General features: G+C 32.2%; 4 protein-coding genes and 1 pseudogene across 4 annotated transcripts; 3 read left to right on the forward strand and 2 right to left on the reverse strand.

Moving 5' to 3' along the window:
- The first annotated feature begins 18,247 nt into the window (after positions 1–18,247).
- On the forward strand, positions 18,248–26,864 carry LOC122611231 (protein MICRORCHIDIA 7-like). The gene is made up of 20 exons (XM_043784219.1): positions 18,248–18,749; positions 19,970–20,044; positions 20,152–20,186; positions 20,282–20,360; positions 20,880–20,972; positions 21,074–21,158; positions 21,691–21,766; positions 22,165–22,293; positions 22,369–22,467; positions 22,553–22,654; positions 22,911–23,072; positions 23,152–23,247; positions 23,808–23,859; positions 23,956–24,067; positions 24,481–24,542; positions 24,628–24,935; positions 25,283–25,377; positions 25,479–25,566; positions 26,067–26,189; positions 26,553–26,864. The coding sequence occupies exons 1-20, from the start codon at positions 18,350–18,352 to the stop codon at positions 26,640–26,642; spliced, it is 2,361 nt and encodes a 786-aa protein (XP_043640154.1). The 5' UTR covers positions 18,248–18,349; the 3' UTR covers positions 26,643–26,864.
- A 3,131-nt stretch (positions 26,865–29,995) lies between these two features.
- LOC122610694 lies at positions 29,996–30,976 on the reverse strand. Its single transcript, XM_043783662.1, has one exon. The coding sequence runs from the start codon at positions 30,974–30,976 to the stop codon at positions 29,996–29,998; it is 981 nt and encodes a 326-aa protein (XP_043639597.1).
- Positions 30,977–31,658: 682 nt separating this feature from the next.
- On the forward strand, positions 31,659–36,054 carry LOC122579550 (protein TAPETUM DETERMINANT 1-like). The gene is made up of 4 exons (XM_043751739.1): positions 31,659–31,842; positions 32,375–32,668; positions 32,848–32,931; positions 35,281–36,054. Exons 2-4 carry the CDS (start codon positions 32,602–32,604, stop codon positions 35,652–35,654), a joined length of 525 nt encoding a protein of 174 aa, XP_043607674.1. The 5' UTR covers positions 31,659–31,842; positions 32,375–32,601; the 3' UTR covers positions 35,655–36,054.
- Positions 36,055–41,982: 5,928 nt separating this feature from the next.
- Positions 41,983–46,272, forward strand: LOC122579161 (annotated as a pseudogene).
- A 12,971-nt stretch (positions 46,273–59,243) lies between these two features.
- Positions 59,244–61,206, reverse strand: LOC122578671 (bidirectional sugar transporter SWEET10-like). The gene is made up of 6 exons (XM_043750688.1): positions 61,019–61,206; positions 60,684–60,720; positions 60,378–60,588; positions 60,099–60,260; positions 59,874–59,993; positions 59,244–59,774 (listed from the first exon to the last, which is right to left on the reverse strand). Exons 1-6 carry the CDS (start codon positions 61,068–61,070, stop codon positions 59,469–59,471), a joined length of 888 nt encoding a protein of 295 aa, XP_043606623.1. The 5' UTR covers positions 61,071–61,206; the 3' UTR covers positions 59,244–59,468.
- Positions 61,207–72,089: the final 10,883 nt, after the last annotated feature.

Here is a 72,089-nt window from a genome sequence, read left to right on the forward strand (position 1 = left end):
GGCATGTTTCCAATTCGGGTCATGAAAAGCTTCCTTAGGATTGCAAGGTATAGGGGAAATAGAGGTAGAAGCATGTAAGTTAAAGGTTTGTTTGGGTTTGGAGATGCCTGACATGGCACGGGTGGTCATAGAACGGGCTGGAGCGGGCTAATGTGAAGAAGGAGGTGCCGAGATGGGTTCTGGTGATTGGAGGGGTTAGATGTAGCTGAGGGAGTAGACTGGATGGGAGCAGACTCTATGAGTTGACGGGGTAGCGGGTTCGGGGAGGCTGGTAACTCACGTGGCAACTCGGTGGATGAGATGGCAAAGTTAGACTTTTGGGTGTGTTCAGAGAGTATTTGGTGAAGAAATAGGGGATGTAAACCACTGTCCAGAAATTTATAGGAGTTGTTGACAGGTGGAGCTAGTTTAGAAAAAGGAAATATGGACTCGTCAAAAACTACATGACATGAGATATGTATTTTGTGAGAAGACAAGTCATAGCATTTATACCCCCGATGATTAGCCGGATACCCCAAGAAGACACACGGGGAAGATCGAGGTGCAAGCTTGTGGATTGTGGTTGATGGAAATAATGGGTAACATAAACACCCGAAGACTCGTAGGTGTTCGTAGGATGGGTCACGCTGATAAAGTAATTGAGTAGGAGAGGCATAAGAGATTATTTTGCTTGGAAGAATATTCAAGAGATAAGTTGCCATTTGTAAAGCATGGTGCCAAAATGTGTTTGGCACTGATGAATGAGTCAGTAGCGTGCGAATAATGTTGTTTATGGCTCGAATTTTTCTTTCGGCTTTTCCATTTTGTGAGGATGTATGAAGACAAGAAAGACGAAATTCCATGCCATTAGACTTGCAAAAAGTGGTAAATGATTCATTTGTATACTCTTTTCCATTATCACATTGAAAGCCTTTAATTGTACGTTCAAATTGATTTTTAACAAGTTTGCTAAAATTTAAGAATATGGAGTAAACTTGAGATTTTGTACTGAGAGGATATGTCCATAGAAAGTTAGTTTTTATCATCCAAAAAAAGAATGTAATAGCGGTGGCCAGCGGAGCTAACAATTGGTGACGTCCAAAGATCACTATGAATAATATCAAAAGGCATAATAGTGCAAGAAGTAGAATTACGAAAAGGTAATTTAACTTGTTTACCAAACACACAAGATTGACAAATTCTAGACTTTTTAGAGTCTTGACAATTAATAAAGGACTTATTCTTAAGAGAAGTTAAAATGGAATCGCCCGGATGTCCTAAACGACGATGCCATAAATCTTGAGAAATGGCAGAGAATGCTGATGGTGATGTAACTTGACGGTAAAGGGGTGGGGTGAGTGGATATAGATCCCCTGTGCTGTTACATCTCATGATGGGTATCCGCGTCGGGAAGTCCTTCACATCAAAACCAAAAGGGTCAAACTCAATAGAAATATTACTATCGGTAGTGAGTCGACGAACAGACAGTAAATTTTTAATAAGATGAGGAACATGAAGAGTGTTTTTCAAATGGAGTGGAGGGTGAGGAAAGGGTAGCCTTTGATAACCTGAACCACGAATCGGAATCTCATGCCCATTACCAACAATAATACTTTTAGGAATGCTCGAATTGTAATAAGAATGGAAGTTACCTGACGAGTTCGTCATATGAGAGGTTGCCGCACTGTCCATGTACCAGTTGTTGTCAGGAGGATTAAGAGTCATGGTGTGTAGTGCCTGCTCAATATCAGTTGGAGCATAGTTTGAAGATGAAGCATTATAGGCCTGCTGTGGTCGAGCTCCAAGAATACCAGGAGAGTTAGACGGGCCTTGGTTAGGTCTGGTCCAATTAGATGTAGGATATGGACAAGGAGAATAGGCCCATGGGTTTGTAGGCCAGGACCAAAAAGGATTCATTGGCCAAGGTGGTGAGTTCATGTTGCGATTCCCTGCATTAGACGAGGAGTTATGTTGCCAGTTCTGTTGTCCCCTCCCTCTGCCTCGTTGATTTCCTCTGCCACGACCACGACCACGGTTAGAAGGTTGTTGCCCCGCGGGTCGAGAGTTCTGGTTCAAAGGATACCGGGTACGATCTTCGGACGAGGCAGGTGCGATGGTGGTATGGAGGGTTGCCCCAGCAGATGTTGCTGCTGCAGTTGATTGGTTGGACTTGCGGGTTTCTTCAAGAACAAGTTGCGAACGAGCCTTATTGAAAGTGGGCAGTGGATCAGTTTGTTGATTAGTCATGGCAATCCCATCATAACTCTCGTTAAGACCGGCAATGAGTTGAAGAACGAGACGGTGATCAGAGAAGGGTGCCTCAACATTTGCGAGTTGATCTGCTAGCATTATAAGTTCTTGACAATAGGAATACATGTTGGAGAATTGATCAAGACGGGTGTTAGAGAACTTGTTTTCGAGATATACAGCCCGAGCATTTTTGTTATCTTGATATATCTCTGCGAGTGCTTTCCAGGCTTGTTGAGCAGTAAAATCAGGCTGAAGAATAGTATTAAGAAGGTCAATAGAGATTGTGCTATAGATCCATTGCAGAACAATAGCATCAATTTGGGACCATAGTTCGGGATCTTTTGTTTTCACTTGTTGTTTGTCTTTATCGGTTTGAGATGTGGTGGGTTTTGAGGGAGGGAGAATGTGATCGAGTACTCGATACGCCCTACAGTGGATCTTAAATAGTTCCGCCCATGATGTGTACCGACCCTTCTCCATCTCAAGGGTCACAGGAATAAAGTTGTGGATACTGCTGACTGTAAGAGCCGGATGAAGCTTTGAATCAGCCATGGGATAGAGTTTAACAGAAAAAAAAGAGAAAAAAAAAAAAGAAAGAAATGAAGGGGGCGGTGGTAGGATTATTTTAGAGGCTCTGATACCATATAAGAAATGTGATGGAATCGTTGCTCTGTATTGATTCATGACTCTCAATATATAATGTTTACAATCCTAAAATTAAGGCATGTGATTGGCTATTTCCATATCAACATGAAGCTAACTTTACGTATACTAAGGAAGAGATTACAGTAATTAATATTGACATATTTTACATAAATATACATTGCTATCATGTTTACAATTAAGTTAATGTATGTAATCATGTACCATCTCAATACACAGAGTACACACCGTATAGAGCACATGATCCGTTGAAACACCATCATCACACATGAGCACAAAACATATTTTTCAATTTGTTTTTTTCAAGGTTTGAACATGTGACTTTATAGCATTCATCTTATGGGCCCGTGTGGTCATATCTATGATCAAATTGGTAGGTTAACGTATGTATAGCACACATATTTGGGGATATCGAATGGATATCCATATAAACTCATTTCATCTATTTGAATACGGATATGATGCACAAAATGGACTTAAAGATGGATTTGAATATGGATATAGTTGTTTACATTTAATCCATCTTCATCCTCCTCAAATGTAATTCATTTCCTTTTTTATTGTTCAATAAAAACATGTTGCATGACCTATTAATTAAGCATACTTATTACACTTATCGGAAAAAGTAGAAAACCTATTAACCATAACTAGTACGGTATCTGCGTATGCGGTGATGTTCGTGGCGGGTGGTGGATCTTAAAATTTTTAGCGGTGGGGGCAAAAAAAATCTGTTTGCCATCGTTATGACCTATTATATTATATTCATGCAATACACTTAATCGGGTCGGGTCAAACAAAAATAACACTAATAATTTAAGTTTTTCATTCAAGTTACCAATACATAGTTTCTAATTAACAAAAAACTACAAAGATTTATGGTGTATTGTGGGAAAAATGCCTTGTTACGTGGATGATTGTGGATAGTTAGCTAAAACATAGAATTATGAATGGACTAAGTGAATTGTGGGTTATAAAAAATAAAAATAAAAATTTTATTTTTTCTAGAGCCTAAAACAAAAAAAACAAAAAAAAGAAGACCTTGTTACGTGGATTGTGAATTGTAGGCTAAAACATAGAATTATGAATGAACTAAGTTAATTGTGGGTTATAAAAACCAAAAAGGTAAATTTTATTAGACTATTAATTTATTAAACATATCAAAAGTTTTTTAAAAAATAATCCTTGAGGGCCGACTTAATAGATATAAATTATTTTGGACGAAATACGGATATATTAGTATTACTAAACGAAAAAACGGTGGTGGCCCGGGGACCCACGGTCCCCTAAAGAGAACCGCCCTGGTGGCGGCGACGGTGTGATGGTAGAGGACGACTATTGGTAGTAGAAATTGCGTCAAGTGGTGTTGATAATTGATGTAAAGGGATAGTGGAGATATTTTAAAAGATAAAGAACTGATAATATAAGATAATTATTAATAGTAGTTTAGACATTTCCCATATAACTTTTAACAGGAGATAATCTTTTTTTAATACAGTATAGATATAGATTTGTTTAACCGACGAAAACATAAAAGCTCTTTAGAACATTATTTATTAACCAAGCAAAATGAGAAAATTTAGGGCAAACACCCTTTAAATATAGGGATTAGTATTTCAAAATATAAACAACTTTACACGAATTGGTCAAAATGTGTATCGAACTTTAATCATGTGCATTGTATGTAATGAACTTTCAAATCCTATGCATTATATGTATCCGACCAATCCAAAACTTACAAGTGACAATTTATATGGTTGTCATATAGACATATATACACGGATACATACAATGCACAAGATTTGAAAGTTTATTATATACAATACATATAAATAAAGTTTCATACACATCATAACAATTCATTTAAAGTTATTTACATTCTAAAATACTCTCTTTAATATAACATAATGTTACTTGCTATTTCTATTTGAAAAACAGTTAGCATGCTAGCTGATAGATAGTCAAAAACAGTTTGCAGCCATCCAAAATAACAGAACAGGCCTTGACTTCGATCGGTTAATAATTTAATATGGTTCAACAGAAATAAAATTAGCTTTGAAGATTTACATTCTCATGTTCTGATAAAACTTTCGACGATATTAAAATATTATTTCTCTTAATATTAATTAATTGGGTCTCTAGAATATATAAACGCTGTAATATTATTTAGGCTTATTCATTGAATGATAATTGTTTTACCTACTGCCTTAATTTTTGGGTAATTTCTTATTTAGCATCTTCCCAAGTTGTTGTTGATAATGATATAAATAGCAGTTCAAATTCAAACAAGTGGCGAAACGTTTATACATTTAATTTAACGAGCATGGTACCCGCGCAATGCGGCAGTGGTGGGGAAGACAATATGGTGGTGGCGTTGATAGGGTTTTACTTTGCTAGAGACGAAAATGGTTGAAGGGCATAGTTGGTATATCATGTGAGAGGGTGCTTAGCAAGGAAGATTATTTAAGGGCATTTTTGTCTTATCAGGTTCTTAATTAAGTTAAGGAAGGAATCCAGTTTGCTTTATAAGGTATTATAGATATTAATACATTGATCGAGCATATATTCGAGCCTACAAACTGGAATCTATGTTTAGCCCGCCATAGTTTTTAATTCGATAGCATACACGAAAAAAACATGTACTTTTGTTTAGTTAACATGTAATTGTGTTTTTATTTAAATTGATACTAATAGATTTTTTAATATATTGAAGTTAACAAGTTCCGTTGAAAGATTCAAGCTGAATTGTTTAAATATGGTGCTATCCACCTTTGCAATAGAGATTGTATTTCCTAATATTTACTCATCTATACTACTTATATAAACAAATTACCTTCTCCTTCATTCAACTTTCTACCTTTGAATTACCTAATATACTCTCTACATTTAAACTAACACCACACACCTTATTCCTGGAATTCCGAACTTACCCTAAATAAAAAAAACCCACAATTACCTAAAACCCCTATTGTTATAAAATTTTCATTAACTCTAAAATTATTGCTGAAGGTATTGCTACGGATAAAAAAAAACATCTTAATTATCATAGCTTATATTACAAAATGTTTAAACAATAATTACCTTTTTATAACTCACGAAATTGCGAACCAATTATGTCCTTTGTATATTTGTATTAAATTTTAATCTTTGACTATTTATTTTTTTAATTGCCCTGGTCTCCTCCACTACAATTGTAAGTGGTTATTTTTCATGGTTAGTGTTTGCACTTCATTATTTTTGCACCTGATCCGCGACTTGTTTTTAGAATGATATATATGGTTAGATCCTACATTGACGCATTTCATGAAAGTAAACTGACCGCTATAAACCGTTACGGTGTCTAAAGAGTTATAGACCGTCGTCGCTGCAACGCGCGGACACCACTCTAGTTTATAAAACAAATTACATCTTTCTTTTCTTTTAACATTTTATCTCAAAAAACCCAAAATACCCATTTTTACCATATTCTAAAGTAACACATTATATTTACCCAAAGTATCACTAAAACATTTTTCAATTATATTTATCCAAACTACTTATGTTATTTATTCACTAATTTGAATAATTTCGTCTAATATACTTATAATATTCTTAATGAAATTATTTACAACATACTGTACATCTCTTGACCCATAAAATAACTACACTACTCTTTACATCAATAAAATAACTACACTACTCTTTTACATTAATAACTACACCCTTATCATTACCGTCGTTTTATTGCGTGAGTACCCGGCTCGTTAACTGATATGCACGCTTAATAATAATAAAAATAATAATAATAAAAAAAAAAATAATAATAATAATAATAATAATAATAATAATAATGATTTAATTATTTTAGGATGATAAGTACAGTGAAACTAATGTTCATCAGCGCACATATTCCTTGCTATATACGAGTAATATATAAAAATTGGCTACAGGCTAGTATATTGAACTGTTGGAAGCAATGCTTGAACTTAAAATCTTATTATCTTTTAAAAAAATTTAAAACCGGCTTATATAACCTCCGAAATATATCAATGGCTCAAAGATTGAAAGTGCTTTTATTCGGGATCCAAGACCCAACCAAATAACCAAAACCTTATATGGGTGGTTTGGATATGATATTTGTAAATTTGGATTGGGTATTCGATAAACAAATTTTTGAAAGAAAAAGAAGCTATCTACATAAAAACATATATTCTACTAGTGTGTTAATACTCATGCGGATTGATTATATGTTTTATAAGATTTTATTATATAAAAATAATATAATTTAACATAATTGATGGTATGCATTTGAGTTAAAAGATAAGGATACATAGTGTAAACAAATGTAAATTAGTTTATTTTTCTTTGCCATTAGGGTGATAGCCTAGTGGTTCAAATCTTGCCACATGCAAATGTGGTGAGGGGCCTTAACAATGTTATACCCATTTACACATGGGAGAGCAAACTCTTTAAGGCATTGTCAATATTCGAACTCGGCGTGGACGCATCAAAGTTGGGGGTGTTAGCCATTTATCCGCTCTGTCTTTAAAAAAAAGTGTATTTTTCCTCGTTTCCTTACAGTTTTACATATTAAAGTTCTCTAAAAGATTCGTTAGTTAAATATGATGGATGCCATAATAGAATTTTAATCATTTTTAATGTTTAAAGGGATAAGTATCCTGGGATGTAACAAACTTTGGACGAATGTATATAGTCAAAAATAACTATAATTGTGTTAAAAAATGTTTATTGTATGTAAGAAAAACATACGTGGCAACCATATAGAGGTGTCACTTGTTAGATTTTAAATGGTTGAATACATTTTCTTACATACAATAAACATTATTCGAGTTGTTTACGTGCAATACACACAATTTTAGTTATTTCCTACTATAGATTTTCGTTCAAAATAGTTATATTCCAAGATATTTATCCCTAACTTGGATATTATACTTTTCAAGAATTATAAATTGGGATGAATACAGATAAGTATCTTAATAATCCCTATATTTTAAAAAATCGTACTTTCGTTCTCAAAGATAAATGTTAGTTAACTAATAATACTTCTCATTATAGCTGAGTGGTTAAGCACCAACTTTATATGCCGGAGGTCTTGAGTTCAAGACATAGGAGTGAAATTTGAAGAAATTTCACAATAAAGTCCTCCAGTGAAGCAGGTTTGAGTCCTGCAAAGAGGGCAGGGTTAAATGTCATGCCTTCGGACGGTTTAGTTGGGAGTTTCTCCTCCTACTAGGTATTGTGATGAAATGCCCTGAAGACTAGAATGAGGCACGCTAGTCACTACTCCCACTAAGGCTAGGAAGTAAGCCCATTGTCTTTCTTGATTCAAATCAAAAAGAACTTCTTTCGAGGGTGAGGGAACTATCTAGCGCGGACCCGGTTAAGACAACGTAAGTTAAATCTCCTATTGTGAGCAAATGATCCAAACTTCTCAAAAAAGAAAAATATTTTTATTAATTTGTTAATAGTGTAGAAAGGAAGAAAAGAAGAACATGTTGAATTATGGTAAGTCTTAATCTTTATATTATTTTTTAAAATATACTCCTCTGTCCTATTTTATTTGTCATGTTTCCTAATTTTGACCGTAAATAACTTTGTTTGTATTATATAGTAGTTAATGAAACTTATATGAATGAAAAGTACATTAAAAACCCAATCCATTCATATATTTTATATCAAGTGTTACATGACACAACCAAAGTTATTTACGGTCAAAGTTAGTCAACATGACCTAAAATGGGACGGAATGAGTAATAACTTTTTATGATTGTACTTCCCATCATAGCTTAGTGGTTGAGCATCAGCTTTATATACTGGAGGTCTCGAGTTCGAGACATGGGAAGGACACTTAAAAGGAATTTCACATAAAAGTCCTCCAGTGAAGTAAGTTTGAGTTCTGCAGAGGGGGCAGAGTTTTATCCCAATTAAATGTCGTGTCTTCGAGTGGTTTAGTTGGGAGTTTCTCCTCCTGCTAAGTATTGAAGGTGAGGGAGCTCTCTAACGCGGACCCGGTTAAGACAACGTAAGCTAGATCCCCTGTTACGAGCAAATGATCCACACCTTTCAAAAAAATAACTTATTATGATTTATAAATTTAGTAGAATAGGATGAATTGTATTAGAATTAGGAAATTAAATTAAAGATATACTATATATATATTAATTTAATAGGTTTAAAGACATATATCGTTTTAATATTACGTCACATTAATTTTGTTTTAGTTTATTGGTATATAGATATAGATATTGTGCCAAATGCAACTTTTTCTTACTTTTCGTCGATAACTAAAACTCCCATATATCTGGCCTTAATGTATTTTGACTTTTTGCGAGAAAAGAAAACACAAGATACCAATTTAGGGTGCACTTTGCTAAGGTCATTTTCAATCAAAAGCTCGATAATAATTTTATCATCACCAATTTTGGTTAGCATGATCGAGACGTAATAGTGGACCAAAAACATCAATGAAACCAAAGGTATGGAAACACTAATTAACGATGATCCCAAATGATGTTTTCCAACTTCTTTTAGAGGTGAGTTTTACGTTGCAAAACCTGTTATGTGTCATGAAGAGCCATATGACTTAAACTAGGGGTGTGAAATACCTAAATTGGGATATCAAGTTAAGTTTTCGTGGGTCAAAGAGTTGAGAACAAATGAGACTTTTGAATCCGATTCATTTATTCAACAGATATAATATTTTTTAAAATAAATAAATTTCTTCACGCAACTAAAGAGTATATAATATGTGTTGCGAGGTATGTTGAGTGGTTCGCCCAAGTTTTGGTGTTATTATTATGGATATAGATTCTCTAGATCGATCAAACTTGACTTTAACCTTAGTCTTTAGATTAGCATCAAATGTCAAAATTCGAATGTTAAATATTAAATCTTAACCTTTGATTTAATCTAAAGGTTAAAATTTTTTAATTTAACATCACAACTTTAAAAGATCATTATCTTACTATTACGTGGTTATTCACTTATTTGCATAGTGCTCATGCTATGATATGAGGAAGGTCTTTATTAAATGGAGAGAGTGATGAGATTGAAACCAAAATGTCATATGACCATGTCATGTTATATAGCTCTCTTAACCACCATTATATTTCTAACCAAAATGGTGAAGTGGAACCTTTGCCTACCGAAATACATTCATTATTTAATATAGTAGTATATAGTGAGATGGTCAATCTCGGTTTACAAAACCACAGGTTGATAACAAAAATACTTTAGTTGAATAACAAAAATTGCAAGCACTAATAATGAGTCTTTTATTTTATAAAAAGTAGCATTAGTGAAAAGCAACTCTTAAAACCGGAATACAAGATGCTCTATTTACATGAGGTTTTTCTTGTTTGGGTTACTTGAAGTTGTTAATTATATATTGGTGTACACTCTATCAACAATTAAAAAGAACTTGCTCAGAAATATAATGCTATGTGTGTGATTGTGTTATGGGCGATTATGGAATAGAACTTTTTATATTGTTCCTCTGAGAACCCTCATCTATATAGATAAACATGTGTTTGCAAGATTCGGCAGTGTGACGGAGACGACGGGTGGTGGTGGTAATGGCTATGGCGGTAGTAATGTGATTAATAATGTAAAAATAATTGATGTAAAAGGGGTAGTATATTTATTTTAATGGTTGAAATATGTACAGTGTAAATAATTTCATTAAGCGTATGATATGTATATTAAATAGAGATATTTAATTTAAATTAATGAATAAAAGAGAAATAGTTTGAATTTATTGAAGTCTTTTTAAGAAATTTGAAAAGATTATATGGTTTGTAATATATCTATCTAGATAATGTTGGGGCTTTGGTTTGACGCAGATGCAAGCGAACTCAGGTTGATTGAGTTACTTACAACACCTAGAATGTTTATTTCATTTGCCTACACAGAAATATGTTGACATGTATCCCATTCATTTCTTTCACTTGATCTCTCTTTTCATTTTCACGTGTAGTATACTATTACCATATATTTTATATATGCATACCCAATGTTCTAAAAATCGATATTTTGGTCGTATCGGAGTGATATTTGGCATCGACTTTTATGGTACTACCGGTTTTACCGGTCAATATTACCATAAAGTTATTATAATATGTAATCTTTTGTATAAAAATGCTACAAAATTTGGTATAATTTAATGAAAATTGTTAAAATACAATTATAATCTTTTCAAAAAATAAAATAAAAATATCAAATAGGTATTCCATAAAAGTACCAAAAAAACCCGATTTTACTAGATCGCTTTTACCGGAAAAAAAAACATAACCGGCGGTAGGGATTAATGAAAATACAGGGAAAAATCGGGTTCGTTGTAGCGGATGACTGGCATGTGTCTAGTATTGCTGGTAGAGACTAATATATTGGTATTTAAACATTTTGCATAACACCAATGGCAAAGCTATGATTTTCAGTTTGGGTCGCAGAACAAGGGGTAAAATAAAACTATAAATTTAGATTACATCAATTTGGGGTTGGTAATTACGTACCTTTAAACTAAATTATATATATATATATATATATATATATATAGGGTAGAGATCTTGGAAGAAGGTGTCTTAAGGAAAGAAAGGAGAGAAGGTCCTATAGGCCAATTAGAACGCGACATGTGTCAAAATGAAAAAAAATGTGCGGTGACATTTTTGTAAATAAATCAAACTTTTGTCAGCCTGGTTTTGGGTCAGCTTAGGTCTAGATCAGCCTTGGTTATGATCAGCTTGGTTTGGTCAGCTTGGGTGGTCAGCTTGGTCTGGGTCAGCTTGGGTTCTGATCAGCTTGGTTGGTCAGCATGATCAGTTTGGTCAGATTGGGGTCAGCTTAGGGTCAGGTTGGGTCAGCTTGGGGTCTGGGTCAGGTTGGGTCAGCTTGACACAATCTACACAAATGTAGATTAATCTACACAGATGTAGATTATGGGTTTTGGGTCAGCTTGGGGTTGGGTTGGGTCAACTTGAGGTCTGGGTCAGGTTGGGTGAGCTTGGTTAGCTTGACACAATTTACACAAATGTAGATTAACCTACACAAACGTAGATTATGGGTTTTAGGTCAGGTTGGGTCAACTTGGGGTTGGGTTGGGTCAGCTTGGGGTCTGAGTCAGGTTGGGTCAGCTTGGGTTGGGTCTGCTTGACACAAAACTACACATAATCTACACAAATGTAGATCCCAAGCTGACCCAGATTCCAGACTGACCAAGCTGACCCATAACCCAGGCTGACCAATCTGACCCAACCAAGACCCACCAAGTTGACAGACCAAGCTGATCATAACGCAAGCTGACCCAAAACCAGGCTGACAAAAGTTTGATTTATTTACAAAAATGCCACCGTGTTTTTTTTTTAAATCCACATGTCGCGTTCTGATTGGTTCATAAGACCTTCTCTCCATTCTCTCCTTAAGACACCTTCTTATTTGATTTCTCTCCTATATATATATATATATATATATATATAATTGAAGTTCTTTTAGCTACATGGAACTTTTATTTTTCTCACTTTTTCCATCAAACTTTTACATTTATTATTTTTAACACAAGGTTGGTTTATTTTAGATTTTTGGATTTTTTAATTTTTGCCACACAACTTTACTTTATATATTTTTAACACAAACTAATTTTTTCTTCTTTAGTTTGAGGGAACTTTAATATTTTCGAATTTTTGCCACAAAACTTTATAGATTCTATTTGACACAAACTTATGTTAACTAGATTTTTGGTTTTCTAATATTTGTCACATAACTTTTACATTTACTTTTATTTAACACAACTAAACTTATTTTCTCTTCTTTTGTTTAGGGAACTCCTATTGTTTTTCACTTCCTTCACCAAACTTTCACATCTTTTAATTTTAAAACAAACTTTGTTTATTTAGATTTTTGGATTTTTTAATTTTTATCACACAATATTCACTTTTTCTATATTTAACACAAACTTATTTTCCCTTCTTTAGTTTAAATAAGTTTAATGTTTTCATATTTTCGTCACAAAACTTTTATATTTTTCTATTTGACATAAACTTATGTTATCTAGATTTTTGGTTTTACAATTTTTGGCACCAACTCTTTTTTTTAATGACACAATTAAATTTTTTTCTCTTCATTAGTTTATATAAATAGTAGACTTTTTGTTTCCTTAGTTTTTGCCACACAACTATTACTTATTCTATTTTTGATACATATCATCTTTGGTTCCTTTCCCTATATGTAATACAACTCTATCAACACAAATGTAAATACTTTTATCGATGAAATATAATACAACTTACAGATGCATAATAAGCTACTCATGTGACAACTTTTTCCCCAAACTAAAAATCTAAAAAGCTGAAAATCCAACAAGTAAAAAAAAAAAAAACAAGATAGCTAGATTTTATAATTACTACAAGTGGAGGAGCTGTGTGGTTTGCCAAAGGTGGCCATGTCCCCACAATTTTTATAAAACTCTATATTTCTAGTATAATTTTTATGTATTTATTTAGTAATAAGGTAATTGACAACCCTAGACTAGTATGATTAAATGTTATAGTTTAATTTTACACTTGATAGTATTATAAAAACAATTTGGTGACCCCATAATCTAAATCTTGGTCCTGCTACCACTTCATAACACATAGTCAAACAAGATATAGAGTTGATGTTTCCAAATTTGTTGGTCTACAACTTTTAACCGGTTTGCTACAAAGAAATGTTTGTACACTAATTAATTATTTGGATATCGATTGAAGATTACATGTTTTGAGAAGTTGAACATGGATTTGACTTTTTAGAACAAACTTAATTACCAATAGAAATATATGATATCAATAGCTTATCAAACCGGATGATACTTGGGTATTATTATAATAATTTTTTTATAAGCTTTTAAATATATAATCGTTACTAACGTTAATTAATTAAAGTAATAATAAATTACATGTCAAAAATTTCCAAAAAAAAGAAAACCCGGATATTAGATGATATATAATTAAATTAAGTCTTTACATAACAAACGAATCAATCTACCATTACTGTTAAGTTCTCTAAGTTACGCTCATGATTTTTATTAAGTCACAATTTTATTTATAAATATTAAAATATAAGATCTGACTACTGAAGCAATCTTAAAAATAAGTTGGATTTGAACATTGATTATATAGTACACATTAAGAACAAAAAACTTAAAATTTGTAAATCTAAATGATGTCATAATATTATTTTGTAACGAAGAAGTAACTATAGAGAACTATGGTTGTGTCATATAATAAAATTTTTAAAAAAGATTACCTCATAACAATTTTGTTTTATTTATACAAAAGATCTTAGCTAGAGAGTAAAGATGAAAACGTACGTTCACATGAAATCTTAAATTATTTGATGTTACAATAATTTATTTTCTCATTAACTCTTACATTATGACTTAAGAGAAATTAGGTTACACAACAAACATCATATTCTTGTTTAATTGTATGTGCACACGTTTCCACATTTGTATCAAAGATATTGATTCCAATAGATGTGACCTTATCTTGCATACTTAAGGTACGTTTAGTGTACTTTGTGAACTAATTTAGCTTATATTATGCATATAACAAGCTTAAGTTATAAGGTCAACAAAAAGGTGATCTATCAATAAAAGCTACATTAAATTTTGGTTTGGCATAAGGTAATAATTAAACTAGTTAGAATAGATACTTGAGCTTGACTCGATTACTTTTAGCAAAGTCTAGCCTTATAGACAAGCTAATAACGCAAGTTCGAGGGATTTGAGATGCCTCTAGCTAGCTCAACCTAGGCCGCTCACTACGGGCATGTTAAGACCTCATCTTTTTGCACATATTTGAAGACATGGTAAGCCGTAAGCATGAGGCCATCGTACCAGGTCATCATCATGCCTCATCTAAATTTAGAAAAGGTTGGACGAGATGGGGTAGGTCAAGGTGTATGTAGTGGTTTATATTTTCTTTTTATTTGGGGATGATGAGAGAGGGTATATGTGTGTGGGTGTTTATAATTTTTAATTAAGAATAAAGTGAGGATGAGGTTATGATAGTAAGAGATATATTCTTGAATTTGTATTGAAAAGAGAACCCTAGTGTGACAATGAGGATAAAGTGAAGACGACGTTATTATAAGGAAAGACTTTATATCATGTAGGGAAGACTCCTATACATAATCAACTTCATGATGTCGTTAAATCAAAAGTTATCATACCATTTAGTTTGAAATGTGTTCTTTTGGTTGTGACTTATTACAGTTCTAACCCTAATACCTTTTATGAAAAAATCTGAATCTTTTATAGTCTAGTTTTTTTTTGAAAGGTATGGTTAAATTATCATAGTGAAGACTCTAGCATAAGCTAGTTTTATATACATTCTCACCCTCCAATGCCAAAGAAAAAACCTCTAATTAGCCGTCGGAGGACATGATATTAATAAGGGATAAAACTCTGTCATTTCAAGTAGCTATCCGGAGACCTCACCATTACAAAAATTATTTCCTAACCATTGAACTAAATTCGTTGGTTCTGCAATTGGTCTAGTTGGTTTATGGTTTTCCCAACATATATATATCGATACCTAAAAAATATCATTTTTTATTTTACCAATTTAATAAACGAAAGAAACTCTTTGTTGTAAAATAAATAAAGAAAAATGATTAATCAATATAAAATATATGCTTAAAAACCAACCTAAAACTAGATCTATACGCGGTCGTTGACCGGGTTAGAGATAATATATATATATATATATATGGTAAAGTTTTTTTGAGAATCTTTTTTTTGCAAGAACCTTTGAGAACTTTTTAAATTAAGCCCAATCGATGATTGTTCTTTACATTAAAATTGTTTTTTAATTGTTTTCTGAATAACTTATGTATAATTTTGAAGTTTATAATTGTGTGGAGCATGGATTATCATCCGTTATACAATTATGTGGAGATTTGGATTCTTGATCACATGTGCACGAATATTGCTATGATCACTTGTGATCGACTTGCATACATATGATCATAGCAATATTCGTGCACATGTGATCAAGAATCTAAATCTACACATAATTGTATAACGGATGATAATTCATGCTTCATACAATTATAAACTTTAAAATTACACATAAGTTATTAAGAAAACGATCAAAAAACAATTTTCATGTAAACAATAATCATCGGTTGAGTTTGATTTGGAAAGTTCTTAAAGGTTCTTAGAAAAACAAAGTTTCTCAAAATAACTCACGAAACATGTTGAACTTTATATACAAAACTAAAATAAATTAGAAAAAGTGTAAATATCTAATTTTTATTAGTAAAACGTAACATATACCCGATAGGATAACGACAGGTTGAATTTTGTTTCATTGTTGGGTGTCGGGTTTTGCACGGCTCTGGCCGGGTTTTGACCCATGTTCATGCCTAACAACGTTGTCGCCACCGCAGCCATCCGTTATGACGCCACCGCTGCGACCCATTATCGATGCCGCATTGCACGGGTGCCCCTTTAGTATAATAATAACAATGCATATATGACTTAAAATATTTTTACTTTTGATTTGAAATTATATGTTTAAAACCTCATTTTATGAATCCTTTCTTTCTTTCTATATGTCTCTACCGATAATCCCACACAACAAAACTTATTCACACTTGACACAAAGATTTTTAAATGAAAAGTACTTTAAGCTTTTTTGAATTCTTTCCTTTTTATTGGTTCTTCAAATCTAACACCATTTTAATTTTATTAGCTATGTAAAATATTTAAATTTAAATTGAAAACAGTAAATACATGTCAAAATTAGAAATTGTATATTTATATAACATTAAAAAGTTACCATGTTTAGCAAAAGATTGACTTTTAATTTCAGGGGTTTGCTAAATACCAAAAGATTGACTTTTAATTTCAGGGGTTTGCTAAATACAGCCTTTAAGGCTGTATTTAAGGTGCATAAATTATTTGTACATTTACCATGAAAATCAGGAGGTGAGCTTTTGATATGGAAGGTACAAGTCTTTTTATGCACGTTAAATACAACCCTTGGGGCTGTATTTAGCACTTCCCTTAATTTTAAGGGTTAGGATTGTTTTGTGTATTATTTTAAATGACCTAGATCAAAGCTTGAATTTTGTAAAATGGTGTTGATATGTTGAGTATGATGATAACAAATACAATGTTGATAATAGATCGACCCATTAACTCATTTGATCCAACAACCTACAACTCATTTGATTTAAACTTAAACTTAAGAGTAAACCTCACTTTTTACACAATGGATGACCAAATAAAAAAAGTTTATATATGTATCACACATTCGACCAGCAAACCCACATTACTCAAAACAATCCATTTGATCCAAAACCAACCAATTTGACATGTCAACGAAAAATAACTCATTTGGCCTAAAACAACTCATTTGGCCTAAAACAACTCATTTGACGTGTCAACTCATGTATTAATCGGGTCGAACATATATCATAAATCGCTCAACATATCTAAAAACTATATATAAAAAAAAAAGAAAAACACAAATATGTATTCATTCCGTCCTCTCATGAGGGTCATGGGCTTGGGAGATCCAAGTTCAAGTCCTGAAACCTGAGATTTACTCTCATTCCGTTCCTCTCATGTTGTTTGACGAATTAATAGGCGGTTTTTCTCACTATGTGGTTCCCGAAATAAAACTTAATCTGTATTTTTTATAATAAATAAAAAGTTAAAAGTTAAAGTAATATATAAGTATATACACGAACTTTAAAAAAAAATGTTTTAAATTTAGACACCATGACTATCTTGTTCAGTTAACAAAATTACCCTTAAAATATGGGTGTAGATTAATAAAAAGTAATATGCATGGACTTTTAATTAGTTCTTCTCTATATTAATTAAATAGTATATAAAAAAGTAAGTGTTCCATCTTACATTGCTTAGTCTATCAATTAATTAAATTAGATTCTGCATGAGAGTTTTTGTAAACTCCATATTGTATATGTTATAATTTTAGAAACACATTACGTTCTTAGACTCCTACCCAATTTACTTTTATGTTAGTTTAGACTTTTATGAAGTATTAAATGTAGTTTGATTTTTAATTGTAAGGGTTAATATTGTTTTGGTTTATGAATTTCAATGGTCTAAATCAATAGTTAAAATTATTTTTTTCTCTTAATTATGGTAGCCATATACATATATAATATTAAAATTGTGATATATGGATTTTACTAAATTTTTTTTCTAATCTTATCTCTTGATCTTATCACATGTTATTAGATTAATTTTTAGGCATATGTATTAAGTTAATTTAATATTATCCATAAATAAATAAAATTATAAATAATGCCATGTGGAAGTAAAAACATAAGAATTATATGACACACATACATTAAAGATTAAACACATTGGCAGAAAGGCTTAAACAACCCAAACCATCAAAATTCATCATCAAACCATCGCCGTCAGACTCCACCGGAAAACCCCACAATGGAAGAACAACACCAAATTCGTGTCAAGCAAGAAATCTTGGAACAACAACATATAGATACAAACAATGCATATACATCACAACCCGGTTCAAGCAAAAGAAAACCCGGTTCAAATACTCCTGTAGCAGTAGTTGATCTTGATACTGCCGGTTCTGATTCTGATAGTGAAAAAACTGAATCTTTTTGTCCAGGCGATAATTATGGGTCAAATAAAAGGCAAAAAAATGGAAACAACGTCGTTTTGCCAGATGGGTTTCTTGATCCATTGCCACCCAAGAACAAGAATGTGGATACTGGGTCGGACCCGGGTCGGGTTAAGGTTAAAGGGTGTAATAAACAGTTTTGGAAAGCTGGTGACTTTGAACTGGGTTCAGGTGGAAATTGGGAAACATCTTCTGGTAAGTTTGTGTTTTCTTACTGTATATTTTTGGAATTTGTTATAAATTATTAGACTTTGAGTTTGAATTAGTAGTTTTTCTATTTTTCAAGATTTTTAGGGAAAAAAAGTTATTAGTTTTATATAAAATTTTAAAATTGTGCCCTAATTTGTAAGGGATGTGAATAAATTGGAATAGTAAATATCATATTAGGGAACTTGTAATGGTTAATTAGACTAAATTTCGATAAATGCACCATGCAAATTACTTCATATACAGTCTGTAAAAGTTGTATGAGGTAGCTTGTTTAGTGTAAGAATCACCCCAAAAGTAAAGTATCGGAGAAACCGTAGGGATGTGGCTGGAGATTATGACGCTTAAAAAGTAGCCGGGGTTCAATCCTCACGGGGGCTAATGAGGAACTTGATTTTTCAGATTATTGGTGAAGGTTAAACAGTGGTCGGACCACCAGTTTAGTCGCAAGCTAGGTGAGCTTGATTTATTCATCTAACGTAATGGGTCTAGGGTGGTTTGGCTTGTTCTGGTTAGGCTCATCGGGAAGTCAACCTCCTAATGTTTGTGCTGATATTAAAGTTATTCCAAAGTTTTTCTGTGTATTATAGTTTGCATGCCTGATTCTTAATCTGATTTGTGCCTTGCTGGTGTTGTTGATCAATTGTAATGGGTTCTTTTAAAGTGCATGTGTATATTTTTTTATGGCGTCAAAGATCATTTTGAATTAGATAGGAATAGCATACAAATACTTTTGTGAAGTGCATGTATCTATTTTTGTAAATAGATTGTTATATAACTATGTTGGTTGATTACTTGATTATAGCTTTTAGTGTATCATATATAATAATTAGAAGTTGCATACTCTCAATTGACTTGCATTTGCTGAAGTGTTTGAAGGATATCCGATAGCAATAAAGTGTATTAAAGAAAGGCTAAATGATTTTTTACCTATGTGACATTGCGTTTTATTGAGGATATTGTTATCGGCATCTTTATCATTATGAAATGCATAAATGGATATCTTTCTTTCATGATTAATACTGTATATTATGTGTCATATATGATATGATTGCTTTAGTCATTGAAGGTGTTAACTAAGCTACACTAATTGTGTCTGGGACTTTTGTAAAATTTAACAGCTAATTGGACTGGTAAAAAAAACCTTCCAAATTACTAGTACAAATTCTATGCCTCACCTTTTTTTTTCTTCTTCTTCTGTTTGACAGGTTGTATGGATCACGTTAGGGTTCATCCAAGGTTTCTACACTCTAATGCAACTAGTCATAAATGGGTTCTTGGCGGTAATACTACCCAACCTATCTAAAAGTCCTTTATTTGGTTTCTCTTATTAAATCCCACCTGCATACGTTGTTCATTAATGCATTGGTATATATGTTTTTTCATGTAGCTTTTGCGGAACTTTTGGACAATTCATTGGATGAGGTACTTTCCAGTTTCTAAATCCTCACTACTGTTATATATTGTTAGTATACTTGAGTTCCACCTAGTTGAAATCATATGTGTGTTATACTTATCAGGTCTGTAATGGTGCCACGTATGTCAGCATTGATATGCTAAGAAACAAGAAGGATAAAAGTAAAATGTTGGTGATTGAAGGTATGTGGCCTAATGTTGTGTCATAGTAATAGGACCTTCCATGCTTTTATAGTTTTATTTCGATCAAGGATGGCAGGATGCCCACCTAGTTGGTGGAAACTTTAGTAGTATCCGTGCTTATTTTGTAAGACTTTTTTCTATGTCATTTGGTGCCTGATGTATGATGTGTCATTGTTGCTTCGTAGTAGATTTGGGTTGGTGTTGGGTGGCAAAGGATGGGTTAACGTGTCATGCCTACTCGGACAACTTGTATTGCCTGTTGTTTGGAAATCTATTCTCCCTAAGTATGGTGGCTGGGAGGTTTTAGGCATTTGAGAACACTTTGGGTGAACTTTGACCAGTATGTTAAACCATTTGCCCCCTTTTCTTAATAATTTAAGTCTTAAAAATTAAACTATTCGAATCGCTGGCGATAAAATAGAACCCAATTCCACGCAGATTTAAATGAACTTCTCGAAATGCTGCTTCCTTGTTATTACTACCTTTATTGCTAATCGTGCTTCTCTCTATCTCCCTTAGATAATGGTGGTGGTATGGACCCGGATAAGATGCGACAATGCATGTCTCTTGGATATTCTTTGAAAAGCAAGGTCGCAGACACTATTGGACAGTGTAAGTGAATCCCAACTCATTATGAATTTATGATTATAATCGCCCATTATATTTTTGTACTCCTTTCAGTTCTTAGCTTCTCTTTGCCATATTTTTGACAGACGGAAATGGTTTCAAGACAAGTACTATGAGGCTTGGGGCTGATGTTATTGTTTTCTCACGATGCTCTGCAAAAGGTGGAAAAAGGTCCGTCATTTATGTATGGACAAACTGCAAGAAAATGCCATATATATTATTCAATTTCACTAACATATGCAACCTGATATTGTCAAGCGTCAAATGCAGTGTATTTTCTATAATTATTTAATGCAATGTATTTGCCATATCCAAGCGGAGTATGCAATTTTTTGCATTAAGTGGTGAAAAGTGGTATATGCGTTGTATTAAAATGGTAACTATGTTGCAGCTATCTGGTTACAAATTGCATATATTGGTAAAAAGTGAATAATACATTGCATTTTTATGCTGTTTCATATATGTGTATATCTAAACTGAACTATAAGTTCTGTGGTTCCTCATTCTAATAGCCTCTAGATGCATTTCCTTGAAAGTTACTATTTTTTTTAAAAAGATTGCAAGTATGTACATTGGTCAAAAGCCTTCTGTCTAGCAATAATTAGATATCATAGCTGTGCTTGCACGGCATTATTATTGCTGAAAGAAAATTAGGAGGAAAGATGAATTGATGATAATATAATATTGTTTTCTTGTCTTCCAGGTCCACACAGAGCATTGGACTTTTATCCTACACATTTCTACGAAGCACCGGAAAGGAAGATATAGTAGTTCCCATGGTAATACTGTGAACTAACTTTCTATGCACACTTTCTTTAGTTATTATATTATTATTAAATTTTAAGAATTCAGAGCTTCTTAGTTTTTGCTATGAGTTTTTGTTTGAAGAAAGGTAAATTGGTTGGAACTTATAAAAGTTATCAGAAATTGGATGTAACCTTTAATAATGAATCTATATACAGTATATGATTGCCTACTTGAAATTTGAAAGTTCTTACTATGTTTATGTATTCTGAAGTTCGAATTACTACCAAAAAAAAGCATCACCTCTTTTGTAACAGTTCATTTGACTAATCTTCTTGATCTTAATCAACTGTAATTTTTGAACATATTTTGTATGTTGGAGCAAATTACTCATCTTACAGCTATAGTGTTTTTGTTGATCTCTTTGGGAAAGGTTGATTATAAAAGAGAGGGTCGTGAATGCAAGAAAATCATACGCTCATCACAGGAGGACTGGGATACAAATATCGAGGCAGTGGTTCAATGGTCTCCGTTTTCAAGTGAAGCAGACCTCCTGAAACAGGTAAAGTCAGTTATTCTCTTGTTTGTATTTTTGGGCACTCAATATGTTACTAACTTGTTTTATTTGATGTTGTAGTTTGATTTTATGAAGGATCAGGGCACACGTCTAATTATTTACAATCTGTGGGAGGATGATCAAGGACAGTTAGAACTTGATTTTGATACAGCTGAAGATGTTCGTTCTAAAATGCCTTCTATATTATGAATGTTCAAGGTTAATATTAAGTGATCTTAATATACATTTAATGCATTTCCTGTAGGATGTACAAATACGAGGTGTTAATCGAGATGAGAAGAATATCCAAATGGCCAGTGCTTACCCAAACTCTAAAGCCTTTCTGACGTATCGACATTCATTAAGAGTAAGCTTTGATGCCAATTATATCTGATGAAAATACTTCATGTCTAGTTTCTCTTTGATTAATATCAGCGAGGTGACAAAATTGACCGGGCAGGTAGTTGCGTAATGGGTAATTAGCGCTTTGGACTCCATTATAACTTATTAGTGTTAATTTTACCAACCATTACTTTATTTATATGAGAATTGCAGCGTTTCTAATTTTATATATTCTTTGAAGATTGATAATGATTAAATAATGTATTCTTTATACTTTTCAGACGTACTCATCCATCCTGTATTTGAGAATACCTCCTGGATTTCGGATGATCCTCCGTGGAAAGGATGTTCAGCATCACAATATAGTAAATGACATGATGATGACGACCGAGGTCACATATCGTCCACAACCCGGTGCTGATGGGCTTTCCAAAGATTCAAATGTAATGCGTTCTTTGGTTTAAAATTTTTTTTGTTTAGTTTTGAGGTTTCTATATGAGTTTCTGGGCTTTCCATGAACAGATAGTTGCAGTTGTTACTATGGGGTTCGTTAAGGATGCAAAAGCTCATATTGACGTTCAAGGGTACAATGTGTATCATAAGAATCGACTCATCAAGGTTAGAATGCTTTTACATATGATATCAATGGGAATGAAGTGTTGGGTCCCAATCATTCCAGGTCACGATAACTCTTGCTAGACCAAGCTCCCGACTTGTTCACAGAGGTTTTTCTTGAATTAAATAGATATTGTTAGAGGTGTTGATTTCCACCCACATATGGGTAAAAGCGAACCAGCCTAAATGGGACACTAATACACTATGGGTCAAAAGATAAAATTTGGAAATTAGATAAATAGTAATGGGTCGGAAGTCACACAAAGTGTTTTGAAAATGCTTTAAACCTCAATTTTTTTTATTGCAAAATTAGTTGCATCACTTCTAATAATCTTGTTTTATTCCCATCATATCCATAATTATTTGTTTTAGTTCAAGAAAAGAAAAGACACGATAAGTGTTTGTTGGCCCAACTTGACCAGTCTTAAAAGTACCTGTTTAGACCTGAACTCAGTTTGACCACATTAAACAACCGTCCGACCAGCTTGTATTGACCACCTTTAGGATTCCAACTTACATACTTTTTGTTTACAAAATAACAACATTGGTTTTTATATATACAGCCATTCTGGAGACTTTGGAATTCTACTGGAAGTGATGGTCGTGGAGTAATAGGTCATTTTCCTTCCTTGAAGATTTGTAGGCTTATGTGAATACTTGTTAGCAGATAATGATTTTTGAATGGATTCACCTGTTTCTACTAATGAGTAGGTGTGTTGGAGGCCAACTTTGTAGAACCAGCTCATGACAAACAGGGGTTTGAACGCACTATCGTCCTTTCAAGACTTGAAACACGTCTTATTCAGATGCAGAAGACATACTGGTATGTTCTATATTCTCATGCACTTCGGCACTTCCATAATTTGAAAAGGTGACAATTTAGATTGTAGACCCATTTACTTGAATGGGTTGAATACTTGAATCAGGTGTAGAACGGGTCAAATAAAAAAAACGATTAGCTAAAATGGGAAATCAGTCAAATGGTTTGAAAGTTCTACCAAAGAGTATTTAAGGTGCACAAATAACCTCTTAAATCAGCTCACTGAAAAAGTTAGCATATATTTCAATTAATATATTTACGTAAAACAAACTTACAGAAAATTGGGTCAGAGTTTCAGGTCATCTCGACTAGTACCAAAAATCTCTCATTTTGCTCATTTCCAATCTTCCCAAATCTCCTATTTTCCTACTTACAGTAATGTGCAATTAAGTATTCATGAAACTTTTTTGGTTCAGGCGCACATACTGCCATAGAATTGGATATGCTCCAAGGATCAATAAGAACAACCTGGAGAATGGTACATGATGTTTTAAGTTTATTTGAATAAACAGCTTCGAGAAAACCAGTTTTTTGATCTTAACATTTTCTCTTTGCTATTCTAGACACTCCTCCTGACTTTTCCCCTGAAGCTACTAAAAAGAAAAAAGCTGCATCAACCAAACAAGTTTCTCTTTCAAACAAATTTTTTTCAAATAAAAATCCAAAACTAGGAGGAAGCAACTTGGGAAGACAACCGGCGGTCAATCGTTTTGAGGAAAACGGCCAGTATGGGGAAGGTCCAAGCTCACTGAAGTCAACGTCAAAGACTGAAATTATTCGTGATACCACGAATATTAGACATACAAATTTAGATAATGGTTATTCTCCTTATGGAAATACTATGGAAATTGTCACACACTATCAGTCAATGGTAACTTCTCGATCCTTGAACTTTCTTTGTTACTGTCATTTTATCATATGGTTTGTCATTAGTTTAAAGATTATACAAGCTTGAAATGCAGTTTTAAACTTTTATATGCTCATCTTCCATGCTATTTGTAGACAGTCAAAATGGGTGGGGTCGGGCGGGTTTTTTAACGGGCCAAAATGGGTCTTGGTCAAAACCGTTGAGCTTTCTGGGACAGGCTTAAAGGGGATTTGGGGCTTGGTTGGCCATTAACACTTTATCTCTGCAATCTATTCCATAACTTGGGCATCGAATATGATTACACAGTTTTGGTAAGATGGCCTGATCAATGCAATTTCTTTAATTGGCAGTTCCAGGATATTGCTGAAAATGGAAGTGATACTTTACACTCCAGTGTACCTGATTTAAGTCAGTTGGCAGAAGAGAACCGCCAATTAAAAGAGAAGTATGTCACTTTTATCCATCATGCATGTATAACTCAGAATATGCTTTTGCAAGCATCTCTGATATAATTTACCATTTCCTTCTTTTATCTTATTCTCATAGGTTGAAAAAAAAAGATGAAGATATTTTAGGTGACCTTCTGCGTGATATAGAAAAGGAGAAAAATCGTTGCAAGGAACTTGAAGCTCAGGTATTTCCTGAAATGATAAAACTCTTTGCTATCTCTTAGTTTCCCTGCCTTATTAAATCTACATAAAGCTTGAAATGTAGAAGCAAAATGCATCTTTCAAGAGGGTGTATGGAGTCGGGATAATCCGTTTAAAATTGGTTTTATACACTGATTATATTTCTGACTACTCGAGTTTTGGACAATCAGTTCATATATGTTGCAAAAACACAAAGCTGAATATCTAAGAGTACAATAAACTTACCTTTTTACACCCGTCTTTTAACACGTTTTGATGGAATATTACCCCCGTTTCACATATTGTCTTTTTTTCATTAACTAAAAAGTCTTTTTGATCAAATACTCAGACATCTTATTGTTTTATTGTTAAAGCTTTAAACAACACAAGCACATCGAAACACTATTTTTACACGTTATTCACTATTATATTATTTTATTTTAAGAAAGCTCAGTATTTGGGCCTATCTCTGATCGTATTTGTTCTGATGGTCATTTGTAATTAGCTTGAGGAAGCAAAGGAAAAATCCGAGACTGTCAGCAAGGAGCAAGAAAGTATGATTGACATATTTGCAGACGAAAGAGAGCGACGAGACAGAGAGGAGCAGATTTTAAGAAAGAAGTTGAAGGTTTGTTGCTCTTTTTCTTTATTATGTCTTTTTGATAATTAGAGGGGACTATTTCAATTCATTTACTTATGAATGGGTTTTATCCGGGTTCTGGTTAGCCTAATGGGGTCCAATGGAACACAAGTCATCTGAAGTGTATCTTAGAAGCATCATACCTTTTAAATTTTTTTATAATATATAAATAAATTATCACTTATATGACATTAGTTTTGCAATCATATTTGACACACTAATTATTTATAAGAATTATTAAAAGATGGAACAAAAAGGCATTTTGGCTCGATCCTAGTTGTCCTGTCACCCGAACTGGCCAAGTTTAAGTTTCTCCACCGGATGGTTTATAAAACAAATTGATTCTTGCAGGAGGCAACGACGACCATTCAAGATTTGGTCGAGCGGGTGAAACAATTAGAGTTGGAGAAAATGAAAAGCCAAAAATGGACCGCTACGTAGAATCATCGGTTGAGAGTTTGTAGTTGGCTCTCTAGGGTAATTGTATATATGATAACCATTTACGCAAAATTAAGCCTATAGTCTCTCTAGCGTCCTGCTGGTGTTGGTGCCAAATTTTGCATTTAGGATGACAGGCTAGTCTAATTGGATGTAGATATGTATTGTTATATGGTGGAAACTTATGAATACAAGTTAGTCAATTCCATTTACTTTCTTTTGTTATATTTTGTGTCTTTTTAGTAAGGAAGTTTTAAGAAAGTTTTGGGAGGATATGATATCATCTTTTTTGGTGTTTAATCACTCATGGGGTCAGAATCCTATATGGGGATTTCTAGATAAGTCATTCTACTACAAAAATTTATATTAAGTCACTTGTGCGATTGCATGAATGTAAGTTTTAAAAATTATAGTAAATGTCTGGATTTATTTATAAATAGAGTCATTTTAATGTAATCTATTTTTTAAGTAGAATGACTCGTATGAAAATTCTATATATATAGTACAATAAGTTAATCCCTTTATGATAGTTGCGATCAGCTTTCATGGATCAAAATTTGATAAAAGTGATGAGAATTATTAATTTATACACATCCGTTGGCTAATTGGCTTGTAATGGACTCTTTCAAATTAAACCCACATGATGAGCATGGCTAGATAATATACTTTTTTAGAACCTAAAATATTCACTAGATCGATGATTTAGATTTGATAAACGAGACGGGCTAGATTCTTTTTATTCGATTATTCAAAGGACAAAACTTTGACTTAAATATATGCGATTTAATCAAAGTATTTAATGAACATTTTCCAACATTTCTTTGACCACTCCAAATATGTTTACCTATTCAGGTTCGTAATCGAGAGTCTGAGACCTCTTATGATATCCAAACGCTCCTTTTATAATAACAGTCGTTAGGATTGTACAAGTTTTTAAAAGGGTGGTTTTTAAAAATTAAAAGGGTGGTTTTTAATAACGCTCATTAAAATCTGTACATTGCAAATTAAATGTATATTTTTTTAATAACGCTCTTTTATAATAACGTTCTTTTATAATAACGCTCATTAAAAATTAAAAGGGTGGTTTTTAATAACGCTCTTTTATAATAACGCTCATTAAAATTTGTACATTGCAGTTAAAAAATTAAAAGGGTGATTTTTAATATATAATGTACAAGTTTTTAAACATGTAATAAGTTGTTATTTTCGATAAGTTTTAGATATTATTGCAGTTAGTGGTTTAATAGGCCAAACCTGCAATACAACAGTAGTCGCAATAGTCGAGACTTGAGAAGACATGATCTAGATGTAATTTTTTTTTGAAAAAAAGAAGGAAATATTGATTGCATATCGAACGAGCTACACATAAAAGGTAGTACAGCTAAAGTGCTAAATATAATTTGACTTGGAAGTGGAAAAATATCAATCGAAGGTAAATAATGAGCAGAGTACAATATATATTGAATGAGTGTCCTAAAATTTAAACATATATAACTACTAATAATATTGTACATGGTAAAATACGGTTATTTATTACAGTAGTCAATTTAATTTAACAAAATATAGTACTAAATTTAAATCTCTCTAGTAAATGTGGTATGCGTGCATGATTGTTATGATGTATCTTTGTTTTTGTTTTTTTTGAACATAACTTATTACTTATTGTGTATGAAAATCTAAAATGCAGCTTCAGATTTGGGTATGTGTCATATACTATGTGTGCAATGTATGTTTAGATCAAGTTCAAGCATAATAAGTTTAAAGCTCAATATGAGAAGCATATATTACGAATTAGCTTCTTATATTAAAAACTAGATTGATTAAAATAATAAAAGGAGCTTTCGATCAAGCGAATTCAAATATTAGTTTTTGAGCTCGTGGCATAAAAATAACGAGCAATAATTCTATGTTGGAGCATGACTTTGGCACCTTTAACATGAATTGTGTGAGCTTTTACCTAGTAACATGTACACTATATCCATAATTTCATGTTTAAGACTGTTCCAAAAGGGGCATCCGCAACTACCCCGACGCCTTTACTGTCGATTTGTTGCCCAACATACTGCGGTCGAGTGTTGCCGTTGTCTAAAAAGAAAGTTGGCTAGAATATATTTTCCGCATGCTCCTCTTCTACTTAAAAAAATTGCCATTGTAGCGACTAGATTGTAAAAAGATTTTTTTTTATTTTTACCCTTTATTCTGTACATTTATCCTTTTTTCTATACATTTTAACTCTACAAACCTTCCATCTTCCTCTATATTTTATATAAGTTTTCTTATTATTATTATTTTTTTAACAAAAAAAGAGAGTGATGATGTATACGTGGACATCTCCATTCATCTATACACGTGATTACATGATCATTTCTCCTCGTATAGATTCAAACTAATCGTAGAATCCTAGTTATTATATTTTTAAGGGAAAAATGATAAATTTTCAAAAGAATAAAAATCTTCTTAAAATTATAAGAATGTGACATGTGGTATCTACTAATTTTCTTTTTTAATCTTGTCCTTTGATTTTTTTTATATGTCATTATCTCATGATTAAGAAGATTAATCATTTCCAATTTTTAAGTACTTTCCATTATAGTTTACCGGTTGAACACCAGCTTTCCATGTTTGAAGTCTTGAGTTCGAAACATTGGAAAGACCTTTAAAGAAATTTCACAAATAAAGTCTTTCAGTGAAACAAGTTTGAGTTATACAGAAGGGATAAGGTTTTATCTCAATTAAATGTCGTGCCTTGGGGCGGTTTAGTTGGGGGTTTCTCCTCCTACTAGGTATTGAAAGTGAGGGGGCTCTTGAGCGCGGACCCGATTTAGACAACGTAAGTTAGATCCCCCATTCCCTACTACTAATAAAAGATGAATAATGGAGTGTTTTTCAAAATTATTAGCATAGATAATTTTTTTAAAAAAATTATCTAGTGATTATAGTTAGAAAAATTAAAAGATAAAACTTAAAAATGATCTTGAAAAAGTTACATGTCAAAAAAAAATAAAATTCAAACTATCTCGAAATGATCCATACTTCTAATTAACAAAATAGCCTAATAATTCTGCCAACTATGAGATAATGACATATGAAAAAAGCAAGTGACAAAATTAGAAAAGAGAACTAATAAATACACATATTACTTTCTTAATATTTTTTTTTTGAACATTAAACTAACCCATTTATTAATAATAACTAGCGAGGCGCTAGTGAAAAGTACAGTTGAACGGGGTATAAGGTTACGTTACAGATTTGACATATTGATACTGATAATAGAGATGAAAAAGGAAGGGCACAAACACAAAGCAAACAAAGAATTCACTGAGATCAGCAAGATGGCCAGGGTATCAGAAGTTCACTTAGAATGAGAAGCTGCTCCATTGAGACCAATTAATATCACGAGCCTTTGATCGGTTAGTAATCCACAGAAAGCTATTGCTCTTTATATTTTTGGCCGCTTGTCTTGTTGAGGGAGGCTTTCCAGAGAATATGCAGTCGTTCCGGGTCTTCCATAAAGTCCAGCAGGATAAAATGATAACATTTAACAGCTCTCTTTTTCCATGAGGTATCACGAGGACTTTGTGATACTCAAGGAGTTCTTTTATGCTTTCCGGATTGGATACAGGTAGCTTCACCCATGATCGAATGAATCCCCATAATTGCTCAGCGAAATCGCAATGTAGGAAAAGGTGATTGGCAGTTTCATTCATGGCCTTACATAAGATGCAAAGAGAAGAAGGGACAACAATGTTTCTGTTTTGCAGCAGGTCAGAAGTGGCGATCCGATTCATCTCTAATCTCCAGCAGAAAATGTTTACTTTCAGAGGCGCGAGTTTGTTCCACGGAAAAATCCAACAGTTGGGGCCGTGTACAGTAGCTTTGATGCATCTCTTAATTGATTTGACCGAGAAAATTCCATCAGGATCAATCGTGCTTCTCCAGCTATCTTCCTTATCTGTAAGTGAGACTTGGCTTATTCGTGACAGTAAATCTTGTAATTGAAACAGTTCAAGAGGGGTTGAGGGAGCATTAGTCCACTCCCACTCCCATTGAGAAAATCTTCCAGCTCCTGTGCATCTATCTCTGACTCGACAATTCTTTTGTCTTTCTAATCTAAATAACTCAGGGTATGCTAAAAATAATGGGGAGTCTCCAATCCAGGGATCAATCCAAAAGCAAAGGGAAGCTCCATTGCCAACTGAACCTGTAATGACACGCTCCAACGAAACGTCAAGTGGGGCAAAGTGGGAGTTTAAGCCCGCAATGGACTTCCAAACTCCCACAATGCTGTTCTTAACTGGAATGGGACAACAATTCCTAGAAGAGGAGTGAATAGCCATAACGACTTGACACCACAGAGAGTTCGGCTCCTTACGGAACCTCCACCACCATTTAGAAAGTAAAGAAATATTTTTATTGTACAAACTATCCAACCCAAGCCCGCCCGATTCCACCAGTGCAATTACCCTATCCCAACAAACCCAATTAATTTTTCTTTTATCCGCCGTATCCTCCCAGAAAAAGGACCTTCGAATAGCTTCAAGCTTAGAGAGAACACTAACCGGGGCCTTATACAGTGAGAAGTAGTAAGACAGGACGCTGTCAAGCACCGACCTGATGAGAGTAATTCTACCCCCGAGTGAGAGGGTGGAGGCTGTCCATGAGGCTAAACGGTAGTAATTCTTAATATTTTAGGTTGATTTTAAACTAATCTTTAACAGAATTTATTATTTTCCCTTTAAAAAGATTAATTAATTTTTTAAAAAAATTAAAAAATATCTCTCTCTAAAACAGATGAATGCACATTGATATGACCGATTTCCTTGATTTGACCCGAATACATATTACCCGGGTTATAAACTGTCCCACCAGCGCGTGAGTAAATTACAAAATCTCCAATAACTCTCTCCCACGTGCAACTTAACCACGGTTAACTACCCTCACGCGCCACTCACATTCTTTTTTTTTTTTTATCTTTCTTTGTAGAGAATAAAACAATACACATCCCACAAACTTACACGTTTCCCCAAACCCTAACCCCCCTCCCCCTTCTTACTCTCTCTCTCTAAAAGTAATCTTTTACTCTTTCTCCCTCTATATCTATATACATACACATACAGACCTATACATACACTCACATTACACGGAGCTGATTTATTACATCTCCGGCCTTATTTCTCTCGCCACCACAGCAGCTGATTCAAAGGTCCCAATCTCTAATTTGTACTTCAATTTTGATATTCTCTGTCAATTTTGTCCATAAATCTGAGCTTCCAATACATATATATACATAAAATTAAATTAATATTACCTTAAATTCATCATATTGTATCTATAAACTGCTTAAGGATTCTATGTCCAGCTTTTTCATTACACCGCAAACGGATAATTTTCCGATTTTAGCTGATGTTTTCGAGTTTTTATATAATTAATTTAAATACTGTATGTAAATATCTATATTTTTAGCTTGTTGAACAAGCTGTGTATAAATCTAATTTCCGTTAAATAAATTGTACAAAAAAAACAAAAAAGCTGATTATTATTACCTAAAGGTAGCTGAAAATAGTGAAATCCTTCAGTCAAACATCTCCATGATTCGGCGGTAGATTATTTTTTATTCCTAATTTTTTTTATTAATATAGGAATTGATTGATTAGATGTGTATATCAATTCATGCCTATACTATACATGTACTAATCAATATTATAAAACTAATTTTCAATTTTATTATTATGCAGTAGCAGTACAAGCTCAACATCTCCATTCCCATTAATCTATAAACAGTAGTCAAAGATCATATCTGGATTTTGTCCGTACGGAACCTATATATAGATCTACTCAAAAGCATATGTATATATAACCGTCATTATATCTCCGAAGAATCAAATCCTTTTAGATATATTTGGCCTGTACGTATCTATTTTTATCGCTCAGCTTCAGTTTCCGGCGAAAACGTATATTTCCGATGACTTTAACGACGTCCGTTACAGTCACGTGTTTGGTGATGCTAGCAGTTGTTGTGTACGTTACAGGTATGGTTAATCAATTATTTATTTGCTTTTAATACTTCATTATATTGTTATCCTTTTTTTGTATGTATAATGAATATGTAATAATTTTGTCTTGTCTTCATTCAATGATATCCAAAAGTATAAATCCTTCTTAAATTGATTTTCATTAACTTATTATATTTTGTTATAAATTTTTTTAGGTACAAGTGTTAATTCAAAGAGTACAACCTACAACAGCTTGATTATTTCTGGTCTGCATCGCAAGCTTCTTCATAAACATCATGGTAAGTTTTCAAAAAATCCTCATTTAATTTATAGATACAATATCTATCATATAATGTGAAGGTATATGTATATAGTATTATTATTATTATTATTATATAATGATGATATAGTTATGATGATGAATATATAAAAAAGGAAACGTGGAAATGCAATAAATGTGTGTCTGTAATATTTTTCCGGTGAAATTCTAGTTTGTATAAACGCTGCAAACACTGCACTGCACACACTGGTGGGAAAGGGACAGAGGGTATTTGCTCAGGATAAGTTGGTGAAGGTACTGGTGAGGTGAAGGTACTGTAATTTGGCTGTATTAATGGTGGTGGAGGTGGTGGGATTGGTGGTGATGGTGCACGTATGCTATATTCCACTGGTCATTTCTATTACATGCTGCGTGCTTTTACCATCCACCCTGGCATATGGTCCCCCTTTTTTATAACCACAACCTTCCCATGCACATACATACTATTTCTTTCATCTGGACTAAATATGTTATGTGTATGTATATGTCACAACATATCCTAACATTTTTTATTTTCTTTGAAAGGCCATCAAAATTTTATTGAATATGATTTTGATCATTTTAGATGTAATTAAGATGATGTTTTTTCAAATTAATTGTTGTTTTTAGTTAATTACTTTGTCCGGTCCTTGTTTACGATTGATAATAACTCATGCATGGCTTTTATAATCTATGTCCTCCGTTGCGTTAATAAGCTATACTTTCGTAGTTTTGAGCTGTAACAATGTCTGTTGCCTAAAATAATTTCAAGCAAATTTTTGTTCGAGTTGTTTATCTTGATTATATCCCTTGTAGTTACCCTAAAATTAACTGTACTAGTTTTTCTTGTATTTTTGAGTTGTAAAAAAGTTGAACATGATGAAAAGAAAGCTTAGAGTACCTTTTTTTTTGTGTAAAAAAGGGGCTAATTTCAAGTCAATCATAGTAATGTTTTCACTTGAATACTTTGGTTACTTTTAATTAATAAAGTTTTGTCACAAAGATGGCTAACATAGCATCTTCATTTTTCTTCTTTCTCAATACAGGATGCCATGCATCAGATAAAACTTTGGTCAAAAGTTTCTTTTTATTATCAACAATGTGAACACAAAACCTTCTAGTTATTTTTTACTCCGTATCATTCAAACTTCATTTTCTGTCCAATTGGAGTATTAATTTTGGGAACATTATGTGTACATTTCGTGTAACAAGTGGGTCTCACATTTTAATTCTCATTGGGTAGTCATTTTCGTTTGTATTGGAGAATGTTATTTATGCTATTATTGTTGTGATAATGTGTAAAAGTTAGGTATGTGATTTTTAGGTAGCAGTTAATGTTAAACAGTCTATTAAATTTGAACTTAGATTTTAGATGCATATGTTTAGATGCTATAGACATCTAGGCTGTGAAAGTCTTTCCATTGAACCACTTTTGGGATTTGCATTCGCATCGAAGTATGTATATTTTGGTGAAAGGTAGCATTAGTCTTGTGCGCGCATGTTAGCTACACAAGCATCATTTATTGGAAATGTTAAAAAAAGTTTTCTTGATAATTATCTTTTTCTGATTGATTTGGATGTTATACTCATATTCAAAAAGTGTCTGCCTTGTCCTTCCTTTTCTTGTGTCTGTTTTGTTTCCAGCCAGTCCTTTCATATACGTACATCTATATGTATAATATACAATTCTATTTGTCATTCTTTGTTGGTTGGTCTCTTTGCTAGTACAATATACTTTTGTACAATGTATTATAAAGTTTAAAAAAACTTACTATCACAAACATCAAGTTTATTACTCCTAATAGTTTGTAATAGCTTTTTAATATAATAAGAGATCATTTCAATTGAACTATATGATGCAATAGAAAGAACTGTTTAGTACAAAAATTATTACTGTATTTGAAGGTCATATTTTTCCTTTATTAGTTTTTAAAGAGGGGTGCGTCAGTTGTTAGATTTAGATTCAGAATATCTAACAAGAATCATGTGAACTTTTTTAATTGATATATAAATGCGTTAGAAAATCATAAGTCCAACCCTATCATATACGGCATATGTTTATGCTCCATTTAATTTCATGTCCATTGTCATTTATTTCTATTCAAGTACACTTATTCTTAACATTATTATGCTATAATTGTGAAAAGAAAAAAGAAAGTTGAAAATCTAATAGGTGAGTAAAAAAACTTGTGGACAAAAGCAGGAAAACGTTCAACTGCAAAGCAAAAAAATGTTGACTTTACGCTAATTTTGCCATTTTTATGTATAGCAAGCAATAAAAGCTTTATATTATATATAAAAAAAAAAATCTCTCTCTCTTATCTTGTTTGTATTTACTATATGTGTCCAGGATCAGAATCAGGATCAGTAGCAGGAGGAGCAGGAGATGCAGTGGTGGAACCAAACCGAATATGGGGAGACAAGTGTTCAACTTCAGACATTGTCATTAACCAGGGACCCACAGACCCCCTCCCAAGTGGCATTCCTACCTACACCGTCGAAATTATGAACGTTTGCACCACCGGCTGCGACATCTCTGGCATCCACCTCAGCTGCGGTTGGTTCAGTTCCGCCAGGCTCATCAACCCACGTCTTTTTAGACGTCTCCGTTACGACGACTGCCTCGTTAACAATGGCAAACCTTTACTTAACGGCCACACCATCTCCTTTCAGTACGCTAACACCTTCCGTTACCCTCTTTCTGTTTCCTCCGTTATCTGCTAATCAACCAAAACATGTATTGAAAAAGAAAAATACCACTCATACACGTCCTAATCACACGCTTGGAGTTGGCTTTTTTGACTACTATATTTGCACAAAAGAAGTAACATGTGATGAAGTGTGTCACAAGCCAATATTACTGAGAAAGAGAAAGAGAGACTATATATGTTTACCTTTTGTAATGCTCTGGTCGCTACGTGAAAATTGACGTTTAAACATGAAATGTTATTTTCACACTTTCTAGGGAATCAGAAAGAGGAGAGAGAGTGACATGTACATGAGATATGATTTAGAGCTGAAAATTTTGGTAGCTATAATTCATAGCACTGGTATATATCTATATATAAGTTTGCATGACTTTGACCAATATATTGAGTAATATAATTAAAAGTGTTTTTCATCAGCTTTGGATTTAGTTTGATATAACTTCACTAGCTCTTATTTTCACCTCATCATGTACACCTATTAGGGTGGGGGAGGCCTTCCTCACTCCTCCCCTCCCTGATTTTTTCTTCTCCTCCCCTCCTCTCTCCTTTTGCTAGGAGCACCTCGTCATCTCTCTCCTCTCCTCCCCACCCTTTTCTATTTAATTTAATTTCTATTTATTTTATTTCAAATAATAATAATAATAATAATAATATATACATGTGTGTATATGTGTCACTGTGTATGTGTGTATGTGTATTAAATATATTAGTAAAATAATTTTTAAAACTATAAATTTAAACATTTTATAGACAGTTAAAATCAATTTAAAATACTATTAATAATAATTATGTACAAAAAACAAGAATATAGGAAAAACATTTTGAGCCAATATGATAAATAGCTTAAACTCTAGGGTATAAAGTGTAAATTTGAGTTTAATATATACCACATATATCGATTGTGAATCTTCTGTCTTCTTTCTTCTTTCCCAACTCTACACACACATATAACGGTAACAAAGGTGGGGATAGACCCGGGGACAGCCCTCTCCATGCCGGTCACCACCCAACCGGTACCGGTACCACGGGGCAGTGTTCCCCTCGGTACCGGTGTGGTGCCTAACCCACTCCGTCCAGCCTTATATTGTATCATGGGTTAAGTATTTAGAAACATATGTAATTTATATACTTTTTTAATTGTATGAAAACAAATTTTATTTGGTTCATTGCGTGTAATTAACTTGTAAAATTAAACGAATCGTGTAGAAATTGACCGAATACTAACGTGACATCATCTAGCATATGAGACGGTGCACAATGAGTGACCTACATATCAGCATCTACCCTATTACTTATACGATTCGTTCAATTTTATAAGTTAAATACATACAATGAACATGATGAAAGTTGTTTTCACTCAAGTTACATACATCTTCGGTACTTAACCATCGTATCATTGCATGTATAATCATAAAGAGTTGTTTCACAACTACTATATATATATTACAAGAATTAATGTACAAGGTTTCAATAGATTTTTCTATTTTTATTGAGAATAAAAATTTGACAATAAAGTATGACTGTATATAAGACTTTATTAGAATGGAAAATTTCGATTACGGACCAGTTTGATAGTGGCAAATCTCAACACAATTACAATTATTGACTGGGTCCAATGTCTCACAATATGTACAGTTTGCTTGTTAGTGACTCATGATTATCTTTTTTTCAATACTATTAATCCATCTTCAATCCAATTACAGTAGTAAGTTTCACGTAGTCGTGGGCAAAAAGTAGGGGTGTTTATTAATTGGGTAGACCCAAAAAACCGTCCAATCCAAATCGATTTGGGTTATTTGGATTTGGACCGGTTTATGGTTTAAACCGAATTATTTATATGGTTCTTGGTTTGGAAATGGTTATCAATATAACAATTCGGATACCACCCGAAACCCGACATAAAGTTGCTAGTCATATGAAATCATTACTTTCTCATACTCATGAACGATTATTTAAATGTATTGTTATCTCATTAGGTTTGTATTTTCTATTTGATATCCCAGCTTGCTTATACACATAAAACATGTTACATGGTCACATGGCATCTTAGCAGCCAAGTCTTTTACATTATTAACTTTCCATGGGAATTGACATTTACTTAAACAAGTTCGGTTAAACATTACCCGAACCAATTAAATTGATACTTATTTGGTTGGTTTGGATTGGTTATGATTACAAATGGTTTGGGTATTGGGCAGTTCTAAAACTTTTCAAAGAACTGTTTAAACCAAACCGATTAACCCCACAAAACCGATACCCAACCGTTTGAACACCCCTAGCAAAAAGTGGGTTTTTCCAAATCGGTCAGAAACCGCTTTGGTTCAACCATTGTGGGATCGGTTTTGACCAAGAATCAGAATCGGTTTGGAACCCATAACCCGAACCGATCCTATAGGTTTCAAATCGGTTCGGTTCCATACCGGTTCTAAAAACGGTTCTTTTTTTCTTGCAATATTGGTCATTCATTGCTTAACTGCCGTTAAAAGTGATCCTAACACCCGTTAGCGCGTGCAATGATGGTCCTTCAGTGCCTAATGGCCGTTAAAAAGTCTTAATGGTTGTTAATCTCATCTCTTTTTTTTCCGTCCTAAATCGATTTTCGATCATATGATTGCTAATGGCTCAAAATTGGGACCCAATATACCTTCCAATCAAAAATATATAGTGAATTGACACAAAAAACTTCAAGTTATTTCACAAAAACTACTTAATTAAACTTAAGTAAAATAGACTATAATTCACTTTAATTCATTTATTTTTCCGTTGTAAATCGATTTTCGACCACATGATTGCTAATGACTCAAGACTAGAACCCAAGGTACCTCTCAAATGATAATATCTAATAAAATGACACAAAAAAACTCCAAATTATTTTAAAAAAAACACTTAAAGTTAAGTAAAATTCACTAAAAAAAGACTATAATTCACTTTCTTTCTACGTAAATCTATTTTCGGCCAGATGAATGCTAATGGCTCAAGACTAGGACCCAAGATACCTCACTACGAGTCAAAACAGGTGGTAGGGTTGGGTTGACAAACACTTTGTTATTTTTCCTATTGAGGTGCCTAGCTAATATGTTTCCAAAAACTATACACCTACCTTCAGGACTTTACTACTTCCAGTAATTTATTTTACAAAATTAAATGAGGTTATGAACAATGGTAGACCGGGGTGGTGTACCTGTGATGTATTTGTCGGGGTTGTGTACTTGTGTGGCTCAAAAGTTGGAAATTTGAGCAACGAATAACTCGAAACATTGTCTTGAAGTTCGGTGATCGGATAAGGGAGATGTTTGAATTGAATTAGTTGAAAGGGAAATGCTGTTGCCAGTTGATGAGAACTGCCTTCTAATGCATTGTAAAGCTAGAAAAACTACCATAAGCACTATTCCGATTACGCGTAATTGAATGTACTACTGAACAGAAATGCTCTTAACAATCCACAAATTCATTCGTCAGATTCATGTTTTTGTGTTGTATAAATGGCTCGTTGTTCACATGAAACTGGAGTCGTTATCGAGTCCTTAGTTATGGACCATTGATTAGAAAACATTATATAAAATATGGACCATACCAGCCCATTGGATCAATTTAATACATTAATAACTTATTAAACGGTAACCTTTACTTGAGATTTGTTACATTAAATTAGATACAAAAAGTGGTATTTCGGTATATGTATGATCGAATTTATACAAAGATATATATATATATATATAACTAGGTTTTGTCGTTAAATTGATTTTTTAATGCTTTTAAAAATTTACGTTGATAAATAAATTTATAATAAACAACATTTATATAAAAAAAAATATATAAATAATTGATTGTATTTAAAAACCAAGCTCTCTAGCTTAATAATAGAAAATATCATTATTACTTATGTTCAGATTTAATTAGATCTTGAAAAAGAAAAGAGAAACACGAGTTGGAAATGGAACTAGAAAAGACCCCTAAAAACTTCTCGTGAGTTGGAGACGTGTCAAAATTTAAGCAGCAGACTTCCTTCGGTTTTGAACATGGACAAATTAAAGAGGACTGTTGGGAATGGAATCTCAATGATAAAAGGTACTCTATTCCACAACTCTGATTGTGTTATGATCATCATCATCATCTTCTTGTTTCCAGTAGAGTGATTACTAGATAGAATAACTTAGTCTGGAAAAAGGTCAATGTATACATGGAGGTTGAGGCGTGACTGTTTACCCACCACCGGTCCACCATCAACTTGTTTGCAAAGGGTGTCGACACGACTTTGTTTCGATGTGTGAATTGCAACCAAGTTGTCGAATTTACTGATCGTATTTTTCAAAATTGCAAGTTGGCTTATGAGACAAGAACTTTTTTGAGCGATTAATTGAAGCTAGATATCCCGAATGAACCACCTGATGGTATTAAATCTTGGTATGATGAGATCGCAACCAATTATCATGCTAGATTGGAAGCCATTATCTTCATTTGGTGGTGGATGAAAATCAAGAAATAACGCTCTTCACAATGACAGTCATGAAAGTAACAAGAAATTATTTAACTCGATCATTTCTCATCTTTGGATAAATTATCTGTAATAGGAAAAACCGAATATTTTGGGATGGGATTCATGGAACACAAACCCGCTTGGTCTTTCTTTTACTTGAGTTTGTATTCTTACTTCGGAACTTGTAGGGGTCACAAAAAAATTTACCACGAACTGAAAACCGACGGCTCGGTCTTCGTGGGCGGGGTTTTTTTTTATGTCTCGGTTCACTGTAATTGGTATAAGTTTTTCTAACTTTTTTGTGACCTTTGCAGTTCAAGTTTCAAGTTGTACCTAGATTGTGTAAGTTGTTGTATATCTAGTTTTTGTACTCTTGTAATTTCCCTATAGAGGTTATTATCAATATACATCTTTTGATTTCAAAAGAAAAATCAACCTTGAATAATTTCATAATAAACCAATAAACACCATTAAATAAATCCTTGATGGATCCAAATGACCAAAACCAACCATTGTTTTATACTTCCATACTTTGTTATCGTTAGCTTTTGGTCTATTATTTAATTTAGTTGATTCAATTATAAAGTCGACCCTAAATGGAATTTCGGTATCATCCTAATTTACTAGGTATAACAGCTTAAGGTGGCTAATTCCCCCCCCCCCCCCCCCCCCCCCCCCAATAATAGTCACGAAAATACCCTAGTTAGACAATCTACGAGTTTATTAACATCATTAAAATTAGTTTGATGATTGATTTGTTTGTTGGAACTTGAAGATTTGTTTAAAATGGATAAACAAAAGACGTTTTTCATATTCAAACTACCTAGGATGTCGAATTTTCTAACTTAGATGTATGTAGTTTCTCATCATTTCCTTGACTATCTAATCGAATATTTTTTTAATTTTGGTAAGTGCGGATCGAATATCACAACAAGGAGGTCTAGACTATGTTGACTTAACTGGGTCTACACTAGAAAGCTCCCTCGCCCAATACCTAGTAGAGGGAAAAAAACCCCTATTAATTCGCCCGAAGACACGACAATTAATAGGGGTAACCATTGCCTCTCAGGTAGTGGCGAAACCAGGAATTATACCTTGGATGAGCAAAAACTAAACAACGGGTGATATAAACTATAGATTGTTAAGAAAAAAAGCAAGATAACAAAATAAAGGGATAAAAAGATAAATTTAATCTTTTTTTTTTTTTGAACGACAAATTTAAGCTCAGTAGCATGCCTCTTCATATACCCAAATCCAATTCCAGAGGAAACTCATACTGGGAAAACCTCTGTCTCCAGTCCTCGGAGCATTTTGCTCACACCAGAATTTGAACCCAAGACCTCTCAGTCTCAGGCTCCACCATATACCAATCCATTTATTGATGATTAGTAAAAAATAAATTACATTAAGCTTTATTTACGCTGCTATTTTTACTTGTTTATAAGCTTACTGCTTTTATCAACTTTTTGGTTTATTTGAAACTAGGAAGGGCTATACAAGTTATGGACTAAAAATTTATAAAGTCATACATGTAAATTATTATAGTGTCATTAAAAGGGTTGAGATATGGCACTATCCTCAAAATTCGAACTTTTAAGTCTTCTTGAATTCAAGCTTTCATGACATTTTTTTTGGTTTACCTATTATTTTGTTTTTTCATGGACATATATATGTTAATTGTACAATTTGTATTTTTCACATATTGTGGAAGCCCATATCATTTTGGGATATAAACGGGCTAGCCCAAAAACAACACTCACATCACTATTGACTTTCATTCACACACGACACACGAGTACACGACCACCTGGAAAACACACAATTAACAAGATTTGATCACTCGAATATATCCAAATCTTAATCTTAAAAACTCCACCAATTACCCCTCATTACTCCTTACTAAATCATAAAGTCTCTGTTTTTTTCACAAATCTTCACCTCCACAAAAACCTTCAACTCCAACACAAAAAAATGAAACAAAAACTTAGAAAACACAACAAAAGTGTAATAATCTCACCAAAAACTTTAATATTTTCATGTTTATTTTTCACCCTTTTTGGAGTTGTTATACTGACCTTGTTTTCCGGCGGTGATATTCCCGCCGGAACTACTACTCCGACGTCGCCGGAGCTGCATAGTTCGCCGGTGACACGTGCAGGGCGTTGTGCCACTGTGGAAGAAATGGGAAAAGAAAGTGTGGGGTCTTTTGGGAGTGTGGAATCTTGGAAAGAAAGTTTGAAGGTTAGGAGATTGATAAGAGATCATTTTGAGATTCATGGTATGATATATAATTATATATAATGATCTGTATCTGTATAGATTTTGTTTATAGTTTTTTTGGTTTTTTTTTAGTTAATGACTTAATGGTGAAGATTGATTTTGATTTAATACGAAAAGAAGGAATGTTTATGTGTTTGATTATAGGATTATATATATTTGAAGTAGTTTTTAATGTTTTTCAGTGTAATTTGAGAATTGTTTTTTTGGGATTGCGTTTTGGTAAGATTATCTGATTATCTCTTTTGCATAACCCGGGGAAGAAGTGATTTTCTGTGTTTCTTAGAATCCGAATGCAATTTTGGTGAAGCCACATTATGCAGATATAAAATCTGTTTTGAAATTGCAATTTTATACAACGTAACACATGGATTGTATATAGATAGTATGACTGTATTGGTGTATGGAAGTATGGAGGGACCGGTAATGGTGAAATTAGTTTAATTATAATGCTATATCTACTTTGCCTGAGCTTAAAGAGTCTTCATGATTTGGGCTTGAGCAAGATTCAAGGTCAAAGAGATCGATAAATGTCCATTATAAAACTATGCTTCATAAAGCAAGCTCCATTGGAGCATTGCAAGTTCGTTTTGAGCTTAACACATGGTATATAATTCAATTGAAATGTCCATTAGAAACCATGATCCGTGAAACTAAATCCATTGGAGCATTACGAGTTCGTTTCGAGCTTTACCACAATATATAAGTTAACATATATAAAAGGTTTGAAAATATCAATAATGATTCTACTAGATGTCTTATATAATCGTGTAATAAACTCTTCGTATGTTGAGACCTTATATGTGTACTTAAATTTTATGAATATAAAGCTTTTTTTTTTTTTTCTGTGTAGGAGCACCACGAGTTCGTTTGTTACCTTCTGACCAGTTCTGCAAGCATGGTTTTGTAATGGGCAAAGCTTCCGAAGCTGGATTCGGGAATGAGATGTATAAAATCTTAACAGCTGCTTCTCTTAGCATCATGCTAAATCGTTCACTGATTATCGGGCAAACGAGGCATATTGGTTCTTTCTTTTACTCAATCTTTTAACTATAATAACATGTACATATTATACCATCAACATGACATATGGTTAAACTTCTACTTATGTTTATCAGGGACAAGTATCCATTTGGGGAATATGTAACCTATGCCAACTTCTCGTTTACATTAAAAGAAGTGAAGCATTTATGGAGGAAACACGACTGTATTGGCAAGTACAGGAAGCAGCTTGTTATGCGGGTTGATGATTTTGAGAAACCTTCTGAGACAAACGTGCTTTGCAGTAATTGGAGAAAATGGAAACACCCTATTATATGGTAAGTTTAAGGATCGATATTCGCACACACAATAATAGATGTAAAAGGGAAGAAGTTCTGAAAAGTTCTGGGTGTGTTTATAAGTACATTTAACTTATTCTTGTAATTAATGATCAAATGAATTATTTTTGTGTGATCAGCAAAATAGTAACCATAAGAAAACTGATTATTGCGATAATTGTAAATTGGCCCAACTATGACTAGTTTTCAAGTTGTAATGACAAGTTTTACAATGCAAATCTGAAACATCCCCTAATATATATGAACTTGGGATAAACTATTTTAAATGTTTCACGGAATATTGACATGTTTCCTACTAGGTTTAAAGGTACGACGGATGCTGTGGCTGCTCAGTTTTTCTTAAAGAATGTTCACGTTCAAATGAGGAGGTCAGCTTCTCATTTATTTGGGAACACGGAGTTTCTTCATTCTAGACCAAATGTCATTGGCGAGCTGCTAAGAGTAATGCTATCACCTTCACGAGATGTTCAAAAAGCCGTTAATTCAGCTATAGATGGAGGTCGTGATCCTCATCTTACTGTGCATATGCGCATGCTCATGAACAGGTACTTGTATAATTATAAATTAGGTAGTTGGCAGGTTGGATAACGGGTCAAAGGGGGATTGATTTGGGTAAGGTTTTGGTAGGGTGACCTGAACACCCAACACAATGTTTTTATCAATAGTTAGCTTATTAAATATGGTTAAAAAAACTATAGCATCGCATAGTAGTTTCATTTATGTAAATAAAACAAGCTAGGAAGGATATATTCTTATAAAATACGACTTTCAGCCAGTTTGACGGACCATTGTAACTTCTTATCTTTACCCATTCATATGTTAAAGTAATAAAGTTAAAAGCTTACCTGAATTATCGCATGGGCCATACAGACTTAAACGGGTCAATTCCCACCTCTAGTTATTTCACTTATATGCAATCTTCACGATCATCTTGATGATAGTGTTGATGATCCTGTTACCATTTATAAAAAATGTACAAAGCAAAAAAATTGTATATACAAGGTTCCACAATTTGCATCCATTTAAATTCGTTCCACAATAACATCCCTGGCTCCATATAAATCATTTAATCCCTTGCGTCAAAGAACAAGATGTGGTTTGACCTTTGTGGTCAAATCTTGGCATATTTTCTTGGATCTGATGTAGTCTTGATTGTGCCAAGTGGTTCACAAAACTTTGGTCTTTGTGCTATCAAATAATTTTACCCTTGATGCTTATAGGTCTCCTAGAGCTGTCACCGCTGTGTTGAATTGCATCAAGACGACCATTGAAGGAATCCCTCGACCTCGTGTTGTATTGGTCTCGGACACACCGTCCCTTGTTAGTGACCTTATGCCAAAACTTCACGAATTTGCCGAGGTACATTTTCTAGTAAACTAATATTATCAATGTGAAGTCCTTTGTGCTTTCGTGAAACTTCATTTTTTTCTTTCCTATATAATATGTTTACAAACGACAAGATAAGATAACTGTAGATGGAAAATTGCTTTTCATTAAAGATATTAAAAAGTTAATGGTCAGGTTATTCATTTTGAGTACAAGAAGTTTAAAGGGAACATTTCCGGTGGTGGCGTGGTTTCCACTTCGAGTGCCGGGTTTAGAGCAAAAGATTGGGGACCTGCGCCTCGATGGGTTGCTTTTGTGGACTTTTTTTTGGCTTCTCGTGCGACACACGCTGTAATTACGGGGGCCCAAAGACGTGTAGGGACTACGTACGCTCAGCTTATCGCGGCATTAGCTGCAGCTTATCAACTTGGTAATCAAACCTTGATCTATGGATCCTTCTTTGTATTCTTAATAATTATTGTAGACGTGGCAAATTGGACGAGTCATACTGGTAACATATGGTACGGGTCAACATGAGTTGGGCCATATACATTTTTTCTTTATTTTGTTTGTTAATTACCACTAAAGGTTAATATGCTAAATATGGTAAGACAGTTTTTTCCTCATTCTGATATCTGAGTATTCATTGCAAAACTCATGACCTGTTCGACCTGTTTCCTTTTTTTTTTTTTTTTTTTTACGACTATTGACCCTGTTCAACCTGTAAACAGATTGAAATTCCACCTTTAGATACATGTATATAACTTTCTTTGTAAAAACTTATATTTCTTTTGAATTTTAGATGAAGATCGCAGTGGTCCTTCAAATTTTTCATTCATCAGCAGTTTTCAAAACAACCTTCTGCATCGAGGGTTGCAGAATCAAAGTCGGATGGGGTCATGTTTGGAACCGATTTGCTGGTAAGTTAAGTTGTCATAGCCAGTCAAACCAGTGTGCACTCACACCAATTCTTCCTCCTGGGTGGTGGGACGGGCTGTGGCAGTCACCTATACCACGAGACATACGTAGAATGGAAGCTTATGGGGTCAAACTAACAGGTTTTGGAACTATTGATGAAAACCGCCTTCTCGTGCATTGTAAAGCTAGAAGAACTACCGTAAGAACTATTCCGATTATGCGTAAATGTACTACTGGACAAAAATGCTCTTAACAATCCACAAAATTCATTCATCAGATTCATGTTTTTTGTTGTATAAATGGCTTATTGTTAACATGAAACTAGATAGAGTTATCGAGTCCTTATGGACCATTGATTAGAAAACATGATATAATATGGACCATACCAGCCCATGGACCAATTTAAGACAGTAATAACTTTATTAAAGGGCTTACCTTTACTTGAGAATTGAGGTTTCTTACATCATATTAAATAAAAAGGATTGGTACTTTGGTATATGTATGTTAAAGTTAGATGAGCTTTAACCTGATTTTGTAAAGCGAAAAACAACGTTGTAAAAAAAAGAATGGAAGGCAAGGGTAGAGAGGTGACGGCTGTTTAGGAATGCCAACGGTGATGTAGGATTCAGTTAGGAGGCGAAATGAAAATAAAGTCTGGCTAGTTCTGACTTATATTAGGTCAAACGACTAGTTATTTAGTCACTTAGTAAACAACAAGATTTGAAACGACATTCTAACAAGTATCACAAAGCATATAGCTTGGAGCAAAATACGAGTAGAATTTATATATATATATATATGCTAGCTTAAGCACCCGGGTGAATACCCGGATAGTATTAAGATAACTTATTATAGTTATAAAAAAAGATAAGTTATTATAGTTTTGTGATGCAAATGTTAAGTATAGAATCTTGACAACAAAGCAAATGGTGTAAATAGATTACACATACACTTATAATAGCATACATTTAAGTTTATTTCAATACATATGACGCAAATCAAAAGGTTTAAAATAGAAAGCGATATAGATTATTATAAACTTAAAAAGTGATCGACCAATAACTTAAGACATTCCGAGTGTTTTTATGAGTTTTTGTTTTGTTTGGGTTGTAATTAATCGAGTCTTCAACTTTAAATGGTAAGTGTTAGATGTTAATAATTCGAACCCCTACAGTAACATCCAATGTGAACAGTATGTTAGAATTTGAAACCCGTGCACTCCTGCTATTCAGAAGTGATAAAATGTATGCTCACACGTTTAAGAGGTAAATAACCGAAACCATGGGGAATCAAGATTCAATCTCAAATCTTCAAGCTAATATTTCCTCTGTCAGTTCTCTCAAAGAGGGCACCAATTAACCATTTGATCTAACAGGTCTTGCTAACGACAGCTATGTGCATTGTTATTAACGTACATAAATAGTTTTAATTTTATTATAAAATTTATAAGTGAGTTTTGAGATGTGGAATGAATAATTTTTCTAAGACATGAATTTTAGATCAATTTTTCTAAGACATATAAAATAAGTTTAGAATGTAGTTTTATGGAAATCTACAAATTAATATGTATCACTAGTCGTGTTATTATACAAACAATAAATTAACATGATATGATTTGTATCACTAGACAAAGCCTACAATTTAACGGAAACTAACAACCTAATGTTTAGTTTTGTTTTTATATCTAAATACATTTATTTAATTATGACATCATAATCAATAACTTTTAAAATAAATTAAAGAAAGAAAGGGTTTTAAAGGTACCAAGTAAGTCTCTTTTTAGCTAAATTTTAGTATTGGACTTTAGTTTTATACATAGTAAAGATATATATATAAAAGAGTAGTGTTTTCAAGTTTGGTCACTTAGGGCGTTGGCATCGGATGGAAGTTGGATGCGTCGTGGGAGTGGCACCACCACGCAACATCGCCGCCGACCCTCCACCACGCATGGTGGTGTGAGTTTGAGTGGTTAGACCACGCGATCGAACTTGTGCAGGAGTGGTTCTCGAGGCAAGTTAACGGCTCTTTTGACTGAAAATTGCATTTTTACCTTTTATTCTTTCTAAAAGTCTGAAAGTGATATATATATATATATATATATATATATTTGCTCGTAAGAAGAAGCAGCATCCTGTACATTTTTACCTTTTAGATGTTTTATATACCAATTTTTATTTTTAACCCTAAACTATTATATATATTTATAAACTCCCTTCTTGGTGAAAATATATAATTAGTATTATTATTAATATTATTATAAGTTTATTTTAATCTCTTTATTAAAAGAAAATATATATAATATATTGTGTAATGTTTAATATAATTTTAAGTTTTAAATAAGATGTAAAAGGTAGTGAGTGGTGAAATGAGTGGTCGGATGTCAATGAAATTTGAATGAGTAGTGAGTGAGTGGTGAAATTAAGGTGACATAACGTGATTGGTTAGAAGTTAATGGTGAAAAAGAAAGTGGAAGGTGGGTTGCCAACCCTCTTAAAATTGTAACACAATTACATAGGGCAAATGATGTTGATTGATCAGTTAATGCATCTTTGGTTTTTACCCATATAAATTTTAGATATAGCTATTTAGAGAGACAAGTATGTATAATTGTTCTCCTCAAATGTCTGCTATCTCTTGTAAGGTGAGATACTCTGTCATATAGAAATTGACATATAGAAATTGATGTGCTCGACTCAACAATTTAACACACTGAAAGATGATACATTTGTTTGAAATTAATCTTTTATGAAAATGGTACATACGTAGCCCTTTTCGTACCTCAGCTCACATTTTGTCATTTTCCAATGAATTTTAATACGTGTCAATCGTCTCTATAAAAAATTAAGAATAACTTTACCAAAGAGATCGCATTTTTTTGTCACATGAACATGGGTGTTTATTTGACAAGTTATTATAGGTTAATCAAAAAAAATAAAAATAAATAATAAGTTCCAAAATCAACCTGTATAACGTTTTGTGTGAAGAGTTAAATTTATCACAACTTTAATTCACCCATTAATAATGTAGGAGTATATCACTTTTGTAACATATTATACGTGTCAGTAATAGTACATAAGTATTATGTATGTATCAAACGTTTAATATTGTTTTTAAGTATTATGTACTCGTATGTATCAAACATATTATACATTATGTTTTTAATTACTCTTAATTATATAGAAAAAAAAAAAGTACACAACGCCCTTTAGGAGTTTAGGATAAATATATTGCTTCTTTGTTAAAGTTATCTATTGTTAGGCTTCGAATCATAAAACTGACTCAATGTTGCCACATCCCTCTCTCTTTTGCATGATTACATCAATCTTTCGAACAAAAACATATCACTTCGGTCATACTTTATCACAGACTCGTCTTTTTAAACTTTTAAGCTTTCTACAAGAGGAAAAATCCAAAATTGGGTTGGAACGAAGTACACAACGCCCTTTAGGAGTTTAGGATAAGCTTTGGCTTTTAACACGTCCCTTTTTCAAAAAGATCCAATATTCATGCCAACAAGGGGTTGAGGCAAGCATAACATTTTTCAAATGATCCAAATCTTGAAATGGAGTAGTTTAAAATATTAGGGTGGTATGAGATCGAATTATAATTTGTCGTTAAAAAGAAAGGTTCATGAAAAAGGTAATAAGAATATAACATTTTGTAACTGTCTCATTTGTTAAAACTTGTAAAATCCAGTTTCAAATCTTATTGTGAACAGTTTAGTTCCGATAATTCCAGGTTGAACACATGGACAATTAATTTAGGAATTTTGTGAGCAATTAATTAATATCTCAGTCCATCAAGGCCTCTAGTCAGGTGCTAATTAAGGAGTTTCTCGTAGACAAATGCCTCAAGTGCTAATTAAGGAATTTCTAATCTTTCTCAGAACACGACTTCTGAAAACCATTTGATACTCCTATAAGAGATTTGAATCAATGATCTTTGATTTGAAGGGAGATCGAGATGTTTATCAACTCTCTTAATATGAAAAAAAGAAAAAGAAAAAAGGGTAATGGGGGGAACCCTAGCCCCGGTACCACAATTGGATACCAATCGACCCACCCCGTATGAGCTATATGATGCCTGTAAAATACCTCCATCCTAATCACCACATGATCTAGGCACCCTGAAGGATTGAACCCGCGTATTTAAACTTCACATATGGGTCTAGACTTCATTGGTAACGGGTACCTTAAAAGAATTATTTTTTGTTCCCAGCGGGGATCGAACCTGAGACCTTAAGGTCATCAAGTGTTTGTCTTACCACTAGGCTAATTCCTTGTTGGTTAACTCTCTTAATATGAAGCTTACTAGATTCATTACTTTTTAATATATATGATTTAAACATTTAGTCAACCCTGATTAGTATAATTATTTAATTTAATTTTAACCTGGTTTTAATAACTATACTATATAGTTATTAGTAATGAGTTTTTTTCTAACAAGTACTCACAGCTTAATTTTTTGTTAATGAATTCATTGATTAACACAATTTTTCAAAGTTGATAGAACAAAAAATATGTATATTACTACAAATGGTACTCCCTTTGAACATGTGTTTGATATATAGTTATAAAGTTTGAGTGAACTAAAATATATATATATATATATATATATATATGAAGTAATAAAATTAGAACAGATATGATGTAGATATATATAAAGTTTTAAGAATTAAGATGAATCTAGTATATGTATTGATATTCCTATATTTATATTTTCTCTAGTATCTTGATGATCGTCTATATTAATAATATAATTATATTGGCGTTTGGAAAAAAAAAAAAACTTAAAAAGGTTAAATTTTATTAGTATATAATGTAAGATGGTTGTCGTGCCATAAAGCTGATGTGTTCTCAAATGGTTAATGAAAAGTAATTATAGAAAGGAAAAGAAAAAAACTCTTCATTTCGCCTCATAACAGAATATGTTCTTAGAATTCACTACAAAGATCGTTTACTTGAAAACGACAAATTACCTATTCAACTACCACAATGGTAACACAGTCGTCAACGTTTCAATTCCGGTCTTTGTCTTTTGACCACGACATTGCTAACAATATATAGATAGTTTTGTGTCAAACAAACTTGTCCAAAGAACGACATCGATATCGTACATTTTTTAATTTCATTGCAAGACTTCCATCAAAAAGGTCAAATTTCTTTATCGACCTTTGTAATCAGAATGAAAAAATGTTTGTGTACTTTTTTAATTTTGAAAGATGTGGATCATTGATAAAACTATGTCTCGTCTGCAGGATTTAAACTTGTTTGACTGAAGGACTTTATTGTGAAATTCATTCAAATGTCTTTCTCAGGTATCGAACTCGATACCCCCAGCATATAAAGTTGCTGCTCAACTACTGAGCTATAATGAAAAGTACAGATGTTTGTTTACTAATATGATATGTATCTATACTTCTATTTATATTGCTTATAAAAATTATAGCCAATGTTGAAAGTTAAGTAAAATAGAACACACGAATTGAACAAAAAATCTTTAATGGATTAAATTACATACCACCAATTGCATAATATTAAATTTTATCATTAGTCTCATATATTATAAATTACATCTATTACCCTCTTTAGGTCAAACACTTTAGCATCAATTAATTAGCTACACCGTTTTATGCTGCCGCTACCACCACCACCATTCGTTGTTGTTATCATACCGTTGTATTGTGCAGATACCGTGTTAGTAGCTAGTGCATATATATTTGCCGAGTTAATAAATTACTTTAGTATCTCTGAAATATACTGTAACATAGACACACAGCTTATTATAACCATCTAATCAATGTTATGACAAATTGACAATGTGCCTAACCATTCTCGTGATGCCACAACTATACGATGATAATGTGACATTTGGACCTTATATTTATTTTCAATACAAGAACAATAATGATTACTCGTAATATATAGTTATACAAGTTTAAACCGGTTAGTGAAAAAGATCAAAAAATATATAACAAGATTGAAGAATTATTTATATATAACAATTCTTGAAGGGTTTTTTTTTTTTTTTTACGATTGTATACATTTAGAATTTTTTATTTTTAACAATTAATTTTAGTCTACTTAACTTTAATATCACTTTTTTATACAAACTTAAGTATAATTTACTAACTTTCAGTTTTAACTTTAATCATCAATTTTATTTTTTTATTTTTTTACTTTTGATCTTTTATTTTAAAACATCTAATTTTTACTATTTTTATTTCTTATTTTTACCACTTAACTTTTGAACTTTTTTACTTTAGTCTAACTTTATTTTTATAGCTTTTAATTTTCTATATCTTATTTTAAGGCTTCTAACTTTAACATCAAACTATTGGTTTTAGCCACCTATATTTTTAGTTTCTACCCCTTAAATAAACTTTAAGCGTTCAAACTTTTAAGTAATGTTGTATGTATGTTTGCATGACGCAACGATGATCCCGGGGAAACGTCCGGGGTCATAAAACTTTTAGTTATAAATGATTACTTTCATTTAATACTATCAACAGATACGTTTTTATGTAAATATGTACTTTTATGTATAATTAGTTTATTTGTTTGATGATTTATTGTGTGTCATTCTCATTACATGTGTAGCTTATTGTGTTTGATTTAAACTAATTATCATTTAAATGCGCTTAATATCTTTGAGGAATTCAAGCTAAACGAAAAACTTATATATCCAAAAAGCATAATATTTTTTTATTCTTATATAGTTTTGTTTCCAATGCCATTTAATCATAAACTCATCACTTATAACGTATATAAAATCATCCCTGAGATCAAACATATATAGTGTCAATCTGTACATCCTATGGGTATTAAGATTATTTATATATATAAATACACTTAATCAACCCGTGCATCACGGCGCACGGATATTAGGACTATTATAGTTGATATATCATAGTTCAGTTGTTTTAATTAGATTTATCGATTTTAAACCCGTACCATTAGCCTTCTATCAAGCACAGTATCTCCGACAAGAAACTTGTCCTTTTGAATTACTAGCTCTTTAGAAAGATTTTTATCGTCCTTTGTTTCTTAAATATCAATTAAAATTTGTTGGCAACTTCTTTTCGCTACTTTCGAATTTATGGTCCTTATTAAAATAAAAATGACCCACTGACACATGACACAGTCGAGTCACCAACATATATCGACCATTTGTTAGATTCGGACGATATGAGAGACTATATTTGAGAACCAATAATTTAACACCGTTGGTACAACACAATAACACATAATAGAAACCTTGATTGGTCCCAACATTGACAATATCATGTGAAAGCTATCTTTGTACCTTCAAACTGGTTTTTGGGAAGGTAAATTTTTGTCTCTTTACAATATTCCTCAAGACTCAAGAGTCACTTCAAATTTTTACCAACGTCGAAAAGAGCAAGTCCATATCGTTTTGTATATATTTTGTATTTTAAGCTAATTTATCACTAGTATTTTGTATGAAAAAATGTTAACAAGAAGCTAGCAAACCAAACCATCTTACAATTAGCTATGTATCTATAATGCGAAAGCATATGGGGATGCCTAAATCTGAATCACAAGGAATTACCAATTACCAATTGAATTACACGCCATCGATTGTAGCATATGTCTAAATCCTTCTTTTATATTTCAACTCATCTTTATATTTTGCAATGTGCGATGATCAAATAAACTAATTTTTTTTTTCATTTATATGTTTTTAAATAATGATTATCGTAGTAAATATGTAAGTTATGAACAAAAAATCGCACGGAATTAAAAAATTAAGTTGTACGACCAGGAGACTTAAAATTTACGTTTACAAATGTTACATTTACGGGCTCAAAGAGCATGCGAATAAAGTGTTATGGGACTTACTGCTCGTCACTTATAAATTGAATAAAAATTTAAAAGTAAGAAAATCTAAGCTTTATAAAACAAAAACAGTTCAAGTAATTTTTCAACGTGTTTTTCAGCAACCTTAGAATTTTTGTGTTTAAATACACATTAACTTTTTCAAAAAAAAAATGACTTTAGTTTATATATGGTTTTTATATATCTATGCTATACTATATTATAAAAAATAATCCTCTTAATTTATTTTTGTAAATGTTGAAAGTTACTATATGCAATATTACAAAAATACCTCATACTTATTTTTTTTTTTAAATCATCTTTTTTATTTACTAATTTAGTTATTACCTCTACTGAGAAATACACTTAATAAATAAATTAAACATTTTATCAATTATATTTACATCAAGAGCCAACACTACTATTCGTCGTCACCACCATCCGCTACCACCGCATTGTCGTCACCGTCGTCACATTGTGCGGATAATTAACATCCATATATATATATATATATATATATACTAGCCTTGTACCCGCGTGATGCGGAGGAGAAATAGGAAAAAACGCTGGTTAATTAGCGATACCCGTGCGATTACCGGATCACTGTACCTATGGCTATGTGTGTTTTAGACGGTGGAGACGACGGCGGTTTTAGGAGGCAGTGGCTATGTGTGTTTTAGAGGAGACGGTTCTGAGGGGATGTATGTGTGTAACAAAAGTTTATGGGCGTGTTTTTTGGTATAACTTGTGAGCAACTTCAGGGGGAGGGAAGGGAAAGGAGACAAATTGGACGTAAGATTTTCTTAAGGGTATTTTCGATATTTCAGGATTAAAGTGTTTGGCGGTAATGTAAATTAATAGGGTAAAATAGAAAATTTAAAGGTATAGTGTTTAATTTGGAGAGGGGTAGTTTGTTTATATGGGAAGTATATCTATATAATTATTAAAACAGTAAGAATCCAAACGATTTTAGGGTCTCTAAAAATTTAAAGTTATTCTATAAAATTGCCACATAGGACTCAATCTTATGTGTTATCTCTAAACTTTTTATATAATATTTATCTAATATTTATATATGTATCTAATAATAATAATAATAACAATAATAATAATAACAATAATAATACCTAAATTAAATTCAAATGTCGTATATATTACTAAAAATATATGTATCAACATAGAAACAATATTAAGTACTTGATTTGAGATCACCTCGAATCTATGTTTTGAATTTAAAATATCAAAACTTTTTAAATATTTATTTATATGTATTTCATTTTTGCTATTTTCTTTCTTTTTTGAAAACAAAAATTTAAATTCAGTTATTATCTTATAAGTGTTTAAACTTATTGTCTTTATATTTAGTCAATATCATTGGACATTATAGAGGGTTTCTCATCAAAGAGTTTAATAGGAAATCTATTTTATGAAGACTCTTTACCGTGAAATGAGTCAAGATAACTTATGATAGACTTTTAAGCATTTGCGAGTACTTCAAAACTTTTTTTAAAGAATATAAAATATATTTATTGCAAAGTCACACCATTCAAATTAATAAATCAATTCTAAAATTGCCGCACATTGTGCGGGTTAAATACCTAGTATATATATATATATATATATATATATTTATAATATAACTAAAAGAGAGGGTTGGGGGTACACTTGGCACCCTAATCCACCTCCTTTATCCTAATACTTCCTCCTTATTAATCCCCTATTTTTAAAATATTAATCTAAATTAATTTACATTTTTTTGTCTTTCATCACCAATTTACACTTTCACCCCAATCTAAAATAGTTAATTTACACTTTTTTGCTTTTTAATCACCAATTTACACTTTAACCAATTTAAAAATAATTAACTTACACTTTTTGATTGTCCATCACCAATTTACACTTTAACCCAATTTAAAAATAATTAATTATACTCTTTGGTTTTTCATCACCAATTTACACTTAAAAATAATTATTTTACACTTTTTGGTTTTCAATCATCAATTTACAAATTCACCTAATTTAAAAATAGTTAACTTAGGTTTCGTATTGATTAAGTTGTTTTTAGGGAATTTATTTTCTTTTATACACTTTTTGTTTCTCTTTTGTTAAGCTTAAATCTAAATCGTTTTTTCTAAAATTGTTGGTTGTGTTTGTAATAAGTTTAGATATAACAAACTGCGGATTTTTTATTTAACTAAGGTTGAAAAAAAAGGGGTAAACTAGAATCAATATTTACATGGAGTTATTTTTCATATGTTTTTTTTTTTGCTTTCGTATTGATTAAGTTGTGACATTAGTCATATTGATGGTTACTCGAATCATACTCTACTATGTAAAATTTAAAATCGTCTAAGTTTTACATCTCTTTTTTTTATCAAGCAACTGTTTTTTATGGATATATATATATATTTTTTGAACATGTATTGAACATGTTGACGGTCAATGATGATTAAATAGTTTTCTCATAATTTTCCTGAAAAAGGAATCACTTTCTAAATTAACAAAACTACCAAAGTTTCCTTAGAATAAAATATTTAAAAATTTGATAATCAAATCCTCATCAGAATGTTCTTGAAGATCAATGAGTAACGACCAATAAAACAAAATCCACAAGTCTTGACGCTTTCGTTACTGACATAATATCTTCACTACTTTTTCTTTCATCTTACAACTGTACTTTGACAAAATACAATTCTTTTCACACAATAGCTAGGTAAGCGATATATAAATGTTAACACTATATTATATTACTATAATTAAGTTTGGAAATTTTGAGAAAAAAATCTGAAAAATATATTGTTACATTGTACAATATAAAACTTATAAAACAATTCATGTATGATAATAGTTAATTAATGAGATGTAACTTTTCAGATTTTGGACATCCTGGGTCCATGGAACTCGACATCGAAAGCCAAACAGAGGTACAGAAAAAGATGTAATTTTCCCTTTTGACTTTCTACACGCATTAAGAAAATTACTCGTTTTAATATGTTTTCCACTTATCCATCGAACTACCAATTTTGCCATTTCTAAAATGTTTAAACCGATAATAGCATTTTATTAGTGTATATATATAGAGTTATAATCAAATGAAAGCACTTTAAAATAAGAATAGTGTGAAAAGATTGAAACTTTCCACTTTAATGCATTACCATACCTTATTTATGAGGTTTTGTGTTCAAGCCTTGAGGAGGATATAGGAAGTTCTTTTGTGATGACTTGTCTTGGAATACCCAAGTTTAAGTCTAAAAGGGCAAAGCTTACTCTCATTAATCGTCGTGCATTCGAGCGGATTTAATAGGAGATTTTCCCTCATCGGGTATTTGAAATAGACATTTCTACTTCGAGGGAGCTCTCTAGCGCGAACCAGATTAAGAAAAAGTATGCTAGACCTTCCGTTGTCGAATCACGACATGAAGTTTCAAGCGAAATTCACTTTTTAAAAAAAAAAATATATGTTATCATTATTTAACTGTTTAATAGTATATTTGATTCATCAAAACCAATACAATCATACATTTTGTTTTATTCATCCATTTTGTATGCATCTTCACTAAATGAATCTTAATTTTTTTTACAAATAATGAAAATTTGTATAGATGCATCCATATCCATATATTAGTAGGAGATTAGTTTTATGGAATGTAACTATCTTTGACCGAATGTTTATAGTAGGAAAAAACTAAAGGTGTGTGTATTGTATGTAAGAAAACATACGTGGCAACTATATACAGGTGCCACATACTTGTCAGATTTTAATTGGTTGAAACGAATTTTTTTTTTTGAACGACAGTGGTGATTGGACTCAGCGGCATGTCTCTTCATCGTCCGGTAAAGATTGACCACGTCACCAGCATAGTCAATCCAATGGCATGACTGGCGGTGGAAGTCCCACTACCTGTTCTGTAGGAAACTAGCTAGTGCTAGAGAAAACCCCCATGCTCCACCTTATTGGCAAAGACTTCCCAATATGCCTTTCAAAGGTTTTGAACCCGTGACCAACATTTGGCTGAAAGACATAAGGGGCATTAAATGTCCAGATAGGCTAAATCCCAAGGACTGGTTGAAACGAAATTTTGGCATACAATAAACATTATTTCGAATTGTTTACATACAATACACACAACTTTAGTTATTTCCTATTATAGACATTCGTTCAAAGTTTCTTACATTACAAGAAACTAATCCCTATAAGTGCTTGTATGAGAATTGAGATACATATGCTTCAATTTGATGAATTTGAGATGTAAACACATCAATGTAAATGTTTTTATAGTTATTATTATAATGTATACTCACTGAAAGATAACCATATAGTGTATAAATTTATGAGGTTAAGTATCTGAAGATGTATGTAACTTGTACACTTTTTATATTGCGTGAAAAGATTTTCGTCTGATTCATTGTATGTAATTAACTTCCAAAATTAAACGAATCGTGTAAGCAATCAACGAGATAAATGTTGATGTGGGGGACAATCATTATGCCACGTTTTAGATGTCAAATGGTGTCATGTCAGCATCTAGTGGATTTCTTACACGATTTGTTCAAATTTATAGACCAGTTACATACAATAGAAAAAATTAAACAAGTTATATACACTGATTCACATATACTTAACCCTATATTTGTGTGGGTGGATGGGGGGCGGAGGGGTGGCTTGTCATTGTGTGATCACATTTGCTCACATATGAAGACTAGAGGTCACAAGATTAAAACTCGACAAATGTAAGTATAAAAATTATATCATATGATTCATGTATAAAGATTATAAATTATTGGACATGAGTTCTATACTATTGAAGCTTTGAGTAATAAGATGATATATAATCAAGTGGTTCCCTTGAAATGTTTTACACGTACAAATGTAGAAGTAAGAGAGATGAAAAATATTATCGTTTATTTACTGATTAATGTCCGAGAAAAGGTAAATTATGCAACATAATGGTTAAAAAGGATATGTGGCATGTTTTGAGTCTGACCTCTAAGAAATCAAGGTTGTAAATATCGTTTTTTGCTATCGTCTCGGTTGACCACCGATAAGTGATATATCGGGTATATATCGGGAATATATCGGATTTATCGGGGATATATTGGAAATATATCATTTCGATCGACTACCGATAAGCGATATATCGGAGATATATCAGCTGAGATAACCGAGATTTACAACCATGTAAGAAATCACGGAATACATCTAAACATTCATTAGATTACTGATGTTACTATATTTATTCATTGCGTTGGAAACAAATATTACTCCATTTTTGTTTTTCATAAATACGTTAACAAACACATTAAATTTTGCTTGTGTATGTCAACAAAGGATGATGGTGCATCAAAAAATATTGTCAATTCTTTAATTTGTTAGCTAGCTTTCTAAATATGCATGCAAATTTTGTAAGAATCATAGCAAACAAAAATAATTGAACATCAAAATACATTTATTATTATGATAATAACCATTTCGAAACAGAAACAATAGAAAGTGAGGTTAGCAACCTAATTAAAGTTGGACAAGATTCATTATATAGCTAAATGATTGATTGAAAGACGACGATCGAGACCTAATTAGCTAGACATACATGATCGAACCTTGTATCTATTCGGATGATGAGATACACGTACGATATATATAATATATATCAAACTCATGCCGCGACTTCAATGGTGTGGTTAGGCACATGAGGTTGAACAACCAATCGATCATCAATAACATTGTTGGTTTCGTTTAATTTTGCAACAACCGGGATAGAACACATCAACGTGCTTAGCTTCACGACATCGATGATTTCTTGATCTTTCTTTTCTTGGGTTTTTATTTCTTCGGTCTCAATGTTCTTTGTAATTTCTAATCCTGACGACACCTTTTCATCACTAACCGGCTTTTTGTTTTTGTACACAAAGTAAAGGATGATTTGGACAACCCCAAAGGTGAATCCAAGTACGTTTGGAATCTGTAACATATATAAAAGGTAATAATTCATCACTTATTTTACACAAACACGAAAACGATGAGTTTTTTTTCTTTTTCCAAAAGTTATTTTATTACATACCGCAATGTTGAAATCGTGAAGAAGTAGACCGTAAAAGAACCATGTAACCGCATTCATGGTGAGGGCGACTGATAGCAGAATGGGCATGTACTCCACACTTTTTGTTTTGATTACTTGTCTCTGAAAGAAGAAGAAATTTTTTTTTGTTACGAGTATTATTTTTAATATTCTATAAGCTTGTTGAATTGTGTTATATATATGTAATTAATAAACGTACGTACGTACCACGACACCTAAGGGGGCAACAAAAACACACAAGGAGAACACAAGGCAAATCCATCCAACTATTGCAACACGGTTAGCCCCGTGAGCAAGAAACTGAGTTAGGCCAACAATCAATCCGAAACCAACCACTATTATCAATCCGACTAACTTCAGGCTTTCCATCTGCATTAACAAAAACCAATAAAATCATTTTTTGGTTATTGCCGGCCTTAATTTAATCTTATGAAAATTAAGGCTAGACATATATAATAAGAAGATTTGTTAGTTATAATCGCGTACCTTGGATTTTTTTGGCGCATAAAAGAGGTAGAAGCAAATGTAGAAGGTTTGAATGAAGCAGCCAACGGAGTTAATAGTGATGAGAAGCATCGCATTGGCCTTAAGCAATGCGTAATATATCCAAAGCATCGCGCTAAATAAGCTCACGACATAAGGCACTGATTGGAACCCTTCTGTTGATTTCTTTTTGTAGATTTTATAGAATGTTGGCCTGCGATTTATAGATCAAATCACTTTTAAGAAAAAAACTAAGAAATTAAGAATGTCTAGCTAGTACTGTAATAATTAACAAAGGGGTTTACTCACAAAGGGGAAAGAAACACCATGAATGATACCACATTGCCTAAAAACATATAAAAGACACAATACGTTAGTAAAACTCCTTAACATATAAGGTATATTATTATCATCTTAAGTATAGGCCGGTGTCATAAATTAACAAAAATGCATTAGCTAAATATCCTTGCAAATTTCACCAATCACTATATATATTGGTCTTCATTATATATGATTAAAAGAATATTTGGAAAATAATACATTTTTAATTTGTATCTAATATTATATTATACAATATATATGCATGGAAATGTTCTCATGCATACCGAAGAAACTACAATAGAGAGAAAGTATATATTATATACCAAGAAGACCAAATGCAAGAGTAAGATGGGCAAAGCTTGCTTCGTTCAACATCTTGTGTATCAATTAATTAAGTTTTCACACACACTCAAAATATAGACAAAGAGACTCAAATCAATTAAGAGAATTAATTCTACAAACAAATTCTCTCTTTGTTTGTCTCTCTTTTCTTTCTCTTAATTGGTCTAATTAGTACTGATGAGTGGTGCAAATGAAGGGGTTGTGTGAAGGGTATATATAGGGCAAAATGAAGGAATGAATGAGGAGGGTAGTGGGGTCATTAACAACATAGCCATGTAATTTCTTTACTTAAAAAGCTATTAAGAGAAAGAAAGAAGCTAAAATTGTTATTAGCATTGAGTGGACTACACATACAATTGTGAACAAGTACGTGTTGATGGCCTTTTTCTCCCCTTCCCTACATAATCACTCGTTTCTCCACCTAAACTTTACAAATCTCCTTTACATTCGAACCCTTCAATTATTTTTTCATTATAAGTTTCCAAAGCCCAAAAGGTGTTTTTTTTTTTTTTTGGGTCAGAGAAAGTTACTTCCTTGCCTAAGATGGTGTTCATTTTTAATTCTATATACCTAGCTATCTCACCTAATTAATTAGATTTAAAACCAAGCTAGACTAAGTTATCGTAATGGCCCAGATGCCTTGATGGCTTCGAATTTCATTAAGTAAACATTTAAGCTAGTCAGTAAAATAGTTTTGAAATGACCACTAAAATATCATGCATGTGGTCAAAATGTATACACATGAATAAAGATTTATTTTCCCTTAAATAACATGAATATGAATGGGGCAATGATCCGTACACCGTCTAATTTTAGCCGTACACCACTAAATGTGCATAAGAATGTTATACAGTACAACACTGTGAAGTATGATTGGTGGTGTACGGTTAAAACTAAGTGGTATACAGATCGTCACCCATATGAAAATCTCATCCATTTAGTTGCTAGCTAGAGTAAAGGAAAAGAAAGAAATCGCCCACTATGAACGAGGAATGTTAAGATGTAGGTAGACTTTTTTAATTTAGGTAGAGAGGTTGTTTCTACTTCTATTTAAATGATGAAAAAAGACCTCTAACCTTTGTATGAGATGAAAATCGAACTTTTAATCTATGTCTCCAAAACTCAAAGTATTTACCACTGATTTAAATCACGCTATGTATATATGAGACTTGCAATACTTTATTTTTGGCGATATTATAAGTAATGGTTGTAACACGGGCTCTTCACAAAGACACACTAAATAAACAATATATTTCTTTTACTTTTTATGTAATGAACAAACTTTTTAGCATATACAGTTTGTCATCATTAAGTATTACTGTACTAAATTACTGCTATAAATAATATGCTATATTGAGCAGCTTTTACATGTGCGCGCGGTGAATAGTTTGCGAGGCAATTTCTTCTCTTTGTTGTTATGGTGTTTTTTTTTTTTCTTTCTTTGATGAACTGATGCTTGTATTTTGTGGTGTGGTGTTTGATATGGACTAATTCTTTATTGGTTCACCGAGTATAATAATAATTGCTTTGTTGGTCGTTAAAAAAAAGATTATAACTTTTAGTTGTGCGATGAACAGTACATATACGCGACAATTTCTTTCTTTGTTTTAAATTATTTTCATGTTAGAAGTTTTTCATGGTCATATATAGATGTACGTATTTTAACAATAATGTAAGTATTCTTTAATCTTTACTTTACATGTATTAAAAAATTAAACAATCTTTTCAAAATATATATATATATATATATATATATGTCATCATTATATGGAGTAGTATAGATTATTTATATACTTCTATATTCTTCATGGAACAACTTTTAAATGTGTGATGAATAATATGGTCAAACAATCTCATTTCTTTATTCCGGTTAGAATCCGATTTTACTTTTTTTTTTTTTTTGGAAATGAGATACTTTTGAACTCGAATCAGAAAGTAACTACATGGATTAGTAAATTTTCTTAGGTACATACTCTGTATATTACATGGACAATTCTTTAATTTGGGATAATCTCAAAATATGTAATCCCACTCATAATTAATTCAAACACGCATATGTATATAGATTTTAAATATAGTTATTCTTTTTTCTTTTTTTTTTAACATTCAAGAGTTTATTAACGGTATGAAAACTAGCAAGATGCTAGACAATATATAGAAAACCAGAGATTTCAACATTATACAATCAAATTGATAATGTAAATACTCCAATCTCGATTCGAAGACTCGTATTTAGAGGACTAATTATATACCCTTTGATTAAAAAGCAGAACTTGCTTATTACATTCCATATTGAATTCCTAATATACTTGCACTTTTTAAGGCTTAAATGTTTACACCATCATACACTTAATTTGATTAAAAACATAAACAAACTTGCTTAGTACCTCCTATTTTTGGGGTATGTGTTTGTTAACCAATGTGACACTTTCTTCGTGTGTCACCCACTATCTAATCTTTAAGGCATACAACTCATATTTTACAAGTTTTACTTGTTTAATTTGTTTTGCTTTCAATTTTTGCATGTATATGTGGACAACTAAGTGCATTGGCTCATAAATATAAAGATGTGTTGGACCAATCAGATCTTGTCATGTCAGCACCAATCATAAATGGTGGGGTCGTTTCCATTCAATTCACTACTGTCTTAAGTGCTTTGATTAAACATAAAAACAAGATGTGCTTTGGTAAGCTTATCTAACTTTAGAGAGTATATTTTCTTGCATCCATCTTATATATATGGTGTATTAACAATTACCCAATATTTGTGTCTCTTATTTACTTAATTTGGTGCATAAATGATAATTCAAAGATAATTCTTCCACTACAACTAGCTTTATACATTTCTTGAATTATTACCGAGTATTATTTGGTTTATTTCTAAAATGTGTTTTATAAAACTTGTGTCTAGCTTCGAGACTGGTGAATGTCATTTTGTAAGTATATCAATTATCTATTAGACTTTTCTTTTATAAGAAAAGACAAGCTAGCAGAGAGGCATATAAAACAAAATTAGTTAATTAATTACAATCTGTATATATTATCAACGGACTATATATTTTTGAAGAATTTAGAGGCCCGAAATTAAGTTTGAAAGTCTTGTACGATTGCATCATCGTCAAGACGCCTTTGACGTTAAATAATAATTGGGGACTTAATGATTGCAAATTCTATTTATGTAAATAAAATAATAAATAATATGCAAATTTGGTTGACCATGCATATATGCCATGTGTATATTTGTAAACATGATGAATTCTGTTTTCCTCAATCATGTATATAGGTTATTTAACAAACTACGCAATCTAAATTTTAAGGTGAAACTCATTACACATGACATATAGATACTCAGGCTTTTGGTGAATACAACTCAGACTAATTAAAATAATATTGCATTATTTATGAATGGGTTGGTAGTATTACTACTCGATTAATCAATTAATTAATTTGGACACGGCATTTAAAATTGTAGCGTGTTAGTGAAACATTGTAATCAAACACGTTCATAATAAGCATCGAGCTAGGTTATATATATGTTCGATATTTTTCTATTTTCTTCATAATGAGTAGTCGTCATTTTTTATTTTTTATTTTGTAGCCTTTAATTAATTAGCACTAAACAATCTTTGATCAAAATGGCCTTTGTAAAATAAGGTGCGATGTCGATCTCAAGCTGCTTAATTAACAAGTACGTAGCTAGGGGTATATATTACCAATCGTTAGCCTTTTCAGGACCATATAAAACGATTCAAGATGATTAACATGCATTTCATAATGGCATTTTGTTAAAAATTGTTACTTAGCATAAGAGTTTTTTTTCCGAACATTCAGTCGGTATGCGACATCAGGGTAACCTCACTGTATAATGGTGAAGCCTTGCACGTACCCTAAACAACGAGATATAATGACCATGGGCCGTTACAAGTATTCAGAGGAAAAAACCCCAAGATTTATATATCATCCTTAAGGATCGAACTCAAAAATCTTGGGTAAAATCTGAGATGCCTCTAACAAGTTGGACTAGTCATCATTGGCTAGCATAAGAGTTAGTAATTCATGATGAACATACATAGAACTATTAAAGGGGCCGAGGTTTCCAGCTAGTTCCCCAAAATTTAGAGTTCATGATAATGTATAATTTATTACTGGTTACTAGAAAAAAGTTTAACATTACCGGTCTTCCAAAAGAAAGTGTTTAATTTCCGTTATTGATAATGGAGTTTGTTAAATTACCAATTATATTTTTAAGACTTTATAAGTGGTAATCTTTATCTATAGATATATACAGATAGATTTTCTAATCATGTGTCAAAACGAGTACGAGACATATGTTATTGTGCATTGAATAAAATCAAATTCTTTGAAATAAGGTAGAGAATTAGTTATCTCAATATATGATGAAAATTGGTGCATTTTTATTAGTGTTTATTATATATTTTTCAATTATATTTTCCAACAATTCATTTTTTAAATACGTGAACATGTATTGAAATCCGCCATCTTCTTATCTTATTAGAAATAAACAACATATATAACAATAAATTAATCTGTTCTTATATGCACATAATAAAACCCATCTCTAAATGGCGATGTCGTTACCAACAGTGGTGGAGCCAGAATTTTCATCTTGGGGTCGTCAAACATTTTTCATAATATTAATAAGTGTAAAATTAAACTACAAAATTCAATTACTTTAACTTGGTGTTGCTAATTACCCTAAAACAGATTAAATACTTAGAAAAAGTAATAGAAATATAAAGTTTTAAAGCTCCTCCACTAGTTGCCAACTATTTGCTTTAATTTGTTGCTAAACAATTGCAAACGTTTTTGTTTTAGATTTGTTAATTTTTTGTTTTATTAACTTTTTATTTCTCGCCAAATCCTAAATGGCCATAATGGGCGAATAGCCATATCGGCCTTGTCCACCCTTCAACTTGGTATGAAATAAAACATGAAAATCATAACAATAATATGTGTAGAAATTGACCGCTAATATAATAAGATTTGCCGTTTTATCATAGTTTAAAATGTTAAACGATAGATCATATGAATTATATGCTCTCGAGTCCTTTAAAATAATACTTTACCTAGCTAGAAATATTGAAAGTCTTAATTAGCCCCAATTAGCATTAATTAGTTTAAAGATTAGAAACACGTGTTGAAATAATGATTAAAAACCGATTATTGTAGTTTTGGTGGCCATATAAGAGTTGAAAAGTGTAAGACATTTCAAGCTTCGTCGAATAGAGAACCTCACTTTGCTGCATTTTGTTTGGTTGATGATCATTAGGCACAAATTCAATTCATCACATTTTACTAAATTCATCATAAAAGCAATTTTTTAAATATGTTACCAATGGCCAAGCGTCCACGAAAGATATATTAAAGCAAAACACATTTTTAACGCCATTGAAAATTGATTTTTAGAAAAGTGCAACACCAATAAGAGGCTTAATTAATTAAGACAAATTAAAGAAGAGAAATGACAAGCACGCTTCTTTTTTGTTCTTTTGGTAATGGAAAAAATACATTTTCTTTTTGTCGACTGATCAAAACAAAAAGACCAAGCCAAAGAACGTTCTACGTAAGTGTCCTCTATCTAAAACTAAGAAGGTTATGTTGCGATATCTCTTTTAGTACGAAAAGACCAAAAAACTAAATTGTGTAGTATAATACGAGTAACATTCATGAACCTTAGGTCGGGTTTGGTTCACAGAATTTGATGGAATCTAATGGAATTGGAATTGAATTCCATTCCTTAGTGTGTTTGGTTGGTTAAAGATGGAGGAATCACATTCCGTTGGAATGTTAACATTCCCTCATTTGAAGGAATCTCCATTCACTGGGGATGGAGGAAGGAATCTCATTCCGTCCCTCACTTGAATCTTCAAAAAATCAAAAACATTCCGTCAAATTCCATTCTTTCAGATTCCAATTCCTTTGAAAGATTCTATTCCTTCCAAAAACATTCCGCGAACAAAACGCGCCGTTAAGAAACACATATTAGTAGTGGTATGTATATATAAATTAAAATATATGTTCATTGTACACTAAAAGGGTCCATACAGAAGAAAGACTAACACGATCGGCTCTATACGAGTGGCCGAGTGGGCTAGGCTAACAATTGCCCAAGGCATTAAATATCTTGGCTTAGTGTAGCAACGGTACTGCCCAGACCACGGATTGTCAGTCCAAAAAAACATCAAAACATGGTACTGACTCTATTGGTTATTTACGAACTGATACTGGCATTTCGAAACAATTTTTTTGGTATTCTTTCAATATATTCTACGTTTTTCATGACCAATTCTTAGAACCACCAGAAGTGGTTACCACCTGTTCCTACTTGAAATTCGATACCAATTTCAATACCGGGACCAAATAAATATCGGGATGGGATCAAAATTTGGGAAAATTGAGCATCCGACCGTTGATTATATGCTGATAGAGTTAAATGATGAGTCTTAAGAATCTTAATTAGAGCTAAATATAATTTAGGTTGCAGAAAATAAGCTCATAAACTGATATGAGAACCACATAATTTAAAATAAAAAAGAAAAACTTATAGGTCATATGTTTCATAAAGATGAATATGTTTCTAATTAAATGTATTACTTGCATATATAACCTTTTTAACCATATTTATTAGTCACTACGTTCGTTTGATACGAGAATTAGTGGATACCACTCGTCACTTTCTTAATGTATTAGGAGGATTATTAAGTTATTTGATTAGGAGGATTTATCATTTTCCATATTGTATTTCTTGACGCGTAAATATCTATATGTAGTATATATATATATATATATATATATTTGTGTGTGTCGCTTTCTTCAGTCGCTTTTGTAGATAGATCTGCAGCATTTTTATGTATGCCACTTTTAGTTTGAATAATAATACATTAATTCCGCCTACCTAAATCTTTGGTGCTGTAAAACCTTATTTTAAGGCAGAATTTAGTTATCGATATTTTAATATAGGTTGTCTCGGAAAATATTTTTTAATGTGCCAGGTTTAACCAACTTTATATATATTAACACCTATTAACAACAAAGCTTCATAATGTTGGTTTTAATATTATTTGGTACTATATTACGAGTATCTTAATACTAAAGTGATCTCACAGTACAAAAGCAAGTGCCACCTCATTGTTTCCTGGGTAAAATTGTAACGTTTGGGGTTGGTCATTTACGAATTATTTAAAAGTTACATGGTTTTGAAGATTGAAGTAGTCGAGTGTGAAAAAAATAAAACTTTTGATCCATAGCAAATTAGAATATACAAACAAATATTTATATATGAATTGATTGATTCCTAATATTTTTGACCTTGAAAAGATCTGACTGAATTTAAGTTTTACTTTCCACATTAAAGATGAATTATTTAAGTTTAATCTAATTATAAATTAAAAATCTTAATAGTAATTATCCGAATTCATAAAAGGCTGGCAATTAGGTACCTGTTAAGACCTGTTAAAATAACTGTTAAACAAAAGGGATTTGCTAACTAGTGTCCCTAGTGCACTGGTTAAGAAGCATTTAATAAAGCATTTAATGAAGTTTAACTTTCCTAAAATATGAAAATATGTATTAATTATTCATTTAAAAATAGAAATCGCTAAGTTGAATTAATACACATTAAATACAATTTTTGATTAATAAGAAAATAACAAGTTCATAAAATATTTCTTAACTAGTGCACTAGGAGTACTAGTTAGCAAATCCCTGACTGGTACAATTGTTGGAGTAACAATACTATACCTTAGGATGAACGTCTCAAAATAGTAGAACACGTAGCTAGTCATTTAAGATAAACTAGGATCTATAAATAAACATAAATTGAGCAATAATGAACGATATGGCAGATTGTTGATATAGAAACACTCTCTAAGAGTTACTAGATACAAAAAGGCGTTAGGAAGTGGTTCATCATGTGGATTTAAAATCCTTATTAAGTGTACAAAAGTAAAGGATGTTTTGTGTGGTCATTACATGTACATCACAATAGTTAATTAAGCTAGAGTTTCTATAATATAAAAACTTGATTAGGGGCCTCATTTTTTATTTCGTTGTGATTTTTGATAGGGAGGTGATCCCTACACAACACAATTTTACCATACACAACAATATATGCATCAGACAGTTGTATTGTACAACTGTCTGATGCATATATTGTTGTATATGACAAAATTGTGTTGTGTAAGGATCATTTCCCGTTTTCAATATCATTAATAATGGGTTGCACCATATAGGTACAATCCGGCCGTTGATGCTTTGAGGTTTGAGGATCATGTCATCCTTCATAGCATCTTTAATCAAATGATCATTAATTGATCGGCTGTCTTGTACAAATCATTGGTGGTTAGTATGTTTCTTCTCGTGGTTCTTAATTACCAAATATAAAACCATGTGGACTACTACAAGCACAAATCCAATTACGTTGGGAAGCTGAAATATATGACTCAATATTAGTATTAGTAGCGACAATATATTTGATGGAAAAACGTACCCATTATTCAAAAAGATCACACTACAAATAATATTGCATTTGTTTGCACTTTTAATTAGTGTGAATAAATTAAAAAATTTGTCACGTTTTTATGTGTGTAAAATATATAGTTACCGTGGACAAATGAGGTGTTACAAAATAATTATGAAAGTCAACACTAAAAAGTGTTAACTTTTAACTTTTATATACTTTTTAGTGTGGAGAAATTTCTACATAATTTTTTACACACATAAAAGCATGACAAAATTTTTAGTTTGTTCATGCTAACTAAAAATGTGAACAAATGAAACATTGTTTGTACTTTGTAGTGTAGATAAAAACAGTAACAAGAACGTATCCAAGAACTAGATCAACATAGTTATAGAAAGTAATCATTAAATCGCTTAATTAACTTTTGTGTTGTTGAAAAAAAAAAACCACTTCAAATTTTCTTAAATAAGAGTAAGATAGTGTGTCGTTTTAAACCAAAAAAAACTTTTAATTACTGCAATGTACTCCGTATAAATCTTTTTGAAGCAAGCCAAAGCCAAGAAAAATGACAATCCCAATGGCATGAACTCCACACTCTTTGTTCTTATTAATTACAAATTAATTATACCATGAAACTTAGAGGTGCTGCATATACACTAACAGAAATGACCATACATATCCATCCAAGAATATTGGCTCCGGTTGCACCTTGTGCCAATTAAGTAATGTGTCGAAATAGCAATTACCAAAATCCCACGATGTTCAACGATACAACAAGCTTAATGGCCGTTTGAATCTGCAACACTAAATGCTACTATAAAATTTGTCCTAAATGCTACTATATCGAAGGTTGCGGGTAAGCCAACGTTGAAACTAGATGAGCGGCAAGGCGTGAAGGGAATGTTACGTTAATTTGTGGGTGGTCAAGACAGTCACGTGCCATCTTTTTCTTTATTTTTTTAATTGTTTTTGTTTGGTTTTGAGTGGGGTACTATCATGATAGACGTAGATATTATTTGAGGGGAACTAATATTTGTACCACAGTAATTAATATATCTACAACGCATGAGTTTTACAGATTAGTACAGTATGTTATAGAAGTTGTACAGTGTGGCATATAAATCATTTTATGTGATACAAATATCACTTCCCTTATTTGAGAGGTGTGTGAGCCTTTAAACTATGTCACCGTTATTATTTTTAAAAGATTTTATTGAAAAAATGTGATGTTTACATGATAAAAGATATACGAACTATGTCTGGTTAAAAGTATTTTAATTCAAGTCCCTATAAATATGTGTATGTAACTATTTAATAAAGAAATATAGTATAGCAAGATAATACTAAATAAAAAGATTAAAAAAAAAAAAAAAAGCAAAACTAGGTTAAAGTGCACCTAAAATCCCAAAAGCAAAAGTCAAAGGATGCTGATTATTGGAGAAAATAGCCATTTTTCTTTCAAAAATAGAATCCAAGGAACTAGAAGAGAAATAGCCAATTTTTAGTTTTTTTCGATTGAATCTCAATGGTACAACATAAAGAGCACCTGGTGGGTCACTATATATATATAGGCTATAAACTTGATTATAAACTTAACGAGTGAACTAAGTGTTAACACATGTGTCATGAAAACATGACCCTAATTAAACAAGTTTTACTTTACAATAGCTAATCGCAATCTTTTGTTTTTGCCAAAGTGGGATTGATTTGGATCCAATAATACTTCTTTTAATATTAGTTATAGTGTCTATTTTGATTTTATTCTTGAACAAACTTGTTATTTTGACTATGTACCCCACTTAACTATTTTGCACCATTCAAAGATCATAGCAAGCATCCGTTTTAACCTCTAGATTTTTCAAATGCTTTGAAAAAAAGAAGAGTATTTAAAGGTTTACAGACTGTGAGTCACAATGAACGGTTAAGTAATTGTTTAGATTTCATAGCGATTTTGTTGTTTCAGATTTGATACTTAAGAGTACAAGAGAAATATGACATACATACACCATACAAATATATATATATATATATATATATATACGAGAAGATATTTCAAGAGATAGAGGTTAAAGACGAGAAGATTATTCATGAAATAAAGACGATAAACTACTTGTGGTTTAAGAATAGATCGACCTTGTGTTGTATTAGTTGGAACGATTGGTTATCCTTCAATGTACAATTGTAATTAATTACTTGTATATGTTGGCACTCCATAATTTTGTGAGTTGGCGATGTCGTGAATAAAATTTACTTTTAAAAAAAAAAAACTCACCCTTATAATTGTCTAAGTTATCATTTTGATTTATTATATATATATATATATAGGGGAACAATCAAATAAGAACAGTCTTAAAATAAGAACGGTGAGAACACTTAAAAAACATCATTTTGATGCATTAAAAGTCCATAAAACTAACATAGTGCATAACTAATTATCATTATTTAAGTGTTTAACAACACATTGATTCGTCAAAATCGAAAAAATCACGTTTTTTGGTGGATGCATCGTTTTGAAGAATATGCATCCAAGATGGATGCACAAAACAAAAAACATGATTTTCTTGATTTTGACA

The sequence above is a fragment of the Erigeron canadensis genome, chromosome 8 (genome assembly GCF_010389155.1).
Source record: "Erigeron canadensis isolate Cc75 chromosome 8, C_canadensis_v1, whole genome shotgun sequence".
NCBI classification, from domain to species: Eukaryota; Viridiplantae; Streptophyta; class Magnoliopsida; order Asterales; family Asteraceae; genus Erigeron; species Erigeron canadensis.

Excerpts from the sequence above, each read along its gene's own strand:
- LOC122611231 (XM_043784219.1), top strand. The coding sequence starts at position 18,350 with ATGGAAGAACAACACCAAATTCGTGTCAAGCAAGAAATCTTGGAACAA. Across the intron at positions 23,860-23,955 it reads TGATGGTCGTGGAGTAATAG|GTGTGTTGGAGGCCAACTTT; the intron begins GTCATTTTCCTT and ends ACTAATGAGTAG. Across the intron at positions 24,543-24,627 it reads TAAGAACAACCTGGAGAATG|ACACTCCTCCTGACTTTTCC; the intron begins GTACATGATGTT and ends TTGCTATTCTAG.
- LOC122610694 (XM_043783662.1), bottom strand. The coding sequence starts at position 30,976 with ATGGCTATTCACTCCTCTTCTAGGAATTGTTGTCCCATTCCAGTTAAG.
- LOC122579550 (XM_043751739.1), top strand. The coding sequence starts at position 32,602 with ATGACTTTAACGACGTCCGTTACAGTCACGTGTTTGGTGATGCTAGCA. Across the intron at positions 32,669-32,847 it reads AGTTGTTGTGTACGTTACAG|GTACAAGTGTTAATTCAAAG; the intron begins GTATGGTTAATC and ends AAATTTTTTTAG. Across the intron at positions 32,932-35,280 it reads GCTTCTTCATAAACATCATG|GATCAGAATCAGGATCAGTA; the intron begins GTAAGTTTTCAA and ends ATATGTGTCCAG.
- LOC122578671 (XM_043750688.1), bottom strand. The coding sequence starts at position 61,070 with ATGTTGAACGAAGCAAGCTTTGCCCATCTTACTCTTGCATTTGGTCTT. Across the intron at positions 60,589-60,683 it reads ATGGTGTTTCTTTCCCCTTT|GCCAACATTCTATAAAATCT; the intron begins GTGAGTAAACCC and ends TATAAATCGCAG. Across the intron at positions 59,775-59,873 it reads TTCACGATTTCAACATTGCG|ATTCCAAACGTACTTGGATT; the intron begins GTATGTAATAAA and ends TATATGTTACAG.